The sequence below is a fragment of the Leptodactylus fuscus genome, chromosome 6 (genome assembly GCF_031893055.1).
Source record: "Leptodactylus fuscus isolate aLepFus1 chromosome 6, aLepFus1.hap2, whole genome shotgun sequence".
NCBI lineage: Eukaryota > Metazoa > Chordata > Amphibia > Anura > Leptodactylidae > Leptodactylus > Leptodactylus fuscus.
In genome coordinates this window covers 159,491,156-159,563,244 of record NC_134270.1, presented here as the reverse complement: position 1 = coordinate 159,563,244, position 72,089 = coordinate 159,491,156, and the positions used below count along the sequence as shown (strand labels likewise).

At 45.3% G+C, this 72,089-nt stretch overlaps 2 protein-coding genes and 2 pseudogenes across 7 annotated transcripts; 1 reads left to right on the top strand and 3 right to left on the bottom strand.

Moving 5' to 3' along the window:
• The first annotated feature begins 32,408 nt into the window (after positions 1 to 32,408).
• TMEM269 (transmembrane protein 269) lies at positions 32,409 to 47,799 on the top strand. 5 transcript variants are annotated; one of them, XM_075277856.1, is made up of 8 exons: positions 32,409 to 33,143; positions 38,668 to 38,731; positions 41,158 to 41,291; positions 43,101 to 43,248; positions 43,760 to 43,857; positions 44,266 to 44,409; positions 44,978 to 45,178; positions 47,294 to 47,799. In XM_075277856.1, the coding sequence occupies exons 3-8, from the start codon at positions 41,252 to 41,254 to the stop codon at positions 47,401 to 47,403; spliced, it is 741 nt and encodes a 246-aa protein (XP_075133957.1). In that variant the 5' UTR covers positions 32,409 to 33,143; positions 38,668 to 38,731; positions 41,158 to 41,251; the 3' UTR covers positions 47,404 to 47,799. The 5 variants fall into 5 exon arrangements, with proteins under 5 accessions (XP_075133957.1, XP_075133958.1, XP_075133961.1 ...); XM_075277860.1 differs by having other exon boundaries at positions 32,413 to 33,143; positions 41,158 to 41,198; XM_075277859.1 differs by having other exon boundaries at positions 32,413 to 33,143; positions 41,158 to 41,256.
• An 83-nt stretch (positions 47,800 to 47,882) lies between these two features.
• Positions 47,883 to 68,157, bottom strand: LOC142208955 (tyrosine-protein kinase STYK1-like). Of its 2 annotated transcripts, none has more exons than XM_075277853.1 (10): positions 67,968 to 68,157; positions 55,310 to 55,393; positions 54,778 to 54,918; positions 53,088 to 53,306; positions 52,801 to 52,982; positions 52,083 to 52,166; positions 51,470 to 51,687; positions 51,355 to 51,395; positions 49,303 to 49,399; positions 47,883 to 48,229 (listed from the first exon to the last, which is right to left on the bottom strand). In XM_075277853.1, the coding sequence occupies exons 2-10, from the start codon at positions 55,347 to 55,349 to the stop codon at positions 48,055 to 48,057; spliced, it is 1,197 nt and encodes a 398-aa protein (XP_075133954.1). In that variant the 5' UTR covers positions 55,350 to 55,393; positions 67,968 to 68,157; the 3' UTR covers positions 47,883 to 48,054. The 2 variants fall into 2 exon arrangements, with proteins under 2 accessions (XP_075133954.1, XP_075133955.1); XM_075277854.1 differs by lacking the exon at positions 67,968 to 68,157 and adding an exon at positions 59,496 to 59,519.
• Positions 60,964 to 61,125, bottom strand: LOC142210920 (U2 spliceosomal RNA; annotated as a pseudogene).
• On the bottom strand, positions 61,679 to 61,799 carry LOC142210907 (U2 spliceosomal RNA; annotated as a pseudogene).
• Positions 68,158 to 72,089: the final 3,932 nt, after the last annotated feature.

Sequence of the window (72,089 nt, the reverse complement as noted above, 5' to 3'; positions counted from 1 at the left end):
TTTTGTCTATATAATAATGTAGCATAAGCTATCATACTGCATTTTCTGTGCTCGGAGTCCTTTCTAAAGGCAGCAAGTGACATAGAAATTCTGTCCCCTCTCTCACACTGCAGAGTCTTAGTATGGCCAATGTGATACAACTTAAACCTGTTTTCCCTGCCTCCTGCATGTGATAGATTTCTTCCTGTCAGCTCTTACCAGCAGGAGGGCAGTGTAAAGCTCTATCCTATAAAAATACACTGGAGGTTCTGCACACAGCACACACAAATAGTATAGTCAGTGTGACTTAGCACAAATTAAACATATTACACTGATAGCATGCTGCTGGTAAGATAACATTATATTTAGTGACATCATAGCAGTGAGATCATGTTAAATTGTGACTTACAAGTTACATCATGATTAGTTGTTACCAGTCTTAGAAGTGATGCCATATTCCATGTTGACAAGTCATTGAGATTACATCATTTTTATTTCATACCAACCATAGTAATGAGTCGTCTCTCACATCGGAGTGTGTGGGGAAGACAGGAGCCGTCTGCTGCGATGCTTCACTGCTGGAATATGTGAGTATATACTTTTGGTAAAATATGTATGTTTAATATGTATATATGTGTACATTTGTGTAAAGTATGTGTCTTGTATATTGTGTGAGTACTGTATGTTTGTATACAGGTATGTATATACAGTATACTATAATAATGTATGTGTGAGTGTATGTATATATGTGAGTATATATAGTATTCATACATTCATATAAGTATATATATGACATATATGGTATATGAATGTATATAACTGTATATGTGTGAGTACAGGGGTGTAACTACCGGGGTAGCTGAGGTAGCAGCTGCCACATGGCCCAGGACATTAGGGGGCCCTGCGGGTTTGTTTTTTTTCTTAACAGGCCATTACCGGCTGGTGTAACTCCACCCGGTAACAGGCCCTATTTACTTACCAATCCTGGCAGGGACCGGGATCGGTAAGTGACGCCGCGGGCCCCAGAAGAACTATTATACTCGGGGGTCTTTTCAGATGCCCAACTATAATGATCGAAGCCCGGGAAGAGGTCAGAGAACAAAATAAACACTGTTACTTACCTCTCCACGCTCCGTACAGGCATCAGGCCTAGTTGTCTGATGTCACGTGACCGGGGCCTGCGTCTCGGGTCATGTGACGTCCGTACATCATTAAAGATTGCCGACACTGCCGAGGACTGCAGGGGATCCAGAGATAGGTAAGTAACAGTGTTTGTTTGTTTTTTTAGCCCCACCCACTTTTGTGTTGACTCCGCCCACTCGTTGATTTTTCATGTGCCCGCACACAGTATAATCCGTAAATTATATGTCCCCCCTCTATCTCTCCCCCAGTTTCATATACACCCTTCATCTGCCCCCAGTTTCATGTCCCTCTTCCATCTCTGCCCCCAGATTCATGTCCTCTCCATCTCTGCCCCCAGATTCATGTCCCCACATCTCTGCCCCCAGATTCATGTCCCCCATCTCTGTCCTCAGATTCATGTCCCTCCATCTCTGCCCCCAGATTCATGTCCCCCATCTCTGCCCCCAGATTCATGTCCCCCATCTCTGCCCTCAGATTCATGTCCTCTCCATCTCTGCCCCCAGATTCATGTCCCTCCATCTCTGCCCCCAGATTCATGTCCCCCATCTCTTCCCCCAGATTCATGTCCCCCATCTCTGCCCCCAGTTTCATGTCCACTCCATCTCTGCCCCCAGATTCATGTCCCCCATCTCTGCCCTCAGATTCATGTGCTCTCCATCTCTGCCCCCAGATTCATGTCCCCACATCTCTGCCCCCAGATTCATGTCCCTCCATCTCTGCCCCCAGATTCATGTCCTCTCCATCTCTGCCCCAGATTCATGTCCCTCCATCTCTGCCCCCAGATTCATGTCCCTCCATCTCTGCCCCCAAATTCATGTCCTCTCCATCTCTGCCCCCAGATTCATGTCCCCCATCTCTGCCCCCAGATTCATGTCCCCCATCTCTGCCCTCAGATTCATGTCCTCTCCATCTCTGCCCCCAGATTCATGTCCCCCATCTCTGCCCCCAGTTTCATGTCCACTCCATCTCTGCCCCCAGATTCATGTCCCACATCTCTGCCCCCAGATTCATGTCCCACATCTCTGCCCCCAGATTCATGTCCTCTCCATCTCTGCCCCCAGTGTCATGCCGTCCTCTCCTTCATCTGCCCCCAGATTCACGTTCCACCTCCACATTAAACTTACCTTCTCCTCCGCTCCCTCGCCGCTCTCTGCCCGCCTCTCTCACTGACACATGCGGCTGAAGGAAGGAGCTGACACAGGTCAGCTCCTCGCTTCGCCGCTGCCCGCCTCTCTCCCTGACACATGCGGCTGAAGCTGCTCGCGTGCTCGCTTCGCCGCTGCGTCTCTCTCTCGCTGACACATGCGGCTGAAGCGAGGAGCTGACCTGTGTCAGCTCCTCGCTTCGCCGCTGCCGCCGGCTCCTGGCTTGTACATCGCGTCTACAAGCCAGGAGCCGGCGGCAGCAGCGAAGCGAGGAGCTGACACAGGCCAGCTCCTCGCTTCAGCCGCATGTGTCAGCGAGAGAGAGACGCAGCGGCGAAGCGAGCACGCGAGCAGCTTCAGCCGCATGTGTCAGGGAGAGAGGCGGGCAGCGGCGAAGCGAGGAGCTGACCTGTGTCAGCTCCTTGCTTCAGCCGCATATGTGTTCAACTCAGATCTGCATCCTCTGGACGCAGATCTGAGTTGAAATCGGGACATACCTCCCTCCAACCGGGACCGCGGGACATGTCACCCAAATCGGGACTGTCCCGCGGAAATCGGGACGGTTGGGAGGTATGACTATGGGGGATAATACTGTGTGCAGGGGCCACTATGGGGGATAATACTGTGTGCAGGGGCCACGATGGGGCATAATACTGTGTGCAGGGGCCACTATGGGGGATAATACTGTGTGCAGGGGCCACTATGGGACATAATACTGTGTGCAGGGGCCACTATGGGGCATAATACTGTGTTCAGGGGCCACCATGGGGGATAATACTGTGTGCAGGGGCCACTATGGGGACATAATACTGTGTGCAGGGGCCACTATGGGGGATAATACTGTGTGCAGGGGCCACTATGGGGGATAATACTGTGTTCAGGGGCCACTATGGGACATAATACTGTGTGCAGGGGCCACTATGGGGCATAATACTGTGTGCAGGGGCCACTATGGGGGATAATACTGTGTGCAAGGGTCACTATGGGGCATAATACTGTGTGCCAGGGCCACTATGGGGGATAATACTGTGTGCAGGGGCCACTATGGGACATAATACTGTGTGCAGGGGCCACTATGGGGGATAATACTGTGTGCAGGGACCACTATGGGGGATAATACTGTGTGCAGGGGCCACTATGGGACATAATACTGTGTGCAGGGGCCACTATGGGGCATAATACTGTGTGCAGGGGCCACTATGGGGGATAATACTGTGTGCAAGGGTCACTATGGGGCATAATACTGTGTGCAGGGGCCACTATGGGACATAATACTGTGTGCAGGGGCCACTATGGGGGATAATACTGTGTGCAGGGGCCACTATGGGGCATAATACTGTGTGGAGGGGCCACTATGGGACATAATACTGTGTGCAGGGGCCACTATGGGGCATAATACTGTGTTCAGGGGCCACCATGGGGGATAATACTGTGTGCAGGGGCCACTATGGGGACATAATACTGTGTGCAGGGGCCACTATGGGGGATAATACTGTGTTCAGGGGCCACTATGGGACATAATACTGTGTGCAGGGGCCACTATGGGGCATAATACTGTGAGCAGGGGCCACTATGGGGGATAATACTGTGTGCAAGGGTCACTATGGGGCATAATACTGTGTGCCAGGGCCACTATGGGGGATAATACTGTGTGCAGGGGCCACTATGGGACATAATACTGTGTGCAGGGGCCACTATGGGGGATAATACTGTGTGCAGGGACCACTATGGGGGATAATACTGTGTGCAGGGGCCACTATGGGACATAATACTGTGTGCAGGGGCCACTATGGGGCATAATACTGTGTGCAGGGGCCACTATGGGGGATAATACTGTGTGCAAGGGTCACTATGGGGCATAATACTGTGTGCAGGGGCCACTATGGGACATAATACTGTGTGCAGGGGCCACTATGGGGGATAATACTGTGTGCAGGGGCCACTATGGGGGATAATACTGTGTGCAAGGGTCACTATGGGGCATAATACTGTGTGCAGGGGCCACTATGGGGCATAATACTGTGTGCAGGGGCCACTATGGGGGATAATACTGTGTTCAGGGGCCACTATGGGGTATAATTGTATGTGCAGGGGCCACTATGGGACATAATACTTTGTGCAGAGGCCACTATGAGACATAATAGTGTATGCAGGGGCCACTATGGGACATAATACTGTGTGCAGGGGCAACTATGGGGAATAATACTGTGTGCAGAGGCCACTATGAGACCTAATAGTGTGTGCAGGGGCCACTATGGGGTATAATTGTATGTGCAGGGGCCACTATGGGGGATAATACTGTGTGCAGAGGCCACTATGAGACATAATAGTGTGTGCAGGGGCCACTATGGGGCATAATACTGTGTACTAGGGCAAATATGGGGTATAATAGAGTGCGAAGGAATGTGGCGGGGGTCGGTCGGTCAAGGTCGTCGGTTAGGAATGGGGGGCCCCATGTTCAAAGTTTGCCATGGGGCCCCGCCCTTAGTTACACCACTGCCTGTACTCATGCGCACTGCAAATGTATATTTTCCTGTATTCACTTATACTGTTCTGGTATATCCTCCTATATTCAGTACCTACACACTGCTCTAGTATATTCTCCTGTATACTCAAACCCTGCTCTGCTATATCCTCTTGTATACTTACACACTGATTTGGCATATCCTCCTTTATACACTTACACTGACCTGATATATCCTCATGTATACTTGTACACTTCACTGCTATACCCTCCTGTATACATGTATTCTGCCCTGCTATACCCTCCTGTATACATGTATTCTGCCCTGCTATACCCTCCTGTATACATGTTTACTGTTCTGCTATACCCTCCTGTATACATGTATCCTGTTCTCCTATACCCTCCTGTATACATGTATTCTGCACTGATATACCCTCCTGTATACATGTACTCTGCACTGATATACCCTCCTGTATACTGCGGCGGTTGTCTTCATGTAATTAGTCACATGATGCTTTGACTGTAATGAGTTTGAAGATTAAATGAGCAGAATGATAAGTATATGATTCTGTGACTAGACCATGTATAATAGTGGAGCAGTGCTGCCTCCTGGTGGTGACTGGAGGATATTCAGCTGGATACACAGCTGGAGAGGGCCATAACCTTGGTACATAATAAAATAGAGCAGGTATGCAATGTGCTTGCCAAGTAAGAGAAATATGAGACTCTCTGGCATGGCTTGTGTTATGTGGGCACTGGATACACAATCCCAATCCTCCAGCACTGTTTAGTCCTATCTGGCCTCTGGATGGTAGTGAAAGCACAATATAAATCTTTGGGTGCATTTTATTGCTCTCTGTGGGCACAATATACCCCGCTAACCCACTTCCACACTAACACTAACATTATAGAACAATAAGGACGTATCCTAAAGAGGTATAAGATAAATCATGTCACCAAAAACCTGCGATCAGCTAAATAAATATTGTAAATGTCATATCTCAGATCTGTTAGAATGCAAAATCCCATACTGGTTACTAATAGTCACCGAGGACTCTATTAAACGTTACCTATAGTTGGAGGTGTGGGCAATATAAAAATCACACCTGAAACCAGATAAAAAGGGAGAGAAGTTGACTCGGTCTTTGCATTGTGTGTCTGTGTGTGCCACACTAAACATGGCAATCAGAAAGAGAAGAGAACTGTCTGAGGACTTGAGAACAAGTGATTATGGAGATAATCTTGTTTCCCTTAGTCCTACCAAGTGTGCTATAGACGCTTTTGATGCCTTGAGGCCTTTCCGGCTACCAAGGTAGTTGATCAGAAGGTTTTCAGACCTTCTGAAGGGGTCAAATAAATTTGAAGGCATCTGACCTCATCTAAGGTGTGAATCTTCTCCTCTTCCGGAGAGGAGGGAGATTGGTAAAAGACAGGCAAACAAATGAGCTGATTTATGTTTGTACTTGAAGACACTTTGGGCTTAAACCCCAGAGGAATCAGAGTTGCACCCAGTCCTCGAAGAACGAGGTGTAGTCTGATTCTGAAGAAAGTGCCTGGAGCTCACTCTCTCTCTTTGAAGAGGAGAAATGCGACTTCGTAAGTAAAAATTTTTAGGTCCACCTCTTCCAGAGGTTCGAAGAGAGCGATACACAGTGCCAAAATAACCGAAATAAGGTCCCATTGGTGGACGGGAGCAGTAACTGATGGTCTCAGCCTAGTTGCCCCTTTAATAAAGGTGCTCACCAAAGGATCCTGAGACAAACGCCTCCCCAGATAGGCGGACAAAGCGGCAACATGTACCTTCCGGGTAGAGGCAGCCAGTCCTTTGTCTAGACCGTCCTGAAGAAAGTTCAGGATCACCCTCACTGGGGGATCGGAGGAGTCCACTTCATGTTCAAGACACCAGGCATTAAAAATATTACCGATCTTACGGTAGCTCTGGTTTGTAGATTCAGCTCTGGCGCTAGCAAGGGTCTTCAGGACGTTCCGGGACAGTCCTCTATTCCTTAATAGGGATTGGTCAACCTCCAGGCTGTCAGGTTGAGTCTCCTCAGATCCTGGCATCTCACCTGTCCTTGGATCACCAGATCTGGGAGGGGGGGAAGCATCATGAAATCTGAAGATTACCAAAGGATTTGGGGTCAATGTAGGGCCCAATGTCAACAAGCTGGGTTTGCGTCCTAGGTCATGAGTCTTCCAGCAGGACAATGGCCCCAAACATACTTCAAAAACCACCTAGAAATGGAGGGAAGCAAAGAGCTGGAGAGTTCTGAAATAGCCAGCAATGAGTCCAGATCCAAATCCCATTGAACACTTGTGGAGAGGTGATGGTTGATGGTTATAGGAAGCGATTTATTTCAGTTGTGAAACCAAATATTAAGTTGAGGGTGTCAGTAATTTTGTCCAGTCCATTACTGGACTTTTGCGTGAAATTATATAATTTTTTTTTACCGACCCTGCACGATTTATGATCATTTACACCAGTTTACTAATGTAATTGACCCCTGAAATCTATGCCAGCTAAGAGCTCAGTGTGGGTTCTGGGTGTTGGCTCACACCGATTCAATATTGATGAGGCATCCTATGTAGAGATGAGCGAGTACTGTTCGTATCAGCCGATCCGAACAGCACGCTCCATAGAAATGAATGGATGCACCAGGTACTTCCGCTTTGACGGCAGCCGGCCGCTTAACCCCCCGCGTGCCGGCTACGTCCATTCACTTCTATGCGAGCGTGCTGTTCGGATCGGCTGATACGAACAGTACTCGCTCATCTCTAATCCTATGAATAGGTCACCAATATCTTTAGCCCAGGAAACCTCTTTAAGGCTATGGCTCCATGTAGTGTCTGGCAGCAAAAAAGCGCTGTGGGAAAAACCACGGTGGCAACGGATCACGGTTTTTCCCGCAGCGCTTTTCACAGAAAGTCTGCAGAGGTTTTATGTTGTGAGGATGTGTGTTCAGGAGCTCCTCTGCTTTCAACCTAGCAACCTAAATTTATTAGCACTTTTCTATCATAGGGCGCACTAAAATGACTTTTGCTTAAGGGGAAATCTCCCCCTCCAGCTGCTCAGGACACAGATCCAGGTAATTCTCCACCACTGCAGCGCGCAGGTCCTTCTCCTGGCAGCCTACTCACAGTATCTCTTATCAGAGACCACATCCCACTAGATGGCTCACTGGCTCTATCACGTCACCACCAACCCACGTCTTTAGTTTGCACTTGGTCGGGAAGTATGGCTCTCCAGACTGCCCTCCTCTTGAAGCTGCTCTGATCTCAAGACCTGAGACACCACTAGAACAGCCTTCTCTACCTCCTCCTGGTACTGAGCTTCCCTCTGGAAATGTATGATCTGAATTACTCTTGCTAGAAGGCCTTTGGGGCACCAATGCAGGTACTACCAGTGATACTTGACCTGACTTTTGCAGAAGGCCTCCCTCAGTACCCTATCTTGGCTCCTGATACCCTTGCTGGTTCCCCAGTTGCAGCCCCTCCATTGACAATAACGCCCATCTTCTGGACTTAGCCTCACAAGATGCACTGTCAGGCTTTCCTTCCCAGCTCTGGTCCCAACCTCCCTCTTCCCACATGGATTTCAGCTTCCACCCTAGTCATGGGGTATCTCCTATCTTCTGTTTCTCCTCCAGCTCCATGTCCATTTCTGAAATTCCAGCCAGATGCATCTAGACCAGTTACCCTGGCTGACATTTGGATGTTGCTAAGGTCAATCCTTACTAGTTCATATTAGGCGGATTATAGTAGATTTAATGTGGATGAGTGCAGGCAGGAGATCACTAGGTTTCCTTCAGATCTGACAGCATTGTTGACAACAGTAAACACAATAGAAGAAACTGTAACAGTCACAATCACAAGCTCTTTACAGGACACTGTTCAGACTCAAGCTTCTCATATTTTGACTTAGCAATCCGAAATAGAGAATATTGAAAATCATAATAGGCAGAACAATCTCCACATTAGAGGTCTCACTGAGTCTCAGATCCAAAAGTCATGTTTGTTCCAATCTTCAATGGAGAAGGGCAATTTGATTTGTCATGAACTGGGTTTGGCTAAAATGTTCCAAATTGTTCAGTTTTTGACGAATCTGAATAAATGCTGATTCATCTCGGATGAACAAAAACGGCCTCCTCCACGTGTTAAGCAGGAGATACAGAGGAGACACGTGTGTATGGGTCACTGTGTGACGTTCCAGCACAACCTGATCAGCTGACAGCCTCTTAGCCAATGGAAAGTGGTAGATTGACACTTTACATTGCTTATGTCTTATACACTATAAAAAGTGCTGTAAGCTGAAAGGGATTCTACCACTAAAATTCTTTTTTTTTCTAGTTGACACGTCGGGATAGCCTTAAGAAAGGCCATTTGTCTCCTACCTTTAGAAGTCATCTCTGGCCCGTCGTTCCGTTGAAATCCCGTTTTGATCGATATGCAAATGAGTTATCTCTCAGCACTGGGGGCGGGCCTCAGCACTCAAACAGCACTGGGGGCGTCCCCAATGCTGCGAGAGAACTCTCTCCAACGACGCCTCCATCTTCTTCAGCAACCGCCTCTTCAGCCGTCTTCTTCCGGCTGTGGTCACTCTTCGACGCCTGCGCAGACGGCTCTGCCATTGGGACGCTCCTGTAGTTCTATGGAGTACAGAGAGTATTGCGCATGCGCGCGTAAGCGGCCTCCAAAAAATGGCCACCGGCCGGCTCTGCGTCCCAATAGCAGAGCCGACTGCACAGTCGTCGAAGTGTGACCCCAGCCGGAAGATGACGACTGAAGATGTGGGGACATTAGACTGTGGGAGAACCAGGAGGATGACCTTATAATGGGGGGGGGGGGGCATATCATGTTAGAGTGACTGTAGGGGCATTATACTGTGTGAGAGTACAAAGAGAAATGAATGGGAATGAACGGAATCAAACTAGAAGTGGGTGGGGCTAAATTTGCCTCTTTCTGTACTTTGAAAGTTGGGAGGTATGAGATAGGAGTAAGTCTTTTAAGGTTTTTTTTTTCATTAAATACATATAAACTGCTCTTGTATCAGCAAAGTGCTTATTCCTCTGGCGCAAATCTTTAAAAAAAAATGTTATTTTTTGGGGGGGAAGTTTGTTCAGCCGATATACACTCTAACATCCTGCACTAATACGACCACCCTCATGTTATTTAATGTTTTCTTTTCTGCTCTTCTATTTTTTTTATTGCTGATCAAAGTCCTATACAGTAATGCAACCTGCACAAATTTATTTTAAAAAAACCTGTTATTTAACCATTTTTCACCCAAAATGCAGTCTAAAACCGTTAGCCTGCACTAATTTGAAAAAAAAAACAACTTTTTATTTAATGTTTTTTCTGCTCTGCTCATTAATATACAATGCTTTTTAGCAATTTTTTTTAGCTGCTGCTAAAACTCATATATAGTATTGCACAAATTTAAAAAAAAACCCTGAGCTAATTAAAAGAAAACAAAAAAACTGACTTTTCATGAAAAAACACGGTGACAGAATTGTGGTCCTTCGCCATTATAATTAAACAGTATTCAGTGAAAAAAAATAACTGGAAACTATAGGACAGGGGATACACAAAAGGAAGGGGAGGAGAAACTACGTGTGCAAGTACTAACAATAAGAATGTGGGTGGCAACAGTAACAAAACTTCTGGTCTCGGGGGCACTGCCAGTAGCTGCAGGATTGTTGTACTTCCTCAGAATGAAGATTAAGCTTTTGATTACTTACTGTAGTTTGCTCATCTCAGTCACAGCCTTCCTCCTCTTTTTGATAAACTGGATGAGAACAGTTAGCATTTTCGTAAAGCAGAGGAAGAAGACATGACTGATGATGGTGGAGGTTGTAGTGACAGTGGACGGTGGTCGTACTACTATTGGCAGTTGTTATGTTTGGGGGGAAATCTGGAGCTGGAACCTATGCGGGTGTTTAAGAATCCCATGGCCATAATGTGTCCAAAAAAATGGGGAAGATGATGCCAGTGCTGATGATTCTTTTGCAGATAGGACCTGGCAACCGGGTGACGGCGACAAAATTACATCAGATGAAGAAAATGGTGGCAGTGTTAACCTCTTCATAAAACCAAATCAGGTTAGTCTGACAACTTCTGCCCTTAGTAAACCATCTGTCACTTATTGTGTACAGTCACATACTGTATGTACTTGCTTAAGAACCCCTCAAATGGTTTCCTCACAAACTCACCAGACTGTACTTGAAGACCTAGACCCATTTTTGAAAATTGATTGAATTTATAATTCCCACTTACAACAGATCATAGTCAGATATAGTCAACTACAAGAATAGCGTCCCAAAGGAAACTACTGTTTCTGCATTTGACCACTAGATGTCAGTAAACAACCGAAGCAAGCATTTATAGAGTCGAATGGAGTCAATGGCGAGGATGGACGAATAAGATGGGAAGTATCAGCTGTATTGTCTGTATTGTACATAGACACCTCTATTGGGGTGGCAGAATGCTGCCCGTCCCAACCTTGGGGTCCAACACATTCAGCACTGCTCAGCCAACCCCAAAATAGGTTAGTCATTGGCAATGGTGAAGAGACGTATTCACCCGCTGTTCTCTGAGCTATTCTGTGGTATATATGCAGCATCCCATTGCCATTGCAATATGTATTGGCTTTATGTGTGGTGTGTATATTGTATTTGTACATTATATGGTTCATGTATAATGTTTGTTTCCCCCTTAAATGGGCTGTACCACTGTGGGTGGGTCAGAATTATGGTACGTCCCTGATAGAAAGTTCTAGAGCAGAGTGGGAGGAGGCCAGGAGACTTGTCTGATCTCTGGAGGAGAGAGGTTATTCTCGGAGGAGGAGAGTCTGAGCAAAGCTCGGTCTGGTCTGGAGATCTTTGAGGCACTGTAGCTCCATGTTGGGAGGACGATAGGCTATCCATCTGATTGATATAGGTGATGGTGGTGTGCCAGACTTGGCTTCTGAGGATAAGTTGTATAAGGGCCTTAGAACTACAACCCTGCCGAAACCACAAGACAGACAGGACACCATATTGATGCTTTTATAGAGGTTATTTGAAGAAAAGTGGCACCTGGTAATATGCAGGCTACCTTAGCTGGACATGCGCTATCTACAACTGGGACTACCATCGCCAGCTCGCCCCCCCCCCCCCGTCCGTGGAGGTTATTTTATTGCATTACCAAATAAAGTTACAAGTTACCTTGTTTTTTTGCAACTTTGCGTCTCTTGAGTTTTATTCCTGCACTAACATCATGGGCACTCCATCCCCCATCAGGCTCAGATGGGCTGAATACAATCAGGACAAGCCCCTGGGAAGCACTAACCCCCCCCCCCCCCCATCAGGTGCACCGCACACCCCTTCAGCACTGCTCCAGCCCACGAGGAGAGCTCAAGGACTTGCTATAGTTCAAGTACTACTACTCCCATCCGCTGGGCTTCCTCGAATGGGTTGTACATATAGAGCAATCTTTAACTTGTCATTCTGTCAAAGTGTCGATAAATAATTTCATCGGGAATATTTACCATGTAGGGGACCGACTGGGGTTGAGAATGATGGGAAGCTTATGTGCACAGACATGTTGTGAACAAGTCTTCATGGCATTGTGGGCACACATAGAGGAGGAAAGAAAGTGCTGCTAAAATGTACGGATGGGATGAGGCTGGCGGGGGTGAGAAAAAGTTGCACACTGGGGGTCCAGATGAGTTGAGTACACTGTTGGCAGCCATACTCTCCCTGCTTCACCATTCGGCCCCCATGCTAGGCAGTTTGAAATTTTTTGATAGGCATTTTGGTGGTACAATGCTTTTTGGAGGAAAACCACATCTGTACCGAATAGGCCCCTGCTATTTTTATCATGTACTCAGCAGTGTTTGTGTCTAAAGTTACTTTATTTGTGCTTAGGGTTGCTGGTGGAGGGGCCAGGGGCTGGATCATGCCATGTGAGGATGTCATGTACCCTTCAGAGGATGTTGCATACCACACATGCCAGTAAACCAGCCGAGTATGGAATAAAAATCTTCTGGATGTGTGATTCTGCAAATTACTATGACATAAATGGGCTTATCTACTGTGGCAAAGAAGTTGATGCACCAGTACAGAAAGATCTGGGGTCTGAGATTGTGAAAACACTTGCTGAAACAATATACAATTTAGGTAGAAACAATACCATGGGCGATTATTTTACAAATGTTGCACTGGGCGATTTTCTGCTGGAAAAAACTGTAAGGCCTGTTCCCATGGAGTAACGCGGCGCTCAATCTGACACATAAACACGTGTCAGAGTGAGCGCTTCAAAACAGAATCCCATTGACTGCAATGGGTGCTGTTTAACGCATTGAAATCAATGGGTTAAAAAGCCTCCCATTGATTTCAATTTGTAGCGCGCGTAAGACGGAACCCATTGAAGTCAATAGGATTCTGTTTTGAAGCACTCGCTCTGACATTTGTCCAAGAAACTTAGAGAGGAAAACTGAGCGATATTTTGCCACTTGTTGGGAAAATGTCTGTAAAGAACATTCTTCAGAAAAGATAACCTGTCAAAATTGTTTGGAAGACCAATAAAATGGAAAAGAAAAAGTTAGAAAAGAAAAATGTAACTGCAGCTAGTTTACTCTAGATTTACATGCCTTTGTGTGTTTTTCATCTCTTTGTTTGAAATTAGAAAAAAAAAAATGTTTTTTGGTGTTTTCTACAAAAAAAATTATAATTGAAATGTTGTGCATTATTCACATCTTATTTTGTAATTTTGAAATCAACTTGTAAAAGTTATTTATGCGAGTTTCTCCATATGATTTGCATGGGGGCCTAAAAGGCCCCCGTTACGTAAAGGTGTAGATTTCTGACATCACGCATTCTAGGGTTAACATAGAACATATCATGAGGGCTATATTAAAGGGGACATTATTACTTTACTTTAACCCCTTTAACCATGGAGCTCAGCCCACGTCAGTATGCCAATGATGGAGACATGAAAGACCTAATGCAACATCAAAACACCACCTGGCTATTAAAAGGGATCCTATATTTTAAACACAATTTTTTTCTTCCTAACATGTCGGAATAGCCTTAAGAAAGGCTATTCGTCTCCTACCTTTCCTTTTCTGCTCCGCGCCGCCGTTTGCCTACAATCCCTGTTCTTGTTGGTATGCAAATTTACTCTCTCGCACCACTGGGGGCAGGCCACAGCGCTCAAACAGCACTAGGGGCGTTCCCAATGCTGCCAGAGAGCTCTCCAGCGCCACCTCCATCTTCTTCTGCGACAAGGTCTTCACCGCGTCTTCTTCTTCTGGCGGCTTCTTACTTCTAGGCCTTGGGCCTAGGTCAAGCCGACTGCGCATGCCCACCGGCCACGAGAAAATGGCTGCTTTCAATACTGTGGAAGCGGCCGTTTTTCTTGTGGCCATGGGCATGTGCATTTGGCTTGCCCTAGGCCCGAGGCCTAGAAGTAAGAAGACACCGCCGGAAGAAGATGCAGTGAAGACCTCGTCGCAGAAGAAGATGGAGGCAGCACTGGAGAGCTCTCTGGCAGCATTGGGAACGCCCCCAGTGCTGTTTGAGCGCTGGGGCCTGCCCTCAGTGCTGCGATATAGCTCATTTGCATACCGAGAATTGCAGGCGAACGGCGGTGAAGAAAAGGAAAGGTAGGAGACGAATAGCCTTTCTTAAGGCTATTCTGACATGTTAGGGAGAAAAAATTGTGTTTAAAAAATAAGGATCCCTTTAAAATTCCACAAGAGGAAGTATCCAAGGTAACATTAGCCCTGTTTATAGTCGCCACTCCAACATTGTGGTGATCATTTATAAAGACTGCCCCAACATCGTGGCCAGTGGCGTAACTAGGAATGGCGGGGCCCCGTGGCGAACTTTTGACATGGGGCCCCCCCGACACCGAAGATCTCGACCGAGTCCCTCCTACGCATTCCTGCGCGCTCTATTATGTCCCATAGTGGCCCCTGCACACAGTATTATGTCCCTTAGTGGCCCCTGCACACAGTATTATGTCCCTTAGTGGCCCCTGCACACAGTATTATACCCAATAGTGGCCCCTGCACACAGTATTATACCCAATAGTGGCCCCTGCACACAGTATTATGTCCCTTAGTGGCCCCTACAGGACTAAATACTGTCACCGCTGACCGCTATACCAGGACAAATTGTGGATAAAAAAAAATCTGGTCCTGTGCATTACAATTTAGTAACTCCATGTGCCTCATATTAATAGCAGTTAACCCCATCATCTCCCTCACATTAACCCCTGTCTGCCTCACCATAAGAGTTACTGATATGTGAGAGACATGGAGGTAATAATAAAGTATCTTCATTACTATTACCCCCAAATGTCTCACATATCAGTAACTCTTATGGTGAGGCAAACAGGGGTTAATGTGAGGGAGATGATGGGGTTAACTGCTATTACTATGAGGCACATGGAGTTACTAAAACACAAGTAATCCCCCCAAATGCCTGATAGTAATAAGTAACCCCAGTACGTACCTGTGTAGCTTCAGTTTCATTTTCCTGGAGCAGCTTCTTCCTCTTCTCTTCTGTGCTGGACGGCAGGGATAAGCCCCGCCTCCTCCTCTCATTGGTGGGCAGAGGACAGACAGAGAAAGGGAGGGGGGAGAGAGGGAGAGCGTCCTGCAGCGCTGAGAGGAGCCAGAGCTGCAGCTCCTGTGTCTCAGCCGTTGCTGCAGCTTCGGGGCCCCCTGTTGGTGGAAAGTATTCCACCAACAGGGGGCCCCGATCATTATACTCGGGGGTCCGAAAAGACCTCCGAGAATAATGATAGCAGCGGTAGCAGCTGTCACCGGGCCCCTAATGTCCTGGGCCCTGTGGCAGCTGCTACCGCTGCTATGGTGGTAGTTACGCCACTGATCGTGGCCTTTACCATCTAGAGGAAAATCTCTTTTAAATGAAAGGGTATGTTCACATGGAGGAATCTGGCACTGAATTTTAGGCAGATTCCATCTGAAACCGGCCTTTACTCATTTCAATGGGAGTCAGGTGATGATTTTTCCTCTAGCAGATTTTTTCTATGGCTGAGTTTTTCACCTATCGGAAAAAATAAGCATTGTGCTCGATCTTCAGTCAGATTCCACCTGACAACTCTCATTGAAGTGAATGGGAAGCAGAAAATACTGCCTGGCAGGTGCGGATTTTGATGCGGAATTTGGACAAGCAGTGAAATCAGCTTCAAATTCCTGAAGCAGAATTTTCAGCTTGGAAAATTTCTGCCCAGAGGAAAACCTGTTAGGACTGTTCTACTAACGTATATTTAGTGTGTCATACTGCAAATGTTATATAACATTACTATGTTGGGACAGATATGCAGACACATATGTGTGTATTTGCAGGATTTCAGGCCACATTTGTAAATGTGATGTTGTCGAGATAGAATCTTATGGAGATAGGATAATACACCCACAGATCAATAAATGCCTTATGCCTGGTGTTGTTGGGTACGATCAATGAGTCTAAGGTCCCATGAAGACAATGGTTTTGTGTTGTGTACTAGACGTGCCCTGGAGCTGCAGAGAGACATTGCTGGGTCCTGGTTTATTGCAGGGTCAGCCCAGCATGCATCTATATACCCCTATAGACATCAGTGAGCAAATGTAAGGAGAGACTGTCGTTGCAGACAGATAGAGAAGACAATTCGGAGGAGAACACCAGCGTACTGTACGTACAGTAGGTAGCTAGGTGGTAAGTAGACGCTCGCTATAATGGAGCGTCACCATAAACCTTGGATTACAGCATAAGAGCAACACTAAAGTTCCAGCCTGAGCTGTAGTCGTAGTCTGTCCAAGGCAGAAGAGACCAGTCCACCTATTCCAAGCTCTGTCTGAATCATTCTACCATTGAGTGACGAAATCACTCCAACATCACAGGGCCAAACAAAGCCATGACATGAAGGTCTTGGGCCCCTATGCAAAATCCTCCTATCTTTTACCATTTAGAAATCATATATTGTATGTGACAGAGGGACCATTGTGCCCTCTCAAGGTCCAGGACCTGGTAGCAGTCTCTATAGCAATGTCCCTGTGGCCAAAGGATTTGGGTATGTAACGGGGCCCACTAACCCATCTAATTTTGGCTTCTTTTCACACCTCCATCTGCTGTCAGCTCTGAACTAGATTCTAACATAGAACAGTCGTTGTGTTCGGCACATCACTTGGTCCTACCCCTCCCAGGACAGCACTAGCCTTCAGCCAGGGAAACACTTACTATTCACCACCGTGCAGGCTGCAGTACATGCAGAGTACAGTAAATCACATCTAAGCAGGTGTTCATACTATCATTGTAAGGCTAAGTTCACACCTGCACCAGAGGCTCCACCAGGAACTGCCAGAAATCGATGGTGAGAAACGTCCTGCACGGAGGATTTATTTCTCACAACACACAACGGAGAGCTGGAGCAGAGGCGAACCTAGCCTTAGTGTCCGCTGTTAGCATCTGTCAGGGACAAGGAACACCGAGGCTAGGTTCACATCTGTATTGGATTCTCCGTACAAGACTTCGCCATAGACTCCGCTTAAAATCGGAGGACTTTTCTCTCTGCCGGGTTCGGTATAAAACCGGTGGAAACCCAGCAGACCCGTTATGGTTTATGGGGTCCACGGGTTTATGCAGGTAAGTGCTTTTTAACTAGACAGGGTCTCCATCTTTTGGGTCCACATGCGAACCAGAACGACGGAGACCCGAACGCTTTTGTGAATCTAGCATAAGATTTGGCAAAAATCCCATTGATTTCAATAGAGTCCTGTTCAGCAATGCCATGGAGTTGTGTACGTGTGTGTTGTGTACTATTAAGTTCTTGTTCTTATACCTTGCGTAACAAGGCTCATGTGCCTGGGTGACAACACTTTTGACAGGTGTAAAGATGGCAATATTAGTTTTCATCCAGTATTTTAGAATCTTGATGCCAAGTTGTGTACAGGCACGCTACTGCTGCTATGCCCCATATAAGAGGGATATATGACACTCCCCGACACAGATATTACCCAGACATGGTTGGATAGATGTTATCTGGGAAGGATAATTATAGCAGGTGGTTCTGGACTAGTAGGTGCAATGGGCAGCGCCTCTTACGTGCCAGCTCCTGCTCTCGGATGTGAGATACCACTTGTTTACAGCAAAGACTGTTTGTGTGAGGGATTGGCATCAGCAGATCATAGTCACGAGGGGGGAGTGCGGGGTTCAGAGGAACTTCATGACGTGATCCCTGCAAAATGCAGCGGCTTTACAAGTAGGATTAGTCATAGAAAGGGGAGATAAGTGTGAGGCCTGGGGCCAGCTTTCACAGCCTGAGAGGATTCCTGCACATTGTCAATATTTGGGGGCTGACACCCTGCAGTCTGAGTAGGTGGGGCGCACATCCGCGCAGTGTTAGCACCGTCTCCGGAGATTAGCTGCTTAATAATCATTACTGCAATCACATGGGGAACCCCAATCCTGTGCAGCCACCCCACTAGAACACATAAGGACCCCCAATACAATCGCCTTCCGTTAAAGAGTTGTTAAAGAGATTCAGAAAGTGAAGGCGCCCTTAAACCTTCTACTCATCCATTCCTTAGTTCTCTAGTCTCATGGCTCTCACTGCTGATGACTATGGAAAACGCTTTATACTTCCACATGTGGAATCCTTTGCCATAGTTATATGTCTATATGTGAAGATCTCTATTCTGCCCATTCATATATTTCTACATTGTTATTAGGTCGCTCCATGCATATTCTTTCCAAACTGAGCAGCCCAAGGTTTAATAACCTGTCTTTAGATGCTGATCCACCCATCCCCTTAGTCGCCCTCCTCTGTATCCGCTCTATGTCTTTCCTGTATATAGGTTCCCAAAACTGTGCACAATATTCCATACATGGTCCTGTGTCCATCTATTCCCCTCTTGTTGCATCCCGTGATATTATTGCCTTGGCAGCAGCCGTACGACACGTGGTTGCTAAAATTAAGTTTACTATTGACCAATATCCCCAAATGTTTTTTCAGGGATAGGCTTACCTAGTTTCAAGGGCCCAGGGGCATAAACTTATTCCCATTAAAACTTACTTTAACTTTCCATGACTTGCATGAGTTATACGAGAAGCTATAGCTATATACATCGTCATTGCTGTGAGGCTCAACCTCTGCAGAGATCAGGAGGGAATGGCTAGACTAGAAACTTCCAAAAGTAATGGAACCAACAGCCTGAGCTCCAATGCAAAATATGCAATGGGCTTCCATTTACTATGTGCTACCTATAATACTGATGTCTTTGGGACCCTGATTCACTAGGGCCTGGTAGCAATTGCTACTTCTGCACCCCCTATAGCTTCTCCAATGGTCCGTCATCATCTTCCAAAAGTGACACCAACTAGATATGAACCCTACTCTTTAGCACTTAAAGGGTTGGCCAGGGATTTTTTTTATATATATATTTTTTTTTATTACATATATATTTTATTATACATATTTTTTATTGCTTGATATCAGCGATGGCCGTACTACTCACAGCACAGAGCCGGAAACAGTTGGCTCCGTCCCCTGCATAGTGACCAGGCGCCGACACTGCAGCTCAGTTCCCATGGAAGTCAATGGACTTATGAACGTGATGTCACATGGCTTGTGTAATGGAAGCTGCATTTAAGGAGTGCCGGTGCCTCTTCAAACAGCTGATCTGCAGCTGTCCGACCCCAGTGTCCGATGAATCCGAACCCAACTGATGACCTATCCTTAGGATGAATAATCAGTTACAAAGTCCTGGAAGATCCATAAGATTGATGCCCACGTTGCGGAAATGCAGCTTTTTTGTTGTGGCAGATTTTGCTGTGTTTTTTTGAGCCAAAGCCAGGAGTGGATTGAACAGAATGGAAAAGTAAAAGTTCTTCAAAAATATTTCCCATTCCTATTGCAGCCACTCTTGGCTTTGGCTCAAAAAATTTCAACAAAATCTGCAACAAAAAAAGCAGCTTTTCTGCAATGTGCGGGTCACAGCCTTAAAATGCAGCACGCTAGGTAGATAGGGCAACAGAGGAGCTACAAGGCTTCAGACCAGACCAGTCTGTTGAGGGATAACCCCTGTGTATTTTGTGTGTCGTATTTGTTCACTTTGTTCTTTTCTGTGTCGTGCGGTGTTCGGATATATCTTCATTACAATGTGTCTTTTTTGCATGGTGTGCTCTGCCAGGTCTAAGCTGTGCGCTGTGATGTGTGGCATCTTGTGTTCATGGTGACAATGTAGAGCAGTGGAGTGTGCGCCTGCCCAGAACATTCCTTCATTCATGGCGTTCTTCTCCTTTCCGTACAAGAGAAAAGTATTCGTGTATGACCGTGTGCCAGTAACTGTTTACTCACACTCTGTCCCAGTGAGCCAGGCACTTGGGGATTACTCAAGTGTCACACAAAGCACACAGTGGAAAATTACCGGCTGCATCGAACACCATCTCTGAGCATGCAAGCTCCAGCCTGCACCCCTATGGCTGTTTCCTCAGTCCCCTCCTGCCAGCCCTGCACTCCTACTGCCATCTCAGCAGCTGTACTACTACCCCTACACTCCCTGTGCCAAATCTGCATCTCTTATTGCTATCTCTGCCCCCCCACTGCCATCTCTACACCCAGTGCAGCTAACTCTGCCCCCTCCCTGCCATCTTTGCACCCAATGCAGCTCTCTCTGCCTCCTTACTGACACCTCTGCGCCCAATGCAGTTATCTTTGCCCCCTCACTGCCACCTCTGCGCCCAGTGCAGCTCTCTCTGCCCCCTCACTGCCGTCTCTGCACCCAGTGCAGCTCTCTCTGCTCCCTCCCTGCCATCTCTGCACCCAGTGCAGCTCTCTCTGCCCCCTCACTGCCATCTCTGCACCCAGTGCAGCTCTCTCTGCTCCCTCACTGCCACCTCTGCGCCCAGTGCAGCTATCTCGGCCCCCTCACTGCCATCTCTGCATACCACTGCTATTCTTGCAACCACCCTAAACCCCCTTTGCCCCACCTGAAACCCTACTGTGGCTACTGACATCCTTGCAACTCCACTATCATTCATGCACCCCTACTGCTATTCCTTCATCCTCACCCCTCTGTCACATCTACAACCATCACACTCGCATTCTCCCTGCCATCTCTGCACCCTCACATGTCATTGGTCCAGCACCTTCACACCTCCTGCCACATCTACACCCAAATTCCTCATCTCTCATGACTATATTTGCAGTGTCAGCCACATGGAGCCGTCTGTACTATGAGTAATAAATTGTCCTGTAATAACCTCCAGTAAAATCATTTACAATATTTGGCATCTACAAACTAAGAAGAGGAAGTTAGAACACATTGCTGCTATTGCAAACATACCATATAATAACCCAGCCCCTCCAGCTCCCAGCTATGACCCATACTATCATCCATCCCCTAATCCCAGCTATGACCCGTACTATCATCTATACCCTAATCCCAGCTATGACCCTTATTATCATCCATACTCTAATCCCAGCTACAGACTGTTATTATCATCCATGCCATAATCCCAGCTATGACCTTTATTATCATCCATGCCATAAGACTCTTATCATCCATCCATCCTCTAAATCCAGTTTATTATCATCCATCCTCTAATCCCAGTTTTGACCTTCATCATCACACATTCTAAAAATCCCAGGTATTACCTTGATCATCTATCACCCTGATCCCAGCCCCTTATCATCACTCATCCCTAATCCCAGGTATAACCTTTTTCAGTCACCCCAGTCCCAGCTATGTCTTTCATCACACATCCTCCAAATATCAGATAGTCTTCTTCATCTATTCTCCCTCCTAGCTGTAGAACTTCATCACTATCCATCACCTCCATTGTAATTATGGGCTATCATTGTCCTCTTTCATTCTGTTCCCAGATATAGACTCTCAAAATCTATACCCCCAAACCTAGTTTAACGGGGCTCTATCATTGGGAAAAGTCATTTTTAACTAATCACATCCTTGCATAGCCTTTAGAAAGGCTATTCCACACCTACCTTTAGTATGTAGATTGCCTCAGTGGTTTTTGAATAAGTCCGTTTTTATTCATATGCTAATTAGACTGGTGCACGATAGATCGTGCACACCTCTCCCTATTGTTTCCTATGGGAGACTGCTGATGATGATGACTCAGCTTCCTGTTTGCTTCACACACATAGGAGATCATAGAAGAGACGAGTGCTGCTGGGAACTTCCTGTGCTGGCTGGAAGCTCATTAGCATATGAATAAAAACGGATTTATTCAGAAATCACTGAGGCAGTCTACATACTAAAGGTAGGTGTGAAATAGACTTTCTAAAGGCTATGCAAGGATGCGATTAGTTAAAAATGACTTTTCCCAGTGATAGAGCCCCTTTAATCTCTCGCCTTCATTCTTATCTCAAATTTATAGACCTTTATTCGTAATCCCTGGTCCTTGCCATAGTTTATAATCATCTGTTATCCCAATCCCAACTTTAAAGTTTCATCATCCATCATATTCATCCTTCACCACCCTGATCCCAGGTATAAACCATCATCACCCCTATTCCAACTATAGAACTTCATTTTGCTCCTTCACCCCCAGTCTTTCCCTTATACCTTCATCATCCAAAACCCACAATCCTTGCTATAGACTCTCGCCTGATCCTAGCTACAGATTCTAGACACAGACCATCATTGTTATCTGTCACCCCAATCCTGAACTACTGACCCCCAGATATCGTCCATTGTCATCATCTGACACCCTGAACGCAGTTATGGACCCTACTCATCCATGGTTCCAATTCCAGCTGTAGAACCTCATCATCCTTCTTCACCCCAACCCACATATAGACCTCATGATCCTCCCTGTTCCTGTTACAGACCCTTATCATCCACTTCTTTGATTCCAGCCATAGACCCTCATCATCATCCATTCCTCAGCTATGGACCACCATAACACTGCAGGTTATTTAATACCATCCATAAGTGTCCATTTCTCCTCTCTTGGCTGATAGGTAAATTATTCAACCAATGTTATGGACCCTATTGTGGCCAATATTGGAGCTGGGACCTTGGGAGGATCTGTATTCCTGCTGTATATCATTATCTATCACCATCATCTTGCTACTCCCTGATGTCATTTATCACCGGGTATAAATCATCTGTCTTTTATGGTACAATTACCATGTGAATCGGCGCTGATCAATGGTGAGTTCTGTCACCTGGCCTCTCAAGGCGACAAGAGTGGAAAGTTACTCCTGAAATTCAGTCATGAGAAAAACAAAGTCCACCCTCCTTGACTCCAATGTGTATCAGGACATCTGGTCCTAAGAGGGTCCAAAGATTAGGTAAATATTACTTCCGATGAACAACATATTCCATTATGCCATTGGTTATTTGGCCAAAATGGCCATTTTTTAAATCCAAAATGGAAAAGTGAAGTATATTCATGAATCAATAGCTTGTAGAACCAAGTTTACTACAATAAGATAAGATAATCCTTCAATATTCCCACCATGAGGAAATTCAGTGTGTTACAGCAGCATGGATAATAATATACAGTATTATAAGAAAGAACACATACAAGCTCATAGCAGATAGAAAAGATACTAGGAGTCATAGCAACTAAGAAGAAAAAGAAAGAATCAGGATCACTTAGTTCTCTGTGCGGAGTGATCTTCGCTTAGCCTGATGCTGATTATACAGCCTGACTGCGGTTGGGAGGAAGGATCTCCGATAGCTCCTTCTCACACTTGGGGTGAAGCAGTCGGTCGCTGACAGTACTGCGCAGTGATATCACGGTCTCATACATGGAATGGGAGTTATTTTCCAGCATTGAGCTCACCATGGACAGTATCCTTCTGTCACCCACCACCTGTACTGGGTCCAGGGGGCTCCCCAGGACAGAGATGGCCCTTCTAACCAGCCTGTCAAGTCTATTTCTGTCCCTGGCTGGTTTGCTATTCCCCCAGCAGGCCACTCCAAAGAAGATGGTTGATGCTGCCACAGAGTTGATAAAGGCCCTAAGAAGTGGCCCCTGGACTCCAAAGCCCCTCAGCCTCCTGAGCAGGTAGAGTCTGCTGTGGCCCTTTCTGTGCAGCGCCTCCAGGTGATCGGTCCAGTCCAGCTTATTATTGCTTACTTATAGGTCTTGACTATCTCACTGCCTATCCTCTGGATGTCCACCGGATTTGGAGCACTCCTCTGCTTACTGAAGTCCACTACCCATCTTCTTGGTCTTCCCAGCATTAATCCTGAGGTGCTTCTGCTGACACCATTCCATAAAATCCCAGTTTAAGTCTCTGTATTCCCTATCGTCGCCATCAGTGATGTGGCCTATCATTGCAGAGTCATCAGAGTACTTTTGCAGATAACAGCTGGATGAGTTGCACCTAAAGTCAGCAGTGTACAGAGTGAAGAGGAAAGGGGCAAGAACTGTACCTTGTGGTGCCCCTGTACTACAGATCACAGTGTCCTACACACAGTCCTGGGCTCTCACATACTGAGGTCGGTTTGTGAGGTAATCTAGGATCCAGTTGGACAGGTGATGGTCCACACCACCAAGGTCCAACTTCTCTCTCAGTAGCCCTGGCTGAATGGTGTTGAAGGCCCTGGAGAAATCAAAGAACATTATTTTCACAGTGTTCCCAGGTTTCTCCAGGTGAGAGAAAGCTCTGTGAAGAAGGTGGATGATGGCGTCATCTACCCCAATGCCCGGCCAATAGGCAAACTAGAGGGAGTCCATGGCAGAGCTCACCAGAGGACAGAGATGTGTCAGGACCAGTCTCTCTAGGACGTTCATGAGGTGGGATGTCAATGCTACAGGTCTGTAGCCGTTGAGGTCCTTCGGTTTAGGTTTCTTTGGAACTTGTACCACACAAGATGTTTTCCAAAGTTGTGGTACCACTCCCAGCTTTAGACTCATATTGTACATGTGTGTAATAATACCACACAGCCAGTCTCCGCACACTTTGAGAACTCCCGTGCTTATCCCATCAGGTCCTCCGGCCTTGTCTGCTTTTATTTTCCTGATTTCCCTACACACTTGGGACTCTGTGAAGATCAGATTGTAACCAGATGGCAGTTGAGTGCAAGAGGTTTGGTTAGAGCAAGCAGATGGGGGAGGGGACCTGGTGTGTGATCAAATCTGTTGAAGAATAGATTTAGTTCATTAATCCACTTTGTGCCTCCTTCTGCCTAGGCTGCCTGAGGCCAGATATTGCCTTAAGACTATATAAGGCAATATCCTTAGACAATGACCTTAAGTAACAGTTTTCTGCATGACTTTACCATACTCCCACATGGTTCTGTAGAAATTCTGGCCAAATATTATCTCCTGTTTGGTTTGGACTGACTCATCACGCCTCCGCGGTGACGGCTTCCACAGGGCCTGGGACATTAGGGGGTCCGGCGACATCCGCTACCGCTACAGGGTTTTTTTTTTTTTTTATTCCAGCAGGTAATGGGCCCTATTTACTTACCGATCCTGGCTCCTGCTCACAGTTGCCAGCGCTTCTTCTTCTGCGGAGGCTGTGAGCAGGAGCCGGGTTTGGTAAGTGAGGCTGTGGGCCTGCGAACCCCACAAACACTATCATTATACTGGGGGTCTTTTTAGACTCCCCAAGTATAATGATCGGAGGGCTAGGAGGGGTAAGAGAACATAAAAAACACTGTTACTTACCTCTCCTATCCTCCAGAAGGCTTCGGGCCTACTTTGTGATGTCACAGATGTCACATGAGCCAAGGCCTGCGTCCTTATGTGTCGCAACGTAAGCCCCGGGTCAAGTGATGTCTCTTCCGTCATTGAAGATGGCCAACATCACCAGGGAGTGCACCAGAGCCAGAGAGAGGTAACAGTGTTTTTTATATTTGTATCTTCCCCTGGGGCTCCAATTATTATATTCTGGGGTCGGAAAAGACACCAGAGTATAATAATTGTTCATGGGTGGTTTACAATGAGGCATCATATTGTGTGCAGGTGCCGCTATGGGGCATAGTACTGTGTGCAGGGAAAACTATGCCATAGTGGCCCCTGCACACAGTATTATTCCCCATAGTGGCCCTTGCACACAATATTATTCCTCATAGTGACTCCTGCACACAGTATTATGCCCCATAGTGGCCCCTGCACACATTATAATGCTCCATAGTGGCCCCTGCACACAGTATAATGCCCTATAGGGGCCCCTGCACACAGAATGATGCCCCATAGTGGCCCCTGCATACAATATTATTCCCCATAGTGGCCCCATACACACAGTATTATGCCCCATAGTGACCCCTGCACACAGTATTATACCCCATAGTGGCCCTTGCACTCAGTATAATGCAATACTCTGTGTCCGGTTTAAAAAAAAATGGTTTTGCCGCGGAGAGCATAAAACGCTCACCGGCGCTCACGGCCAGACTCGGCATGACAGGTTTCCGTCTTCTGCATGCAGAAGACGGAAACCTGAGAACGGAGTGCCGAACGCTGGTGTGAACCCAGTGTCAAAAGTTTGTCACGTGCCCCGCCATTCCTAGTTACGCCACTGCCTGACAGTAAGTATACTTTGGTTTGCGCCTCACCTGGTGCTGTACATTATAGCCAGACATCTCCACCTCTCTCTTCTGTCTAAAGCAGAGGTTCTCAAACTTATTTTGTCTACCGCCCACTTCGAGAATTAATTATTTTCTAGCGCCCCCCCAAATTTTTTTACTTTACAACATCTTAAGAATCACAATCGCAGTCATTATGTTAATAATTAAATTATGTGTGTCATGTGAAAATAAGACTTTCTGATGAGGGTAATGTAAAACACCATTTTGTAATATTAGGAAAACTTTTATTCATGTTATTAAAACAAACATTTCAATTTTAATTTTAAAACGAATCTAATGTGAAGGATGAATTTGATGATTTTTAACAAGTTTGTTAATATCAGGCTCGAATTTACTCAAAAACAGCCAAAAGTCACCGCGTTCGGTAATCTGCAACGGATTTCTCTTTTTAGTTAGCAACGTTGCCACAGCACTAAATCCACGTTCACACAAATACGATGATGGGAATGCTATCAAAAATCGTTGAACGATGGACCACAATCCAGGGTACAATTGCGGGATTGGCTTTTGTAGCCAAAATTCGGTAAAGCGGTAAAAGCGGTAAAGTTTGTGTTAAAAGCAAAAAAAACAATTTTAAAGGGGTAGCTTCATGAAGCTTGATCTGCCTTCTAAGCTGCCTAAAAATCTTCTTTCTTCCTGTTTGCTCTTGTCGATTAGCCCCACCCCCAAATTAGCATGTAGCTCCGCCCACCACATAGCGTGATCCTATGGGATGACTGAAGGGCCTGCGATGTCATCAAAAGGTCCTGTAGACTTGGATTTACCTTGTACGGAGTTTCCTAAAGGACCTGGCCCCTCTGCCCACTAGCAGCCTGCTCTATATAATAAAGCTTTATCCTAGTGAACAGAGAGACCAGGTCCTTTAGCCCAGTAGGATTTAGACTGCTTTATATAAGAAAGCAGCATTTATTCCACCACCCCCCCTCTATCTCACAGCAGGGAGCTAGGTGATGTGTATGTGTGGTGCAGACACAGGCTGGCTCCATACACTCAGCCCCCTCCCCCTCTCTCCCCCCACACAGCAGGGAGCTACGTCATGTGGCTCCCTCAGCAATGAGCAGGGGGCCAGGTGCTAGTGTCCATAATTAAGTGAATAAAGTAAGATAGTGGACAAACAAAGCAGTTTTGCTGAAGCAGTGTATTTAGGAAAAGTCTTAAATCCACATTAACAAGCAGTATAGATAGAATCATTGTTATGATACCACCCCTTTAAATTAGCCATCGCCCCCCTAAACCGCTTCAACGCCCCCCAATCTTCTCTGTGCCCTTTACTGCCCCCCCATAGGCCTCTAACACCCACAAGGGGGCGTTATTGCCCACTTTGAGAAAGACTGGTCTAAAGGATATTGTTCCAAAAGGTCTTGCTGTTTGTTCAGATGCAGCTTTGTAAAGCCGTGCTATCATGTTCCTTGTAGAAAGAAGATCCTTTCTCCACATAAGTGGTTCCGTCTGTTTCTGTGTCATGTACATGATAACTGAGGACTGTAGGGTGCTAGATGGAGCTCTTGTTTTGTTTCTGCAATTTCTCTGAGCATTGCATTATGTGACCTTGGGGTAAATTTCCCAGGATATGCATTCCTAGGAAGATTGTTAAAGGGATTGTCCAGGATAATAAAATATTTTTAAGCTAAGTCTCCATGGCCTCCTTGCCACTTTGTAATATATATTTATTTAATTGTATATTTTGGCAGTAATATATGTAGGTAGGGGTGAACCTAGCCTTTTTGCCGCCTGAGGCGGACGACAGAAAGCCGCCCCCACCAATCCCAGCCTCAAAAAACCACCCGCCGCCCCCCCCAATCCCCGCTCCCCCACGACAAAAAGGCTAGGTTCACCCCAATTGTTTCAATTTTTGGACCCCACGCTGTATAGTGATTAACTCCCTCCCCCCACCGGTGTCCGCTTACCTGCAGCTCCATGTTCTTCTTGGTCCGGTCCTCTGTCCGATCATCAGAGCGACCTTCCCCCCCGCGTAGGAGGCAGGCACACGTCGGGTGCGAGCCTGATTATGTGGCCACATCACCCGGTGTGTGGGGAGGAGGAGCGGGGGCGACGTTAGCAGGCAGGGAGAGGACCTGCTCTCTGCTAAGCATGAGGGGCGGCCGCTGGAGGTAAGCAACGCTGTGTCCACAGGGCCTCCCCAATCCACCGATCGCTTCCCGTGCCGGGCTGCCAAGACGGTGACGCTAAGCCAGTCCAGGACAGCTTGTCCTGGACTGGCTTAGGTCAGTAAAAATGCTGCCCCCCCGGGGCCCCGGCATAGCGCCTCCTGAAACGGTCACTTCAGGTCACCTCATGAGAAGTGCGGCGCTGCATGTAGGTCATATGAGACCCCAGATGTCACAGGTCCTCAGTATAATCCATATCCTGACCTGTTATGTCAGTCTAAAGGCCTCACCTCGCCAGTCCCTTTGTACTTACCTTTTCCTGTAGTCCCGGGCAGATGCTTCATCCTGGCAAAGTCCCCGCCGTTTCTATGTGCCAACCCCACATGAATGTGCAATAGTGCGCAGTGCACTGGAAAGCCACACACTATACTCACCTGGCTTCTCTTCCTTTCCGGGCCTGAGTGAAGCCATGACGTCACTTCTGGAAGTGATGTCACGCACAGATCCGCGAAGGATCATCCTTGCTTTGTCTTGCTGACGGTTTATTACTGTCCTTGTCTTCCCAATCACTGTATACACTGAATACACAGTTATGGTGCAGCTCCCCTCTGCGTCGGGGATCATGTGATCTGCCAGGGATCAGAGCCTGTTAGAGCTACAGGGTTCTACAGGACCTAGATCAGCTCTATAACTAGGGCTAAATGTATCAGTCCCAGTTACAAAAATTGGAAATCGGCCTCCCCCACAAAAAAAGGGATCAGATGTCCCCAAAGCTCTATTGTGACCTTATGGGGACCCAATGTAAAATAAAATAAATTAAAATAAATAAATAAATAAATAAATAAATAAATGGTAAAGTAAAAAGTTTAAATTAAAGTAAAATAATTAAAAAAAATAAATTAAATAATATGTCAAGAAAACGTCCTTATTACAGGTTTTAGTCCCACCCCCGACGACAGCATACAAAATAAAAATTACCATAACGGCAAGGAAAAACTATTTTATAAAGTTTTTTAGTAGCACTCTGTGCTATTAAACTGTAAAAAAATTGTGAAAAACAGACTCGTTTTCCCTTATCTTTTGTTTATATTTTCCTGAATATAATTTTTTTTTAAAAAACATGCAAAAATAAAAACAAAATAAAAATAAAGCCCTATGTGTCACTGAAAAAAAGATGCAGAAATTAGTTGAATAACGCAAATGTTATAGCCCTCAAAACCGCACATACAAAAAACCCAAAAATGTGTCTGGTCCTGAAACAGAAATTGGCCCGGTACTGAAGTGGTTAAGTATCCTGAATGCGAAAAATCTTTCTCAATGTAGAATGATGAACTTCAGATTGTTTGGTAATGGATGTATGACCCTTACCAGATTGATAGGAAGTAGAGTTGATTCGAATAGTATTCGAAACATAGTTTCAAATACCTCGCTCCCATAGGAATGAATGGAAGCGGCCGAACAGCAAGGGGTTAAGCGATAGCCGCGCGCCGGCGGCTTCCATTCATTCCTATGAGAGCGAGGTATTCGAAACTATAGCTTTGAATACTATTCACTCGTTTCTAATAGGAAGCAACAACTGCTTCTCTAAAATCATTGCTGATGTCTTTCCTCCTTGGCATTAACAAATGTCTGAAAGCTCCTGACCAGTAAACTGCCAAAACCTCTGCTTAAATAGAGGCGGTTATACTCGCTGATGATCAATTAATCAAGAGCATTTGATTAGAATTGCCTGGCTGCTACTTACCCTCTTAGTTCCTATGGAAGCAGTAAGGGGGTACTTTACTTTGTGTTTGTGTCATTTTTAGACCTTCAAAGGACCGTATTTTTTTTAACATGATTTATAATAAGTTATATGTAAGTTATAGGTTTAAGGCAAATGTAAAACCATAGAATACAAAGAGGGTGTGCTTTCTTTTTGTCAAGGCTGCATATCGCTGCAATAAAGTAAGCGTGGTGTTTGTTTTATTTTCCCAAATCTGGAAGTGAAAAAAAAGAAATTCGCATTACCATAATTCATTACGCCCGCTATACACAGATCTGCCTTCTCCTACAATGGAAAAAGTAAAGGTACTTTTTGCTGTTTGTGATGTGCTTTTGTGTGAGTTTCATAATTGCAGCAAACCTAGAATATTTTTGTAAAAATTACCGTTTGTGGCTTTAAAAAAAAAAAAAAAAAAAAAAACAGAACAAAGAATGTATCATTCCTCCCACATTGTCATGGTGTAGAGGGGGCAACAAAACCAGAAGACATGTGAGACCTCGGGCAGCGTTTCACTAGCAGAACCTGATATCTTAAGTTTGAGGGGTGGGGGCGTGGATAGAGATAAGTGGCCAAAGGAATAAAAGACATGTGAGAACATTTCGCAATAACCGCCTGATAGATTCACTGTAAATCATGGTGGATACAAAGTTATATGTACACAGAGTCAGAAAACTGGACAACAGAGCAAAGGAGAGAGGAGCAGCAGGGCAGCACAGGAAAGCATTCATAACAGAAGAGCAGCAGGGCAGCACAGGAAACCAACAGAAGAGCAGCAGAGACAACAGAGGAGCAGCTAAAAGTACACATAGCAGAGGCGAGGGGAGGAACTTACACAACAGAGGAGGAGGCGAGAGATACAGCAGTGGAAATGATGAGTCACAGACTGCAGAGAGGGAGCGGAGAAAAACACAGAACAAAGGAGGAGGGGAGAGTTACAGCAGAGAGGGAAGGGAGAGATACAGCAGAGAGGGAAGGGAGAGATACAGCAGAGAGGGAAGTGAGAGATACAGCAGAGTGGGAAGGGAGAGATACAGCAGAGAGGGAAGGGAGAGATACAGAAGAGAGGGAAGGGAGAGATACAGCAGAGGAAATGTTAAGACCTACACTGCAGAGAGGGAGTGGAGAGGAACATAGAACAGAGGAGGAGGGGAGAGATACAGCAGAGAAGGAAGGGAAAGATACAGCAGAGGAAATGTTAAATTCTATGCTGCAGAGAGGGAGTGGAGAGGAACATAGAACAGAGGAGGAGGGGAGAGATACAGCAGAGAGGGAAGGGAGAGATACAGCAGAGGAAATGTTAAGACCTACACTGCAGAGAGGGAGTGGAGAGGAAAAGAGAACAGAGGAGGAGGGGAGAGATACAGCAGTGGAAATGTTGAATCATACATTGTGGAGAGGAAGTGGAGAGGAATACAGAACAGAGGAGGAGGGGGGAGATACAGCAGAGAAGGAAGGGAAAGATACTGTAGCAGTGGAGATGTTAGGTCAAACACTGCAGAGAGGGAGTGGAGAGGAAGAATACAGCAGAAGAGGAGGAGAGACATACAGCAGAAGTAATGTTATGTAATACACTGCAGAGATGGTGTGAGGAGGAACACAGAACAGAGGAGGGCGGGACACAGCAGAAGAAGGGAGAGATACAGCAGAGGAAATGTTGAGTCCTATACTGCTGAGAGGGAGTAAAGAGGAACACAGAGCAGATGAGGAAAGAAAGGGACACAGCAGAAGAGGGGAGTGTACAGCAGAGGAAATGTTATGCAATACACTGCAGAGAGGGAGTGGAGAGGAAGGATACAGCAAAAGAGGAGGGGAGACATACAGCAGTGGAAAATTTATGTCTTACGCTGCAGAGAGGGAGTGGAGAGGAACACAGAACAAAGGAGGAGAGAAATGGACACAACAGAGGAGGGGAGAGATACAGCAGTGGAAATGTTATGTCATACGCTGCAGAGAGGGAGTGGGGAGGAACACAAAAGGAGGGGAAGGGACACAGCGGGGAAAACATATAGAAGTGGAAATGTTAGGTCAAACACTGCAGAGAGGGAGTGGAGAGGAAGAGTACAGTAGAAGAGGAGGGGAGACATACAGCAGAAGAAATGTTATGCAATGCACTGCAGAGAAGGTGTGAGGAGGAACACAGAACAGAGGAGGGCGGGACACAGCAGAAGAAGGGAGAGATACAGCAGAGGAAATGTTAAGTTCTATACTGCAGAGAGGGAGTGGGGAGGAACACAGAGGAGGGGAAGGGACGCAGCAGAGAAGGTGCTGAACCAAACACTGCAGAGAAGGAGCAGAGAGACTCACAGCTGAGGAGGAGCAACACACAGAGGAGAGGAGGAGCTGACATAAACGTATCAGGGAGAAGTGGAGCAGCATACAGAGGAGGAGCAAAGCAATACATAAAAGAGAGGAGAAACTGAGACGCAAATACATTCGAGGAGGAGCGGAGCGCACACAGGTGAAGAGGAGCAGCGCTGCATAGCACCGAGGTAGTGTGGAGCGACACTCAGCAGAGCACAGGAGCAGCAGAGACACAGCGGAGCGGAACAGAGAAGGAGCTGGGACACGCAGCACAGGAGGTGCAGAGACACACCCACTAGAACGGAACAGAGAAGGAGCTGAGACACATAGCAAACAGGCAGAGCAAGTCGGCACACAAAAGAGGAGGCATACAGAACACAAGAGCAGCAGAGGAGGAGCAGAGACACACACACTCACATAACAGAGGAGGAGCAGAGACTCATAACAGAGGAGGAGTAGACACACGCACTCACATAACAGAGGAGGAGCAGAGACTCACATAACAGAGGAGGAGCAGAGACTCACATAACAGAGGAGGAGTAGACACACACACACATAACAGAGGAGGAGCAGAGACATAGGGCACATTATTAGCAGAACATCACAGGTGCAGTATCTGGAGCACAGCTCTAAGGAGAAAACAACAGAGAACCTGAGACACCAGAACAGTCAGAGATAACAGGTAAGTGGCTGATAAGTATAAAATGCCCTGCAATGTATATATGGATTGTATATGGCAAGGTATAGGAGATTATATAATTGTTTATATGCTGTTATATATGGTTTTGCCCATATGACAGTGTTTTAGCAGAGATGCTATATGTGGAATAATAGAAGAACATAAATTTACACCTGTCAACGCCACAGCAGCAAGAACTGATCCCCGACATGACGAGTAAATGACTATAATAAATATTCACGTGTTAATACTGCCGCCTACCGGTCAGCTGTAGGTACTGCATGCCATCTCCACTTAATGACGTCCCTATACAATGACAGCAGGCAGAGATCGTGATAAACAACTCAGATGAAAGTTGTAGAACTTTACCTGTCCCTCCAATGCAGCACCTAGCCCTGAAGAAGTCACATCTAAGGGCCAGCACTTGATGGGTTAACTATGCTCCAAAAGACATGCTAACTAGAAGTGAGACATGAAGATTTTAGTCTTTGCTTTTGTATATGATTTATATTTTTTAAAATTTAATAAAATAATAAACCAAATTCAGCATCAAATGGATTTTTAAAAAAAACAAACAAAAAAAAACAAATATCACTGTCTATGCAATTTTTTTTCTCTTCCAGCCCTTTACTATGAAGATCACAGGTCACAACTACTTAAGTACCCAGCAATGTCACTGACCTGTCAGGTGTGGCAGGTACCAGGGCTCAGGGGTCCTAGTGAGAAAGCTCAACCTGGGGCCCCTTGCTCATGGGTCCTAGTGCAGAAGTTCAGCTTGGGGGCTTTGTACAACTTCTCCTTACAAATGTCACCTGTGTCCCATCCGAAACATTTTAGCAGCTTATACAATTCTCTTTTCTTTACTTTTTGGCCCACGCTGCCATGAAGTCTTCTTCACAATATGTCTGTGCAAATAAGCTTCCCATCATTTCTGTCCCTGTCGGTGCCCCCCACATATTAATTATGCCCCTTTTGTGCCACAGGAGTCCCTACTTCACTATACAGTCCTATGAAAAAGTTTGGGCACCCCTATTAATCTTAATCATTTTTAGTTCTAAATATTTTGGTGTTTGCAACAGCCATTTCAGTTTGATATATCTAATAACTGATGGACACAGTAATATTTCAGGATTGAAATGAGGTTTATTGTACTAACAGAAAATGTGCAATATGCATTAAACCAAAATTTGACCGGTGCAAAAGTATGGGCACCTCAACAGAAAAGTGACATTAATATTTAGTAGATCCTCCTTTTGCAAAGATAACAGCCTCTAGTCGCTTCCTGTAGCTTTTAATCAGTTCCTGGATCCTGGATAAAGGTATTTTGGACAAACAATTCAAGTTCAGTTAAGTTAAGTTAGATGGTCGCCGAGCATGGACAGCCCGCTTCAAATCATCCCACAGATGTTCAATGATATTCAGGTCTGGGGACTGGGATGGCCATTCCAGAACATTGTAATTGTTCCTCTGCATGAATGCCTGAGTCGATTTGGAGCGGTGTTTTGGATCATTGTCTTGCTGAAATATCCATCCCCGGCGTAACTTCAACTTCGTCACTGATTCTTGAACATTATTCTCAAGAATCTGCTGATACTGAGTGGAATCCATGCGACCCTCAACTTTAACAAGATTCCCGGTGCCGGCATTGGCCACACAGCCCCAAAGCATGATGGAACCTCCACCAAATTTTACAGTGGGTAGCATGTGTTTTTCTTGGAATGCTGTTTCTTTTTGGACGCCATGCATAACGCCTTTTTTTTATAACCAAACAACTCAATCTTTGTTTCCAAAATGAAGCTGCCTTGTCCAAATGTGCTTTTTCATACCTCAGGCAACTCTATTTGTGGCGTACGTGCAGAAACGGCTTCTTTCTCATCACTCTCCCATACAGCTTCTATTTGTGCAAAGTGCGCTATATAGTTGACCGATGCACAGTGACACCATCTGCAGCAAGATGATGCTGCAGCTCTTTGGAGGTGGTCTGTGGATTGTCCTTGACTGTTCTCACCATTCTTCTTCTCTGCCTTTCTGATATTTTTCTTGGCCTGCCACTTCTGGGCTTAACAAGAACTGTCCCTGTGGTCTTCCATTTCCTTACTATGTTCCTCACAGTGGAAACTGACAGGTTAAATCTCTGAGACAACGTTTTGTATCCTTCCCCTGAACAACTATGTTGAACAATCTTTGTTTTCAGATCATTTGAGAGCGGGCTGTCCATGCTCGGCAACCATCTAACTTAACTGAACTTGAATTGTTTTGTAGAAAGAAATGGTCCAAAATACCTTCATCCAGGATCCAGGAACTGATTAAAAGCTACAGGAAGCAACTAGAGGCTGTTATCTTTGCAAAAGGAGGATGTACTAAATATTAATGTCACTTTTCTGTTGAGGTGCCCATATTTTTGCACCGGTCAAATTTTGGTTTAATGCATATTGCACATTTTCTGTTAGTACAATAAACCTCATTTCAATCCTGAAATATTACTGTGTCCATCAGTTATTAGATATATCAAACTGAAATGGCTGTTGCAAACACCAAAATATTTAGAACTAAAAATGATTAAGATTAATAGGGGTGCCCAAACTTTTTCATAGGACTGTATATGCTGTTGACAAACTGCTACTTTTTGGTGGTAAAAAGTGTTATTTTCTCCTTTCTGACAGTGGAAGGCTGTGCATAATAAATCTTCTCGTTTCAGAGGGCAGAGAGAATACTTTTATGATGTACAGAGGGCAGCCATCAAAGGAAATAAGAAGGGACATCAAAGAATTTAATCAGCCTTAGTGGGGTGAGGGTGACCTGTTGGCCCCCCGGCTTTTCGACCCAAGTGTAGTTGTGACAATTGTGATCTGTACAGTCACACCAGTGACATAGGCGTAACATGAAGCTTCTTAGCCCCAATGCAAAATCTGTATTGGGACCCCTACCTGCCTTATATAGTTTAGAAAAATTGTATATTTTAGAGCGGCCACTGGGGCCCAATCAGGGTCATGAACTTGGTAGTGGCTGCTACTGCTGCACCCCCTATAGCTACTCCTCTAGTGGCAGATACAGTTTTCCAGAATCAGATATACAGCATCCCGAGGAGTCTCAGAATCCATCAGACATACAGGGACTTCTGATGGCATATCCAGGGGAAAAAAGGATCAACTCAATCATCTGTTCCTGTAGGGGATAACAAAATGTGAGAAGAGTTTGGAGGAGTGTGGAGAGGGTATAAAAATCTTGGAGGAGAAAGAAGAGTTTGGAGAGGGCAAAAGAGTCTATAGAGGACATGGTAGTCTGGAGGTGACAGAGGGGATTGGAGGAGGGTAATGGAGTCTGGAGAGAACCAGGTACTTTGTAGTGGACAGATAGGTCTGGAAGGAGAGAGGGGTCAGGAGAAGACAGAGTAGTCTGGAGGAGACAGAGTTCTCTAAAGGGACAGAGAACTTCTCCAGAAGATGGCGCGGATGCCGGTAAGTGACGGTAAGTAAATGTATAAGGAACCTGTCTCCAGGTCTGAAAATCCCATAGCCATCCATCATCTGATAGGCGCTGTCACCCTAAGAATTTTCGTGTTTTCTTTATGGTGGTTTTCAATCCATTCAGCCATTCCAAAGATATAAGCCCAAATTAGAGTATACTAGCCAAGTGGGTGGTGACACTGTATGACATACAGCAAACAGAGACCCCACCACCAGAAAAATCAAAGTGTTATCACCCACTTGGCTTCTGCACCCAAACCTGAGAGTATGTCAATGGGCTTTTTTATCTTTAAGGCCTGTCTTTAATCCGTTCTATAGAGATCAATGTCTGAGGACAAGAATCTGGAGGGTGAGATATCCTCCATATGTGTAGAGCCCTTGACTGGTGACATCTTCCCACCGCGACAAGGACACTGAACACATCTTCTCAAAGGTCTTTCCATTCTAAACAGGATTTCTACTACTTTCTGTGAGACTTATAGTGACGTCTCAGTATTCATTAGAGCTCTGTTTGCTGTGAGTCAATGGGAATTCTCTCTATATGGACATTTCTCAAGGCCCTCTGCATCCAAGGGGCATCCATTGTCATGTTTTCTCCAAGCCTTGTTCAGATGAATGGGACAGTCACAGAATTTCTCCAATAAATCTGAATATACCCTAATAATGTCATTTCCAGTTAACATGTCTTGAGTCTCAGCACAGAACATTGTTAACCCATTATGTGCTGCAGCAAGATGACGAATGAACATACTCCATCCCTCCATTACTGGACGCGCGACTCTCCTTCACAGTTAGTAGAGGGCGAGGTTGCAGGGTGGCGATATTACCCTCAGGAGGTGCCGCTGATCACAGGGCTTTTAGATTCCTGCTTAGTTAAACATCCACTGAACACCCAGTGACCTTCAGAGCAGGACCTTGTCACTGCTGCCATCTTAGGGCTTTCGCCTCCTGTAACATTGGCGTTGTTATATACCGCCGAAAAGCTGACTGTGTTTGCCTTTACAGTTTTTAAAGGAACAATCACTCAGCTTTCCCAGACTCCTGAATAATAGTAATAGGTAGGTAGTAATAGGTAGTAATAGGTAATGCATTCATACCCTACCCTTTATTGCTGTGTAACTAGAAAAATCTGGGGTTTAAGAAAGTTGGGTGACATGAGATGACAAAAATATAGTTGCCCAGAAATAATTGAAAAAATATCTGAATGTTAACCCCTAGGTGGGCTTTTGGTTCCATGTAGCGAGCCGCATCAACAAAGTGCGTTGTTTCCCTCAGCACTTACTGTATACCTATAGGAAAACCGCCGGCATTTCCAGAGATAGAATTGTTATGCTGCGGTTGCATTGAGCAGATTTTTCTGCAATGCGTGGATGGCATTTTCTAGAATCCTATCCACTTTGCAGGCACTATAAAATGTGAGACCCCGGCCTAAAGGGGGTTAACATTGCCCCCTGTGGGTTGTGTGTGACACTTGCAGCTTAGTTGCTTTGAAATGAATGGAACTAAGCTGCAGTACCAGACACACTCTATAATCATAAGTGGCGCTGTTTCTGGAAGAAATCTGACATGAATTTCTTATCATGGTCCAGCCCCTTTAAAGAACCAAATGGGGAGTTCATGTATTAGCTTATGGATCAGCAATGTTCTTTAAAGGGGCAGTACCCTAATACTACACATGGGTTGATAGTGTCGTTCTGTTCCTTTTAGCTCTTTGTTGTGGCAAGCGTTGTTGTAGGAACGTGGGACCCGGCGATGTCTCAGCGCTTACAATAAAGCTCATTTATAAAGAGATCTTGTTCTGTGGAGGATGAGACATCACATGAGTCCTGGGACCGGCAAACGGAACCCAAAAATTCAGCAGTGGGTGGGTGGGGGGCACAATAAGAAGCAAAGTGTCAACTGCAGTTTGTCAACACAACACGAGTTGCTAGTCTCTTCTTCATGTGCCGTGCATCCATTGCTCCCTGTTATCAGCCATTATGAGCTAGGAAGACGATTGTAAAATAAGACAATAGAATCTAGTACTCGCGGTTATAAGCTATTTCCACCTATCTTTCTAGGTTTACAAGAACCAGAGAGGCATTTTGTGTGACCCCAAGATGTTGTTGGAATTGCCCCCATCTGGTAAGTGTCCACAGATTACTCGGTCTGTGTAATGTATGACAAAGCTGTATCTTACCTGCCGCACCCATCGCACTGCCTCACCGTGGGACTACTGTCCTGTCCTGGAATCATTGCTTTCAGTACGGGAGAGTAGTCCTACGGCAAGGCAAAGACTCCTAGTATCATAGCTGAGCGAATCACCATACAGTGTTCAGTCTGATATACACCCGTATAGAGCAGTAGTATAGTATAGTAGATGTCATCTGCAGTCCTATGTAACACAACAGATAACACAGTGATAACTCTTAGTACAGATAATGTAGTAGATGTTACTTGCAGTCCTATGTAACACCAAAGATAACACAGTGATAACTATGTGAGTATAGATAATGTAGTAGATGTCACCTGCAGTCCTATGTAACACCACAGATAACACAGTGATAACTCTGAGTACAAATAATATAGTAGCTTCTACTGCTACTCAGAATGGTCTGCTGTTTTAAGTGGTGTACCCCATGTTTCAGTGCTGGGTCCTTTGTTGTAACAGATGTTCCCCAGAGCTCAGTACTGGGTCCTCTGGTATAAGTGTTGTTCCCCAGGGCTCAGTGCTTGATCCTCTGTGAGAAGTGTTGTACCCCAGGGTTCAGTACTGGGTCCTCTGGTATAAGTGGTGTACCCCAAGGTTTAATACTGGGTCCCCTGGTATAAGTGGTGTACCCCAAGGTTCACTGCTGGGTCCTCTGGTATAAGTGGTATACCACAGAACTCAGTACTGGGTCTTCTGTGAGAAGTGTTGTACCCCAGGGTTCAGTACTGGGTCCTCTGGTATAAGTGTTGTACCCCAAGATTCAATACTGGGTCCTCTGGTATAAGTGGTATACCCCAGGACTCAGTACTGGGTCTTCTGTGAGAAGTGTTGTACCCCAGGGTTCAGTACTGGGTCCTCTGGTATAAGTGTTGTACCCCAAGATTCAATACTGGGTCCTCTGGTATAAGTGGTATACCACAGAACTCAGTACTGGGTCTTCTGTGAGAAGTGTTGTACCCCAGGGTTCAGTACTGGGTCCTCTGGTATAAGTGTTGTACCCCAAGATTCAATACTGGGTCCTCTGGTATAAGTGGTATACCCCAGAACTCAGTACTGGGTCCTCTGGTACAAGTTGTGTACCCCACGACTCAGTGCTGGGTCCTCTGTGAGAAGTGTTGTACCCCAGGGTTCAGTACTGGGTCCTCTGGTCTAAGTTGTGTACCCCAAGGTTCACTGCTGGGTCCTCTGGTATAAGTGGTATACCACAGAACTCAGTACTGGGTCCTCTGGTACAAGTTGTGTACCACAAGACTAAGTGTTGAGTCCTCTGTGGTAAGTGGTGTACCCCAGGACTCAGTGCTGGGTCTTCTGTGATAAGTGGTGTATCCAAGGGTTCAGTACTGGGTTTTCAGGTATAAGTGGTGTACCCCAGGGCTGACTGCTGGGTCCTCTGGTATAAGTGATGTACCCCAGGGCTCAGTGCTAGGTCCTCTGGTATAAGTGATGTACCCCAGGGCTCAGTGCTAGGTCCTCTGGTATAAGTGATGTACCCCAGGGTTTAGTACTGGGTCCTCTGTTATAGGAGGTGAACCCCAGGGTTCAGTGCTGGGTCCTCTGGTATAAGTGATGTACCCAAGGGTTTAGTACTGGGTCCTCTGTTATAGGAGGTGAACTTCAGGGCTCAGTGCTGGGTCCTCTGGTATAAGTGGTGTACCCCAGGGCTCAGTGCTGGGTCCTCTGGTATAAGTGATGTATCCCAGGGCTCAGTGCTGGGTCCTCTGGTATAAGTGATGTACCCCAGGGTTGACTGCTGGGTCCTCTGGTATAAGTGATGTACCCCAGGGCTCAGTGCTGGGTCCTCTGGTATAAGTGATGTACCCCAGAGATCAGTGCTGGGTCCTCTGGTATAAGTGATGTACCCCAGGGCTCAGTGCTGGGTCCTCTGGTATAAGTGATGTACCCCAGAGCTCAGTGCTGGGTCCTCTGGTATACGTGATGTACCCCAGGGCTCAGTGCTGGGTCCTCTGGTATAAGTGATGTACCCCAGGGTTCACTGCTTGGTCCTCTGGTATAAGTGATGTACCCCAGGGTTGACTGCTGGGTCCTCTGGTATAAGTGATGTACCCAAGGGTTTAGTACTGGGTCCTCTGTTATAGGAGGTGAACCTCAGGGCTCAGTGCTGGGTCCTCTGGTATAAGTGATGTACCCCAGGGCTCAGTGCTGGGTCCTCTGGTATAAGTGATGTACCCCAGGGCTCAGTGCTGGGTCCTCTGGTATAAGTGATGTACCCCAGGGTTCACTGCTTGGTCCTCTGGTACAAGTGGTATACCCCAGGGTTCAGTACTGGCTCCGCTGTTATATAACTTATTTATTAATGATATAGAAGATGGGTTTAATAGCACTGTCTCTATTTTTGCAGATGACCTCAAGCTTTGTAGTACAGTGCAGTCTATGGAGGATGTACGTAGGTTACAAGCCGACTTGGACAGAATGTTTTGGCATCCACTTGGCAAATGAGGTTCAATGTGGATAAATGTAAAGTTATGCATCTGGGTAAAAATAATTTGCATGCAACATATGTCCTAGGCTGAGTAAATCTGGGAGAGTCACTGATGGAGAAGGACCTGGGTGTACTTGTAGATCATAGGTTACATTACAGCACAATGTCAGTCAGCTGCTGCTAAGGCCAGCAGGATATTGTCATGCCATTAGTGACTGATGTATAGACTTTCTACTTCAGTTGCAGAATAATAATGTGGGGTCTCCTGCTCGCTCAGTTGTGGGTTCCTAGCTGTGTACGCACCTTACGTTTAACCCCTTAGATGCTGCAGCCAATACTGCCCGCAGAATCTAAAGGATCTTGGAGGGAGGGGACTCCTTCCAGAAGACATTGGAACCCCTCTGATCTTGGTCTGATACCTTAACATGGCCATCAATGGCCTATGTTCACTCCTATTAGGCCATGGCAGGAAATGACGGGCATTATAATGCATTGCACTACATACCGGACAATAAAATGTGCTAAAAAATGAATTAAAGTAAAAAAAAATAAAAATCAAAAAACATTTGTTCCCCTCCCCCATACCAAAATGTTTAAAAAATAATAAAACATAAAAAATAACATAAAAGCATAAAAAATGGTCTGGTCATCAAGACATAGAAGAAGCTGTCACTAAAGCGTTAAAAAGGGGTATGGACTCGCGGGACAGGGATGTAATATTGCCACCATATAAGTCATTGGTGCGGCCCCATCTGGAATATACCGGGTGGTTCTGGGCACCAGAGGGCCACAAAACTGATAAGGGGCCCCACGGACCTCAGCTATAAGGAGAGATTAAAGGAGTTAAATCTGTTTAGTCTGGAGAAGATACTTAAACGAGAGATATGATAAACCTGTATAAATATATAATGGCCCAGACAAGAAATATGGAGAAAAGATGTTCCTTGTAACATCCCCTCAAAAGATAAGAGGGTGCTCCCCCCCATCTGGAGAAAAAAAAAGCTCTCAAAAACTAACTCCAGATGCAACAAGCCTTCTTCACTGTAAGGACTGTGAATCTGTGGAATAGCCTACCCAGGAGCTGGCCCTATACGGTAAGGTCTGTGAATCTATGGAATAGCCTACGCAGGAGCTGCTCACTGCAGTAACAGCCGACAGCGTCAAAAAAGACTTAGATGTCTTTTTAGAGCAAAATAGCATTGATGCCTGTAGAAGTGTATAGAATACTAATTCCCTTCAGTCATCCCTACAATCTCCCCCTTCCCATCCCTTGGTTGAACTTGATGAACATAAGTCTTTGCACAACCATATTATTTATCTACCTATGTCACCTGCAGTCCTATGTAACACCACAGATAACACAGTGATAAGTCTCTGAGTACAGGTAATGTAGTAGATGTCACCTGCAGTCCTATGTAACACCACAGATAACACAGTGATAAGTCTCTGAGTACAGGTAATGTAGTAGATGTCACCTGCAGTCCTATGTAACACCACAGATAACACAGTGATAACTCTCTGAGTACAGATAATGTAGTAGATGTCACCTGCAGTCCTATGTAACACCACAGATAACACAGTGATAACTCTCTGAGTACAGGTAATGTAGTAGATGTCACCGGCAGTCCTATGTAACACCACAGATAACACAGTGATAACTCTCTGAGTACAGATAATGTAGTAGATGTCACCTGCAGTCCTATGTAACACCACAGATAACACAGTGATAACTCTCTGAGTACAGGTAATGTAGTAGATGTCACCTGCAGTCCTATGTAACACCACAGATAACACACAATGAATTTTGGGGGGACTCTTTACTGTGTATTATGACACACCGACGGTTCCCTTTGTGACTACAGGAATCTTGGATCTGGCCAGGAAGGTTTTACAACGTGAAATTTCTGCCCACCGTGAAACAATAGAGTTTGCTCGTAAGAATGCGGCGAATTTCCTATCCCTGGCAAACTTAGTAATGGGTCTCCTGTCCATACTCTGCAACCTGAATGGGTAAGTGTAGAAATGCCCCAGGATGGGGATGATGAGAGTGATGATGGATATATGGGCAATTAAATAACGTGTGAGATAGTGATGGTTAGGATAGATGTAGCGGACTATGGTAGTGAACATAATTGGGATGATAGAGATGATGAGAGTGATGATGATGATGATGGGGTTGATGTGAATGATGGTCATATTTCAGGGTCTCACATGACCAGTGTTCCTCTGGGTCTTCTCAATGTTGTCATCATATGATGTGGTGCCTCTGAATGACCGTGTGTTATATTCTGGATTCAGTTTAACACAAGTGAACTATTCTGGCACAAGAAATCACAGTCACATTGGAGCACGGCAGTGACCACATCTCTGGCTCATGCATGGTGTCACAGTCCCTTGACCCTTCCTTGGTCACTGTAGTCCAGTCATGGCTTTAGTTCTCATGGTTCCCCGTTGAGGTTGTTGTGTGCAAATTTCTTGGCACAGGCCGTTGGTCACTTCTTTGCCCGTTGTATCTCCGCAGGTCGCGGCAGTGCGCCGCCTGGCTGCTCCTGATAGGCTTCATGCTGGATCTGGCTGATGGGGCTGTGGCCCGACAACTCAACACGTGCTCAGCTCTAGGTGAGTTCTGCTGCCATCTCCATATTTATAAACGCATGATCCAGGGGGACTGGATAAACATTAACGCCGCGCCGGAGGAACATTCCACATCTACGTGACTACAAGCAAAATATCCGCTCAGGGTCAGTGATGTGGAAATGACTAACGTTAGGGGCGTATTAGCAAAAGGGAAGATGCCAACAAACCAACGCCTGTTGTGTGATGAATCTAGCCATGACCAAGGTATGGATAGAAGGACAGCAAGACAAAAAAAGTAATGGAAGAGACAAAGAGATGATCAGTAGGGGGCACTGCATGTTTGTTGGGGGTCAGGAGTGATTACATTTGTTATTCAGTACCCTGATTCCTTATAAATCTCCAAATTTCATTATTCTCTCTATTCATGGTTTACGTTTTTGTGGTTTTAAGGGGCCAAACTGGACGACTTTGCTGACTTCACCTCATTTGGTCTGGCCACTGCTTTACTGCTCCATACCAGTGGCCTGATGGATGCTCTATTGATGGTTGTCTATGTCCTGGCCGTCTTCGCTCGCCTTTGTTTTTACTCCAGTGGTAAGATCCCTTTCCAATGCCCCACCTGCCCTTTTTACTTTCACAATAGCCCACCTGTTCTTTTGAATTCCATATTGTCCCACCTGCCCCATAATTCTATAAATGCCCTCAGTATCCTCCACCATCTCCTGCTCTCTGTGTCCTACACAATGTCCCACTTGTCCCTTGAGTCCTCCACAATGATTCACCCGCCCTGTGTCCTCCACAATGGCTCACCCGCCCCGTGTCCTCCACAATGGCTCACCCACCCCGTGTCCTCCACAATGACCCACCCGCCCTAGGTCCTCCACAATGACTCACCCGCCCTAGGTCCTCCACAATGATCCACCCACCCCGTGTCCTCCACAATGGCTCACCCGCCCCGTGTCCTCCACAATGGCCCACCCACCCTAGGTCCTCCACAATGACCCACCCGCCCCGTGTCCTCCACAATGGCTCATCTTTCCACTGTTTGAAGATGCCCCTTAAAGATAGTGATTTGCATATTAGACCTTCATGGAATTCATGGAACGTAAGAATTTCGGTGCTGCAGCAGTAGTAATGGGGTGACATTTTTCTTACTGTGTAGGGATCCCTTTCATGTATAGAGGCCTTCCCTGTCCCTATGCATCCGCCATCATGGCCTGTGCCTCATTACTGACAGGCAGCCAAGCTGTTGTACTACGATCTACAGCCGTCATAATGATCCTCTTCATGATTGATCAAGGATTCTACCCACATGACAAGATCTTGGAGTCCCAGCTTTGGAAGAAGATGGTCTTCGCAGGAGGTGAGTTTACAAAGGGGGCAGGGATGTCCAGCTTTTGATGGAAATGCAGGTCCAAGTATTACATATTTTACAATTTCTAGCCAAGTGTTACCACAGGGGGTGACAGGGTTGGTTTATGAGGCTTAGAGATTCACAGGAGTATTATTATTTAAGGGTTGGATTGATGGGACATGACTTGGAAAGACTCACCTCTGTCTATATAGGGCCTCGCAGCTGATAATACAGATCATGGCTTGATTTTTGATCAGACCAGGAAAGAACTGCTTATAGAGCACAGAGACAGGATTGTGTGGAAGCACAGAACTAGAGAAGGGTCCAAAAATTCTGCTGCACTGGAAGTTCTCAAGAACATCGTGACCTCCATAATTTTTACATGGAAGAAAGTTGGAACAACCAGGACTCTTCCCTAGAGATGGCCACCTCACCAAATTATGGCCTTGGTAAAAGAGGTGACCAAGATCCTAATGATCATTCTGGCTTAGTTCCAATGATTAAGTGTAGAAAGTTCTAGAAGGTCAACCATCACCGCAGCACTCCATCAATCTGAGCCTTATGGCCTCAATTCTAAGCACTATGGTGGTAGCAGCATCATGATGTGGAGTGTTAAATGGTTGGAAGGGGCAGCGAGACTAGTCAGGGTTAGGAGAAAGATGAATAAAGCAAAGTACGGAGATTTTCTTAATAAAAACCTAAGTGCTATAGACCTCAGACTGGGCCAAAAGTTCACCTTCCACCAAGACCATGGCGCGAAGTACACAGCAAATGCAACATAGAAGTGGTTTAGGGACAACTCTGCGAATGTCCTTGATCGGTCTAGCCTGAGCCCTGACGTATTCAATCCAACATCTCTGGAGAGACCTGAAAATCCAAACTGACAGAGCTTGAGAAGATCTAAGAGAAAAATGGCAGAAACTCACCAAATCCAGGAGGGCAAACCTTATGGTCTCATACCCAAGAAGACTGGAGGCTGTAATCACTGCCAAAGCTGCTGCAACTAAGTACAGAGTAAAGGGTCTAAATACTTGTCAGTGAAAGATTTTAGTTTTTCATTTTCAATAAATTAGCAAAGATTTCTAAAATGGTTTTCCCTTTTTCAGTATATGAGGGCAGAATGAGGAGGGGGGGGGGGAGTTTTTAAAATTATTTTTTTTTATTCTAGTATAAGGCCGCAAGATCACAAAATGAGAAAAGTCAAGGGGTCTGAAGACTTTCCGAATGCATTATTGGATGTCTAAGGGCAGTGTCTTAGAGGTGGCACATTATAAACTAGTGTATGTGGTGGCACTGCATAAAGGGGTGTGATAGCATAATCTACGGGGTATGTCATGGCATGGAATAAATAGTTGTGATAGTATATTCTGTGGGCTATGTGGTAGCACTGCATAAAGGGGTGTGATAGCATAATCTATGGGGTATGTGGTGGCACTATATAAAGGGGTGTGATAGCATAATCTATGGGGTATGTGGTGGCACTATATAAAGGGGTGTGATAGCATACTCTACAGCAGGGGTGCTCACACTTTGTCAGCATGTGAGCTACTTTATAACATTACCAAGTCGAAAGATCTATTAAACACTTCTTGTGGGTGGAGCCAGGGTGGGCCCATGGGTGGGGCGTGTCTGTGGGCAGGGCCAGGCATGTGGGCGGGGCCGGGCGGATCGTGAGAGCAGGAGACAGCGGCGTTCTGTGGCCGCCCAGGGATCCCCGGTGTCTGCTTGTTCACAGTGCAGGCTGAGAGTTATCTCTGGACACTGGCAGGCTCGGGCTGCGGCAGCCCCGCCTGTCAGTGTCCGTAGATGACTCTCAGCCTGCGCTGTGAACAAGCAGCACCCCGGCTCCCTCCATCCCTAAGAGCGGCCTGTAAGTGTCCATAGTGCTTGTTCACAGCGCAGGCTGAGAGTCGACTCTCAGCCTGCACTGTGAACAAGCAGACACCGGGGATCCCTGGCTGCATCCCGCGATCGACCCATACGTCCATTGCGATCAACCGGTAGATCGCGATTGACGTATTGGGCACCCCTGCTCTACGGGGTATGTGGTGGCACTGTACCGTATGGATTGTGGGTGTTTTTGAGTTTAGATTATAACCATCTGATCACTAATCTCTGTTGCAGGTGTCATCATGATGCTGTGCTCATTCTCCCCCCTGGCATGTTTATACTACTTGGTATGGTCCATGTCATACATTCTCTTCCCAGAAGCATTATGGAGCTTGAAGGTGTGACCATGGTGGTGGTGGCATGCTACGTGTTCTCCAATAACTGCAAGTGTTGGAGTGAGGACAGTATTGTGTTGTGATGAGCAGTATTTATATAATGGAGGACGGCGACTCCCTGATGCCATCATGGGAAACGGTGGGTGATATTGTGTGATTTTTGGTCATTGCCCGTGTCTTGGGCTTGAATCATTTGAACGTAACAAGCAGCCCATACTGTTGTCACCATCTCTCCGATCACCTCGGCTCTCAGCTCCTGCTCTCACCATCCATGAGCCTATCACATTGTGTCTATTACCAGCAATGCTCGGCTGTGCAGTGAATGGGTGACTTTGCTGTATATAGATTGTACAAAACGTATAGATTACGATTTATCAAGATATAATAAATACCCTTTGATCTGTATCATGTGGCACCACTTGTCTTGCCTTATTTGTAGCTCCATCTCCTTCTACACTGTGACAACTTTGCATTTCTCAGTATCTTTATTCCATGTCATAAATATATTTCTTACAAGCAGACACATCCAGTATGTACATTCTATAAGACAAGAGGGGGGTGGGCATAGGTCAAGGGTGCTGATATCCCCACAGCTCAGTTTGCACATCCCCTTCTACCTCCAATAAGTCTTTAGGCCTTCACAGTCAGTTGCTGGAGACATCATGAAGGAATTCCAGCCACACGCAGGTACTCCTCCCAGCTGAGAGTGTCAATGGCTATCAGAGGGGTATGTCCATTGGCCCGGTCAGTGGCATTCTGAAGCTGCTTTACCACATCTGTGAAGCAAGGTCTCAGTGGCGCCTCCCACTGCCAGCAGTTGGTCATCACTTCATACCTGCAAGATCACAAGAAGCAGTCAGTATACAAACATGGAGGATGATGAATACACAGAATGTACCAACCTGTGCACCAATACTTCTCATATACTCTCAGAAATTCACTTACAAACCTGCACACCTCTATGCCCACCTAAAATATAGATCATCACAGCCTCTGAATGAGGTCAACGTAAGGTCCATTCACTGACAGCCGTCAGAGGCCATAGAGATTATAGGTTTCACTAGCAGACTCCACCATTATCTGTTCACATAAAGACTGTCTACATGACAGCCCTATGGACAAGACGCTGACCAGGACTCTGGATATCTCCTGCTCATAAGCATCACATCCAGAGGTCACTGACACCTTCACCCTGAAACTGCAACCCTTGGGGGAGAGGTTAGGAGGGCAAGGCTTTTACCTGTCTATAGACCCCTATCAGTGGCAATACAGTTTCCCCTAATTCATACTCTGGGCACTTTAACCAAGGGTCACATCTGCTGGAGATTTATGGGTTCTCACCATTCTCCACTTACTTCTGTAATCTGTAGGGTAAATCGCCCTTACCATATGACAATTGAGAATGAGTCACAAGGTGGTAGAAACGTATGAACAGGGAGAAATACTACTACTATTATATCCTCTATACCACAACCACCATCATGCCATTATAAGATACTGCTGCAGCCCTCTGCTGCCACCTGGTGGACACTAATGACTAAAAACTACATCTGTGATCAACACTGAAAGAATTACATGCGACACCGAAAATGTAATGAACCCCCACCCCAGTCCTGATTATTATAGTAGGAGACAAAAGAGCTGACAATCTTGTCCCAGTCCGGATTACGATAGGAGACCACAGAGCTGTTGTATATACAGAATGGCTCCCCCTCACCTTCATTCTCATCCATGAGCTGATCCCATGGTATGTGAATGGTGACTGGGATCTTCCCAGCTAATCCTTGAGGGTGCCCCAGGCCAGGAGAAGACCTTACACTCACAGATTTGGCAATGTGTTCCCTTCAGTTATCCTGACTATGCTGAGGGTCTCACACCACGGTGTGTTCTCCCCTTTGTAGCACTTACAGTTGTTGTACACACAGTGCAGGTCGCTCCATTCTGTAATTCTTCTGTAGTTTTGAGATCAGCTGAGAAGGTTCCAGATCAGGATATGGGGGAGAACCTATAGGAATGACAAATTAAGGTTACGATAACACACACAGATGAGAGGTTTATGCTACAGACACTTGGTGGGTAATTGTAATGTCACCCTGCAACTGTCCAGCCACTTTGACACTACAACTCCCAATAGCTGGAGTAATACTGTATGTGCACTGCACCCATATAGCAACATTGGGAAACAGAACTGTGATGAACTATGTACACCGCATACTGTGTTATAAAATATGTTGTACCTATTTTTTCAGGTTATGGTTCCTGTTTCTTGTAGTGGGTGGGTGGATTTTGTTCCTCGTAGTGGGTACGTCTTGGCATGGGTCTGATTTGTGTTGTAATTTCAACTCCCTTCCACAGGATGCATCCACGGCAAGTTATGGCGTAATCTGAAAATATGTCATATCTCTGTGGACGATTACCATTAGCCCGCCCAGTCACAGGTGGGAGGTTCCAGGTAGAAAGCTGGGGTTAGGGGTCTGTCAAAAAGGAATGATGTTCCTGAACTCAGTGTCAAATCTTGGAGACACAGCCCAGCATGTAGACCTTTCCAAATTCTTCCGCCGTTCTCCAGCGGCCAGGCTTAAGAACGGGTCTGTTTTTATGTCACTCCCTATATATTTTATATGGCTTGCTTGTATTTATGTCTCTTTATTACATCTTTTCTTGTTAAGCACTGTACTTCTTGTGTGTACTATGTCTATGATTTAACAATGTTGTCCTTGGCTCTAAACGTCTCCACAATTCTGAAGGGAGGAAATACTGCTTAGCCTTGATAACTTTTGTTTGCCACCTATGAGTGGTCTGGGTATATTGGAGTCTCGCCTATAGAAAGTGCTGGATGGTGGCAACTATTTGTGCGCAGGTGTAATTGTTCCAGCCAGAAGTTACCCTGTACTCCATACACTTAGTATCTGTATATTCACACACACCGGCTTCACTTATATGACCTGATTTATTAGAATATGGCTGGACCATTGTACTATACAAGCCCTCTTACCTCTTGCGTCACCGCTATTTCTTCATAGACTCTTGCAGTCATGGCCCTCACTACTATTGTTTCATATGTTAATTATTTTGTTATATTGTAATGTCTAATATTGTCTGTGCATGTGTCCTCTGATGTGTAAAGGGCTTATAAATATAAATAAATATATATAAATAAAATTATTAATATTTTAGTGCTCGCTTCAGTCCTTTGTAGTGTGATAGGTGAGTGTGGATGAGAGTGTGAATGTCCCCTTTATGATCACGTCTGCTTGTGTGGTAAATACGGTGTATCGGTTGTCAGGGGGATATATTATTTTATTATGATAGCGATGTCCTGAGAAGCACTATAAACAGTATGGGGGCCAAAAAGTATCAGAGTGGTGTTTGGGTATTTGGAGGAGCTATATCGGATTGTGTGTCACTGTCCCTGGTCCGGACATTATTGGGGGGGGGGGGGGGGGGGGGGGCATTTACGCTACCGTTGGTGTCTGCTCAGCAGTGTCCGTGGCTATTGTCCATATAAGATTTTAGCAACGCACACAAATTCCATTATTTTCAATGGGATTTTATCTCAGCCATCAGTTACTGTCTGTTTGTGTCCATTATGATAGGTGTCCGTTTTTTAAACAGACAGCTTCTGAGCGGACACCATCATTAGTGTGAACTCGACCTCAAACGGGAATAATTAATCAGTACTAAGGACAGTGCGCACCTTGTCCCTGACTCTGATACCCTCAGTGTAATCTACAGGACACGTCAGGCTCAGGGGTCACTGTGTTTTATGATGGCTCGTGCTGATTCTTCAGATCTTAAAGGGCCAGTAAGTCCACAGCACAGATATTATGTCAGTCAGTTACCGTGGTATGGTCTCCATGCAGGACCGTTATAAGAGTCGATATTAGTCACATATGGAGGTAAATGTAATGTAAATATAAATACAAGGACTGACAGGTGTCATGGCTGCCGACCACTTACCTACTGTCACCATCTCATACAGCAAGATCCCAAATGACCACCTGTGAGAATAGACGACATGGTGAGACTATGACAGCATCCCCGCTGATCCCACTACTTCTTACTGGACACTCACACATCACTCTTCTCTGTAATGTCCGCTCCCTTAAGCCTCTCTGGCGACTGCCACTTTATGGGCACCTGGGCAGCTCTCCGTCTTGGGATGGATCCAGTCCTATACTGTATGGCGGCCAGATCTAGACCGCAGAGTTGGACGGTCAGATCCTCATGAACAAGAACGTTACACGCAGCCACATAGCCATGGATCAGATCATGAGTCCCTGACAGATATTCCTAGGAGGGAAGGTTCCACATGTATGAGATATCTATTACATGTATTATAAGTTACACATATTCCCAACACCAGTTACAAATATGGAGGCAAAAGTAGGCTCCGAGTGGCCTGTCAAAAAAAATAAACCCTTTTCAGACCCTCCCCCCATTTCTTGTCCAATCCTCCAGACGTCTGTCCCCCTATTCAGACCTCTCTGACCCTTAGTCCAGACCCCTGCCTCCATTCACACAGTTACTGTACCTACTGTATTTTATAGAATGAGTTGTTGTCAAAGTCACTCTCACTTGACCATTCAATTCCTAGGGTTCAGTATAGGGTTCTGTCTGCCCTGGGGTATATTATTCAGCCCGGTCCTATTGCTATGTCCCACAATTAGTCGTCTGCTGTAACCTACCAGCCCACTGGCCACTTGTGAAGCCATTGAATAGACGTCTTTCTCAGTGATCGTGGGCGTCCTCCCTTCCGCAGCTTCCACGCCCTAAATATGAGATATCCACATATTATTAGGAAAAAGAGACTGACATCACCTGATCATAGACCCTATGATGAGAGGCAGACATGTACAGATAGGGCATGCAAATATACACGAGTGTCCCAGAGTATCTGTCATATTTAGGCATATTCCCAGTTGGGACATTTATGTCATATCCATTACATATTAAGATGCCCCCAATGGACCATCATACAATATAATACATTATATGAAAATAACCATGCTCACCTTGCCCTATTCCTAGACTGCTTCTTCCAGGCTCCGACTCTAGTGCTACGTAGTGCTAATCGCACCTCCTTGCATAAGATGGTTCTAGTCAATGCCTGAATGGTGGCGCACACGGCTGACGTAGATAGAGCTGTTAGACTGAGAGTAGGCCCCCCGCTGCCAAAGGGCCCACTGCAAGTACATTACTCACCCTATAGTTAAAAAGGCCCGGTCCAGCCTTATCATGGATTCAGACTAGGGAGAGGTTGTCTGTAGTGTTCTTGAATGGGATGAGTGACAGGTAGTGTAGACATCTCCCTGTGTTATACTACGTATCTATAGGGCACTTATTACCCTCCTGTACTGATATGACCTCATGTCTGTGGAGTTAATCTTAGTTCACACACACTACCTCATGCGAGCTCCTGAGGAAGGTGAGCAGGTTTCCATAGGACATGGCCTTCATGATGAGACTCGGGGGTCTCCTCTCAGTCTGACACCACAGCATTGTCACCAGATTGTCGTGGTTACAGACTTGCACATAAAACTTCATGGAGTCGATGAAATCCTGTACTTCTCCGGGGCTGCAATGCTCTACAGAAGACACACGGCAATAAAGAGGGGGGTGGGGGGGAAACACATGTCAACCTGTGCCCTTCTTCTTATAGTGGGTCATTCATCCAGCCATGCTCCACTTACCAGACAGCTCCTTCAGGACGACATATTGTCTGTCCTCTGTCACCCCTGAGCGGCATAGCACTGCATGACTAATAGGACCAAAGTGACCATTACATATAAACACTTTGTGCTCCACCGTCCAGTCTCCAGACAGCTGCTTCTTCTCCAGGATGGGATCTGGGGTGTCCAGTGAATTCTCATAGACCCCGGCGGCATTCACTGCCCATTCTCCGTCTATGTCTAGCAAGGGGAAAAAAGAACAAAGATTACTTCTATCCACTCCAAAGCACACAGTGCAGTATATATACACACTCCAGGGCACACAATACAGTATATACACACACTCCAGAGTACACATAAACACTACAGACTGAACAATACAGTATATACAGACAGTCCTGAGTGTAGATTACAGTATATAGCTCCAGCACAAATAGGACAGTACATATCAAAACCAGAGCACCCACAATATGCCCACACTCCAGAGTGCACAGTACAGCATATATCCACTCCAGAGTACACAGAGTAATATATATCTATTCCAGGGTGCACAGTACAGTACATACCCGCTCTACAAAGCACACAGTACTGTATATACCCACCCCAGATCTAAGAGTATGCTGTATATCCACTCTATACTGTGCAATATAGTATATACCACAATCTAAATTCCCTATCAGAATGTCTATGGATTGTGGGAAGTAACCTGGAGTACCCGGAGGAAACCATCGGAAACACGGAGAGAACATACAAAGTCCTTGCAGATGATGCCTTTGGCTTAATTCGAACCTCTGTGCTTCATTCCTGAGTGCAGAGTACAGTATATATCCCCTCTAGAAGAACAGTATACACCAGGAGTAGGCAACAGTTTTTGCACGGTGTGCTGATTTAAGTCAAACTTGTAGGATGTTTTCATGTGACAGTTTACAAAGGACACTGTGATGGTCTCCAAAGCAGATGTGAACCTAGCCTTAGAGGCTTCCATTCCAGATTAAAATTAAAAAAAATTGACACTATTGGGCGGTATGCTGTGCTATTTTCAGTGGCAGAATGCTAGGCCCCATATATATACAGTATAATTCCCTACAGTTGCCCCCTATACACATCATGATGCCCCATATCATCCTACATTTAATGTTTCTGTATTTCCACTTGGGAGCCCTGTGCTTTATTACTGATGATCGCTCCCCCAATCCAGAGGACATCGATCCCTAATTTAGCAGCGGGTGGAGGATCATGTGATTGTACTTGACAAACAGTTACATGGTCCTCCACCCGCGGCTAAGTTATGGATGGGATTGGTGTCTGTGAGTCCTGGAGGCTGACAGGGGTGGGTGATCGACCATCAGTTATAAAGCGCACTGTGCCAAGGTGGAAGTTGTCATTCCAGGGAGCCATGGATTTGTTGACTGCTGATATATATCCACCCCAGAGCTCACAGTACAGTATATATCCACTCCAAAGCGCATAGTACTGTATCTATGCATTTCAGTGTGCACAGAAGAGAATATGGCCACTCCGGGGTGCAAAGTACACTATATAGCCACTCCAGAGGTAAAACACACTACATATCCACTCCAAGGTGCATAGTAAGTCTATTCTTTAAAACGCACAGTACAGTATAGATCAATTCCAGAGTGAACTTCACAGTATATATCAACGTTAGAGTGAACAGTACAGTATATATATTACTATAACTGAAGGAGTCTACCTCTCATGTTGTCTTTTGATTCTTTTCTTTTGTCTCTCTTCCTGCGAATTGACTTCCATAAGATAACGGCAACCACAATGAGGGTGGAGCCTGACAGCAACGCCGGAATGATGATGACTGAATTCTGCCAGCCTTCCTCATCTAGGGAACAGATCAACATGTGTCACCACAACGGTTACTTCACATTCTAGGGGAAGAGGAGTAGATACTGGGCTGCATTGCATTCTCTAACAATGATCCTGGGGTCCCCTAATCTCCCCCATACAGAGACCCTTATGATCTAATAGATGGCGGCACATGTAACATTAAAAATATGTCATTAGCACAGTTCTCATGGGGGTGGTCATCCAGCTTTTCCAGATAATGAATGTACAATGTTCCAAGCTATGCAGGGATACATCCTCTTCATCACTGCAGGAGTGGGCAGACTACTTTGGGTAGTTGGGTAACATCCTATCTATAAACGGAGACACTGGCCATATTGGTTGACAACCAAGTTTCTGGAGCAAGTACATATATGTAGAGCACTTACTACGGTGGAAGTCCTCAGATGAATTCATTGTCAGCTGCATGTCTCAGCGCCGTGTCCTTGTGTTTCGTGGTCTCTCATCAGTCACTGCAGGGGCAGAGGACAGGGATTATTATAGGAAAACTCTGTATGGTAAATTTCTATATGTTATATAACACATTGTATCATAATATAACCCAACTCCAACCCAAATTCCTCCAGTACCAAGTTACAGGACACTCTAGGAGTACCTTCTGTAGTCATGTGACGTGTACCACCTTGCAAATGTCCTCCCTACAGGAGCAGCTCCACCTATAATCCATAAATTTCACCCCTGTAAATTCCATACTCTTCTGTATAGTATTTAGGTAGTCTAAGCTACAGTGCCTTGCGAAAGTATTCGGCCCCCTGAACTTTTCAACCTTTTTCCACATTTCAGGCTTCAAACAAAGATATCAAATTGAATATTTTGGGGAAGAATCAACGACAACAAGTGGGACACAATTGTGAAGTGGAACAAAATTTATTGGATATTTTAAACTTTAACAAATAAAAGACTGTAACGTGGGGCGTGCAAAATTACTTGGCCCCTTTACTTTCAGTGCAGCAAACTCACTCGGTTCAGTTCAGTTCAGATCTCTGAATGATCCAATGTTGTCCTAAATGACTGATGATAAATAGAATCCACCTGTAACAAGTCTCCGTATAACTGCACCTGCTCTGTGATAGGCTCAGGGGTCTGTTTAAAGCACAGAGAGCATCATGAAGACCAAGGAACACACTAGGCAGGTCCGAGATACTGTTGTGGAGAAGTTTAAAGCCGGATTTGGATACAAAAAGATTTCCCAAGCTTTAAACATCCCAAGGAGCCCTGTGCAAGCAATCGTATTGAGATGGAAGGAGTATCAGAGCACTGCAAATCTACCAAGACCCGGCCGTCCCTCTAAACTTTCATCTCAAACAAGGAGAAGACTGATCAGAAATGCAGCCAAGAGGCCCATGATCAGTCTGGATGACCTGCAGAGATCTACAGCTGAGGTACATGGAGACTCTGTCCATAGGACAACAATCAGTCGTATACTGCACAAACCTGGCCTTTATGGAAGAGTGGCAAGAAGAAAGCCAAAGATATCCATAAAAAGTCTTGTGTAAAATTTGCCACAATCCACCTGGGAGACCCCAAACATGTGGAAGAAGGGGCGCTGCTCAGATGAAATCAAAATCCAACTTTTAGGCCACAATGCACAACAATATGTTTGGCGTAAAAGCAACACAGCTCATCACCCTGAACACACCGTCCCCACTGTCAGACATGGTGGGGGCAGCATCATGGTTTGGACCTGCTTTTCTTCAGCAGGGACAGGGAAGATGGTTAGAATTGATGGGAAGATGGATGGAGCCAAATACAGGACCATTCTGGAAGAAAACCTGTTGGAGTCTGCAAAAGACCTGAGACTGGAATGGAGATTTATCTTCCAACAAGACAATGATCCAAAACATAAAGCAAAATCTACAATGGAATGGTTCACAAATAAACGTATCCAGGTGTTAGAATGGCCAAGTCACAGTCCAGAGCTGAATCCAATGGAGAATCTGTGGAAAGAGCTGAAAACTGTTGTTCACAAACGTCTCCATCCAACCTCACTGAGCTCCAGATGTTCTGCAAAGAAGAATGGGCAAGAATTTCAGTCTCTCGATGTGCAAAACTGATAGAGACAAACCCCAAGAGACTTGTAATCGCAGCAAAAGGTGGCGCTACAAAGTATTAACGCAAGCGGGCCGAATAATTTTGCACGCCCCACTTTTCAGTTTTTTATTTATTAAAAAAGTTTAAAAATCCAATAAATTTCGTTCCACCTGACAATTGTGTCCCACTTGTTGTTCCCAAAAAAATTAAAATTTGATATCTTTATGTTTGAAGCCTGAAAATGTACAAAAGGTTGCAAAGTTCAAGGGGGCCGAATACTTTCGGTAGACTCTGTAGTTCTTAGTTTTCTCCTTCTGAGAAAGCTCCTGAATGTGGTACCCAATTAACAAGGCCTCTAAACGCTAAGTAAGGGTGAATTCACACTGAGTAAACGCTAGCTTATTCTGAATGTAAAACACGTTCAGAATAAGCGGCGTCTAAAGCAGCTCCATTCATCTCTATGGGAGCCGGCATACGAGCGCTCCCCATAGAAATGAATGGGCTGCTTCTTTCACTCCGTGCAGTCCCATTGAAGTGAATGGGGAGTGCCGGCGTATACGGCAAGCTCTGCTCATGCCGGAGCGTACACGCCGGCACTCCCCATTCACTTCAATGGGACTGCACGGAGTGAAAGAAGCAGCCCATTCATTTCTATGGGGAGCGCTCGTATGCCGGCTCCCATAGAGATGAATGGAGCTGCTTTAGACGCCGCTTATTCTGAACGTGTTTTACGTTCAGAATAAGCTAGCGTTTACTCAGTGTGAATTCACCCTAACTCTTAGATAAGACAGCAGGTGTAGTAAGCGAGGTAGGCCTGCACTGACAACAGCAGAGGTCAAGAAGGAACGACGCAGGTAACGCTGGGTTCACACCAGCGTCTAGTCTCCGTTCTCAGGTTTCCGTCTTGTGCATGCAGAAGACGGAAACCTGTCATGCTGAGTCCAGCCATAAGCGCCGGTGAACATTTTATGCTCTCCGCGGCAAAACCGTTTTTTTTTTAAACCGGACACAGAGTACTGCATGTCCAACTCTGTGTCCGGTTTTAAAAAAATGGTTTCGCCGCAGAGACCATAAAACTCTCACCGGCGCTCACGGCCGGACACTTTTCAATTCCATTAAAATGAATGGGTTTGAAAAGATGCCAACAGGTTTCCATCTCCTGCCCAGTTTTGTGCAGGAAACGGAAACCTGCAGAACGGACTCCCGGGCGCAGATGTGAATGAGCCCTTAGAGTCAGGGGAGATAACAGATGACTAATATCAGGGATCAATAGATTGCATTCACCTCTCCCCAGCCAGAAATTGCTGATAACAGAAAACAATGGATTGTATACACCTCTCCTCAGCCTGAAATGGTTAATAGGGAACAATAGATTGAGAGAGAAGTTCAGGTTCAGTGTTCCTTAAGCAGAGCAAGGAGCGTTTTAGGGTCAGCTAGAAGATAAACAGGAGGATCAGAAGGGTCCCTGCGACAAAATCTGAAGGTGCTTAATATAAATAATAAAAGCATAAGATAATGGTGGTGATGGCTCCTTAGAGTGGCAATGATGGTGTTGATTATTATGGTAGAGATAGCTGCCGAGGGTGATAATGAAGATCAGTCTCCTCAGAGTGGTAACGATGATGATGGTGCTGATGATATGATGGTGTGATGGCTCCTCATAGTGGTGCTGGTCATTATATGGGTGATGGAGCCCTCAGGATGGTGGAGATGATGATGATTATGGTAGTGATGGCACCTCAGAGTGGTGGTGGTCATAATGAGGGTGATGGCTCCTCAGAGTGGTGGTCATAATGTGGGTGATGGCTCCTCAGGGTGGTGGTCATAATGAGGGTGATGGCTCCTCAGAGTGGTGGTGGTCATAATGAGGGTGATGGCTCCTCAGAGTGGTGGTCATAATGTGGGTGATGGCTCCTCAGGGTGGTGGTCATAATGTGGGTGATGGCTCCTCAGGGTGGTGGTCATAATGTGGGTGATGGCTCCTCAGGGTGGTGGTGGTCATAATGTGGGTGATGGCTCCTCAGGGTGGCAGTCATAATGAGGGTGATGGCTCCTCAGAGTGGTGGTCATAATGTGGGTGATGGCTCCTCAGGGTGGTGGTCATAATGTGGGTGATGGCTCCTCAGGGTGGTGGTCATAATGTGGGTGATGGCTCCTCAGGGTGGTGGTGGTCATAATGTTGGTGATGGCTCCTCAGGGTGGTGGGGATTACGATGGTGTATTCTCATAGTATAGGCTCTATATAGATTATATTTATGATCTTTGCTCTGTCTCTAGTGATCACTAATATTAGATTTTTCCTTCATGTTCCCAGTCTGTACGGTGACGGGTGTCACAGTGGTGTCCCTTGTTCGCTGACAGTGACCGCAGAGTCTCTCTTATCTGACACTCATCCACAAGAGATTTTCTATTATGAAAGAGCTCAAAGTACAAAATCTGTGCAGGTAACACTGGTCACATATGAAGCAATAGAGCATGGGCTGAAAGTATTTGCCCCCTGCAGCGACATCACCAGATACTCACCTGGGAGATTCCACTATGCAGAATTTTCCTTTGGGAGGTTTTAGTTGAGTTGGACTATCCTTTGGTGGTTCTGTGTTTCTTTAAAAGCTGTTGTCCAGATACAGCACTCCTCCTGTACATGGCGGTGTCTGGTACTGCAGATAATTCACAGAAATTAGATCTACGGGCAGTATAAACTTTATTTTTGACTTGTGAAGAGTATACGCTCGGCACCCTTCGTATGATGTTACTAATTATATGTGGTTGTTATAGGGGGTCTGGATGCTCAAGATGGAACGAGGTCTCCGCCAACCTTACTCCTTCACTGGGGTAACACCATAAATGCATTGCATATGCAATCCTGAACCCCATTGTCGGCTCTCCCCCCTTACACACTGCAGCACTTTCCCTGCTCGTAGGATTGAGGTGTTACTATCAAATCATACTGGATATTTACACAGCAAACACAATGTAACCAGGGAACAGCTCCTACCAGAGTCAAAAACGGAAGTCATGTCCCCAAGGCTGCCTCTGTAGAAGTAACTAACCCCCTGTATAGTCTGCAGTCAGGACAACTGTCTTCAAAAAAATATTCTCATCAATTATTTTTCTTACTTATAGCACCAACATATTCTGCAGCGTTTTACAGATATTGCCAATTATACTCTGCAAGATTCTATTATACCCATGTACACAATGCTATGAGGTGCTACACCCTGCTAGAAAGGGCTGATACTAGGTCATCTGCTGCCTGAGGCAAAAAAAAAAATCGTGTCCCCCACCCCATTAGAATGTTCCCTCATTTGGAAAAAATAAGCGCCCTGCATCTTCTATGCTATATATTTCTACTGGAGGCCAGTGGAAATGTACAGGTCCCGGCTCAGGTGTAGGCAGTGGTGCAGCTTGGCGCTATCTGTCTGCATCCGACCTGCCACCTGAGGCGTGATGTTCATCTCGCCTCATAGCAAATGCAGCCCTACTGCTAGACTACATCATATATCAGGTACAGAATGCTATGAGGTGCTGCATTCTACTATATAATATCACGGGTATATAATGTTATGAGCTATTACACTCTGCTAGACTATAGAATATCCCAAGTATACAATGCTATGAGGTGCTGCATTCTACTACACTATATAATATCACAGGTACATAATGCTATGAGCTATTACACTCTGAAACACAATGTAATATCACAGGTTACACAATATTATGAAGTTCTGCAACCTGCTAGTCTATATAATATCCCAGGTGCACAATGCGATGAGGTTCTGTACGCTATTATACCCATGTACACGTCAGGGCTAAAGATTCAGTAAGGCTGCGTTGAAGACTCCGCCGCAGATTCCTTCTAAAATCAGCAAAGAGAAAAGTCCTACACGGAGGAATTTTCTCTCCACCAGGTTCCGTATAAAACTGTCAAAAACCCAACGGACCCCATTAAAGTCTATGAATACAGTATATGTCAAGTAACTGTTTTTTTAGGAAGGGGTGCACCAGTCCTGGAGATACTGCAATACCAGGTCAATGCATGGAGTGGACAGAGCAAGTTCTATTTCTATCTCCCTGTTCGAAAAATCCACTTAATACCGTATATACTCGAGTATAAGCCGAATTTTTCAGCACAGTTTCTGTGCTGAAAAAGCACCCCTCGGCTTATACTCGAGTCAGCAAATAAAAAAAATTTGTATTATTATTTTTTTTTAATGGGGGGGGGGGGGGTCTATGACCAGCTGCAATATCAATGTATAGAATCTCCCATAAAATAGTGGGGAAAAAAGGAAGCTTTAAAAAAAATAAAAAAATATAAGTTGTAAATCCCTCCTTTCCCTAGAATACATATAAAAATAGAAAATGACTGTGAAACACATACACATGCCCGGTCTACTGAATATAGGGGATCTGCAGTGCTCCTGTTCTGTCAGGAAGGGGTTAATAGGAGCACTGCAGATACCCTATAGTCAGCCAGACTGAATTCCAAGTGGGGGAAAAAAAACAAACAGTCCTCAAGCTCAGGGAAGGGGCAGACAGACAACCAAAACACCCCCTCCCCTTCCCCAGCATCTACTGCACCCAAAAACTCTGACCATTTTAATTTTTGAAATTTTCCAGTAGCTGCTGCATTTCCCCCCCCTCGGCTTATACTCGAGTCAATAGGTTTTCCCAGTTTTTTGTGGCAAAATTAGGGGCCTCGGCTTATATTCGGGTCGGCTTATACTCAAGTATATATGGTATATGGTCCCCAGATAGGGGACGTATCAGGTATTAAACTGATGAGAACAGATACTATACTTGATCTTAGACAAAAGGCCGAGAAGTGATCAAGTAACCGTTTTTGTAGCAGATGGGCTCTCCGTCTTTTGGGTCCACATGTGGATCCAAATGACGGGCAGCCAAAACCTAGTGTGATCCTCTGACTCAGACTCCTCTATTTTTCCACAATCAGTTCTAGCTCTGACTCCATAAATGGCAGAAAGTTTTTGGATATATTTTCATCTATAACAAAACAAGAAGCAAAGAAAACTCTCACCAATCTATTTACCAGGACGGTGAAAAATGCTACAGAATTGTAACACCTAACAGACCAGGCAACTAGCCAGAAATGACTGACCATACATCATGGCTGAAAGACAATCTTACTCTTCTTAAAGTATAAGTACAGTCCTATGAAAAAGTTTGGGCACCCCTATTAATCTTAATCATTTTTAGTTCTAAATATTTTGGTGTTTGCAACAGCCATTTCAGTTTGATATATCTAATAACTGATGGACACAGTAATATTTCAGGACTTAAATGAGGTTTATTGTACTAACAGAAAATGTGCAATATGCATTAAACCAAAATTTGACCGGTGCAAAAGTCTGGGCACCTCAACAGAAAAGTGACATTAATATTTAGTAGATCCTCCTTTTGCAAAGATAACAGCCTTTAGTCGCTTCCTGTAGCTTTTAATCAGTTCCTGGATCCTGGATGAAGGTATTTTGGACCATTCCTCTTTACAAAACAATTCAAGTTCAGTTAAGTTTGATGGTCGCCGAGCATGGACAGCCCGCTTCAAATCATCCCAAAGATGTTCAATGATATTCAGGTCTGGGGACTGGGATGGCCATTCCAGAACATTGTAATTGTTCCTCTGCATGAATGCCTGAGTCGATTTGGAGCGGTGTTTTGGATCATTGTCTTGCTGAAATATCCATCCCCGGCGTAACTTCAACTTCGTCACTGATTCTTGAACATTATTCTCAAGAATCTGCTGATACTGAGTGGAATCCATGCGACCCTCAACTTTAACAAGATTCCCGGTGCCGGCATTGGCCACACAGCCCCAAAGCATGATGGAACCTCCACCAAATTTTACAGTGGGTAGCAAGTGTTTTTCTTGGAATGCAGTTTTTTTTTGGACGCCATGCATAACGTCTTTTTGTATGACCAAACAACTCAATCAGTCCACAGGACCTTCTTCCAAAATGAAGCTGGCTTGTCCAAATGTGCTTTTGCATACCTCAGGCGACTCTGTTTGTGGCGTGCTTGCAGAAACGGCTTCTTTCTCATCACTCTCCCATACAGCTTCTATTTGTGCAAAGTGCGCTGTATAGTTGACCGATGCACAGTGACACCATCTGCAGCAAGATGATGCTGCAGCTCTTTGGAGGTGGTCTGTGGATTGTCCTTGACTGTTCTCACCATTCTTCTTCTCTGCCTTTCTGATATTTTTCTTGGCCTGCCACTTCTGGGCTTAACAAGAACTGTCCCTGCGGTCTTCCATTTCCTTACTATGTTCCTCACAGTGGAAACTGACAGGTTAAATCTCTGAGACAACTTTTTGTATCCTTCCCCTGAACAACTATGTTGAACAATCTTTGTTTTCAGATCATTTGAGAGCGGGCTGTCCATGCTCGGTGACCATCAAACTTAACTGAACTTGAATTGTTTTGTAAAGAGGAATGGTCCAAAATCCCTTCATCCAAGATCCAGGAACTGATTAAAAGCTACAGGAAGCGACTAGAAGCTGTTATCGTTGCAAAAGGAGGATCTACTAAATAGTCACTTTTCTGTTGAGGTGCCCATATTTTTGCACCGGTCAAATTTTGGTTTAATGCATATTGCACATTTTGTGTTAGTACAATAAACCTCATTTCAATCCTGAAATATTACGGTGTCCAATGGTTATTAGATATATCAAACTGAAATGGCTGCTGCAAACACCAAAATATTTAGAACTAAAAATGATTAAGATTAATAGGGGTGCCCAAACTTTTTCATAGGACTGTAGTATAAGTATCATTGAGTGAATGATCGATTAGAGGTGATCAGACATAATAAACTGTGTTACTCATCTCTGATGAGACCCCGGAGTATAAGAACAATTCCTATTCAGATGTGTTCAGCCCGAACAAAACTTTATCGCCCAGCCCTAACCATTATTACAGTCCGGTGCTCCATCAAAGGATGAGAACAACGGACAGTAATTGTAGAATGAAGATGGAACCCCCTCTGTCTGACGTCCGTCTCCATTCTCTCTCATGTCAAAAAACACAATGTAAGCTTTTTCTGTCAGTAATAAAAGTGGCTCAGGAAGGAGTTTTTATTCTATTACAAAAGTAAAAAACATGACAATAGAAAGTGTCCATTGTGTTATTTACATTAGAGTCAGTGAGAACGGTCAAAGGCGTCTGTGTCTGTCATTATCGATGTAAAAGTCTGATGTTGTCATCCTATGGCAGATAACAGCAATGGACATACACAACAGAAGTGTGAACGTCCCATTAAAATGCTCTGCACTCTGCTATACTCTATTATACATATATACAGTGTTACATGCTGCTGTACACACTCTGCTATACTCTATAATACCCACGTACGCATTGTTATACTGATACGGTGTTGGATACAATCTATTATACACTTATACAGTGTTACATGGTGCTGTACGCACTCTGCTATACTCTGTAATACCCACGTACACATTGTTATACTGCTCTGCACTCTGCTATTCTCCTGTACAACGGTGGACACTCTGCTATACTCTATAATACCCACATATACATTGTTATACTGATACAGTGCTGTACACACTCTGCTATACTCTATTATATCCACGTACACATTGTTATACTGCTCTGCACCCTGCTATACTCCTATACAGCGGTGGACACTCTGCTATACTCTATTATATCCATGTAAAAATTGCTATAATGCTCTGCACTCTGCTATACACAGATACAGTGTTATACGGTGCTGTACACATTCTGCTATACTCTATAAAATACCCACATACACATTGTTATACTGATACAGTGCTGTACACATTCTGCTATACTCTATAATACCCACGTACACATTGTTATACTGCTCTGCACTCTGCTATACTCCTATACAGCAGTGGACACTCTGCTATACTCTATAATACCCACATACACATTGTTATACTGCTCTGCACCCTGCTGTACTCTTATACAGCGGTGGACACACTGCTATACTCTATTATATCCATATACACATTGTTATACTGCTCTGCACTCTGCTATACTCCTATATGGCAGTGGACACACTGCTATACTCTATTATATCCATATACACATTGTTATACCGAGCTGCACCCTGCTATATAGAGTATTACACAGTGCTGCACACACTCTGCTATACTCTAGTACACATTGTTATACCACGCTGCACACACTCACTCTATGACACCGTATGCTGGTTACAGTTACATCTATGTACATTAAGAACCTCTGTGTATGGATGGGATTCACAAGGCCAGGAGCTTTTTCAGATGCTGACAATGGGAAGGAGAGAAAGTCTGATGATTTCTGGAGTCCCTGGGCTGTGGCTCCAGCTGATACAAATATGTTACATTGTATCAGGGGAGTAACAAGGGCCCTCGGGGCCCCACACATGATATGACATACCGCAGGTGAGTCTCCCAGCTCTCATCTCCATCCTCCCGCTCTGAAACCTTTTATACACAAGGAGATCATTCTTGAAAAATCCTAGAAGACCACAGATGTCCAGTATGAGGACCCCATCAAACAGCTCCCTGTATCTCAGCTTCCTCCACCCTCCTCTCTTCTATGTTCTCTCATCTGTCCATGTCTTCTGGACATGTTCTGTACCTGATGAGAGTTCTGTTCCCAGCTCCTATGTTCTCTGTGGTTCTTGGTCTTGACCTTTGTGTCCTGGTTTTGTGCCCCGATTTTGGAGCCACTTAAGGGTAATCTCTTACCATCAGGTACCGCTACATGCCACGGTCTGCAGATGAGAAGACTTTGGTGCAGCTGTAGATCACATTCAAAATTCAAGAAGGATTTGGAGTGTAGGTCACCCCAATACCAGCAGAGGAGTTGCGGGCTGTGGATTATGGTAGGACCCCATATTTCCCTGTAACCCCCTCTTTCCTCCAGTTTAGCTCCTAACAGCTGTGCAGTTACCTGGAGTCGCCCGCTGTCCTGCGGCTGGTGGTGCACGGCTTAGAGCTGTTCTTTACATGTGGATCAGGTATTACACAAAGGTCTGCCCCTGCCATGGGGTATTTACCCGCGGCAGCCCCTGTGTTATTGCCCCGTATTTCCTGAGTTTGTGACTGTACACAGTGCTGTAGGTCACGGTGCTGTGCCAGGCTGCCAGCTCTTTCACTGCTGCTTTTAACCCCGTTGATTCTGGATATGCGAGGTGTCTGGGGCACTGAGCTGGGTACTTCTATAGACTGTAAGCTAACCTGGGCAGGGATGGCCATTACAGATTTTGTGTAAAGCTTCTCTAGTCCATGATGTCTCTACAATAAGCACACCTGATGAACACTGTGCTGTATAATACCCAGGAGGGTGACCTGTAATACCAAGCACATGTATACACCCCTCACCATGAATACCCCTATATGTACAGAAATCACCCCTCCTGCTACTTACTGTCCTTCCTTTCATCTTGCACCTTATTATACATGGAGGAGTGGCTGGAGAGCAGATGGAATATAAGACGCCAGTGCTGCCGCCCCTCTGGCCGGGGATAATCGCAGCACTCCCGGAGGTATAAGGATTACAGCCGTGCTACAGAGCGGAGGAGCAATTGTGTGTGAGCAAAACCAAACGGCCAACACACAACAACAACTGTACCCTGTACCACCGGCCTGTAGCAACAATAAGGTGCACACCCCTACCCCTGTCCTGCCTCAAAGACGTGTCAGCTGTGCACACCTACAAATAGTAAATATGCACGCATAACAACTGTCCTGTATATAATCACACTATGGACTGTGACCCCTATACCCGCCCTGTGTATAATCATACTACATACTCCTAAACCAGTCTTGTATATACTCACACTGTAGACCATATTTTCCATGCTTATCCTATATATAATCCCCTTACAGGTTGTATCCCCTACATCTATTCTGTGTGTAATTACACTATAGAGTGTATCCCTCTATATCCAACCTATATGATCACACTATAGTCTGTATTCTTTATACACAAGCCTGTATATGATTTCATTTGTATCCATTATGCCCGTCCTGTATATAACCATACTGTAGGAGTATACCCTATGCCTGTCCTATATATAATCACACTAGACTATATCTTCCCGTATATAAACACACCATAGACTTTATATCTATACCCCACACCTGTCCTGTAAATAATCAAAACAGAGAGTATCATCTACACCCATCCCATATATAATTACATTACAGACTGTATCCCCCTGAACTGGTCCTGTCCTGTATATAATCACATTATAGACTTATATCTCCTACACCTGTCCTCTATATAATCACATTATACATAGTGGTAGATGTTGCAGTGTAAGCTTGTCCTCACCTGTCCTGTATATAATCACACTAGACTATATCCCCTATACCTGTCCTGTATATAATCACACTACAGACTACTGTATATCCCCTATACCTGTCCTGTACATCAAATCAAACAAACTTTATTGGCACGTCCAAATAGATATTTGGCATTGCCAAAGATAGCAAAGTGGTGGGGGGGGGGGAGTCGGGGTTGTGGGGGAAAGTGGTGGGTGATTTAGGGTGTAACAGTCCGTGGGGTCTCATCTTCCTCTTAGTTGGTGACAGCTGGACACGTATTGGGCAGCCTGTATATAATCACACTACAAACTATATCCCCTATACCTGTCCTGTATATAATCACATTACAGACTATATCCCCTATACCTGTCCTGTATATAATCACATTACAGACTATATCCCCTATACCTGTCCTGTATATAATCACATTACAGACTATATCCCCTATACCTGTCCTGTATATAATCACATTACAGACTATATCCCCTATACCTGTCCTGTATATAATCACATTACAGACTATATCCCCTATACCTGTCCTGTATATAATCACACTACAAACTATATCCCCTATACCTGTCCTGTATATAATCACATTACAGACTATATCCCCTATACCTGTCCTGTATATAATCCCACTATACATAGTGCTAGATGTTGCGGTGTAAGCTCGTTCTCACCTGTTGTGCCTCATTTTCACCTGTCCGCCTGTCGCTTCAGTGTGAGGTTCTCTGTTCCTCGCGGTGACATCAGATGACATCTCTTTTGGTTGATCTTTAACCCAGGTGACTGGCAGGGATGGTGGAGACACACGTGACACACACAGACAAATCACCGCTGCTCCTTATCACAGCTCTGGGGGCCATTAGGCCTCTCGCACCTGCTCCACCTGTACCATCAGCCAAAACAACCAACCAGGTTACCCCAGCAGAAGTGACATCCCATATATATATATATTTATGACGTATCACATAATATGAGTCAGAACCAAAGATCACATAGCGAGTGGACAAGATATTAGAATATAGTGTAGCCACATATGGACATAGTAATTGAGGTACGAGGTGCAGCAGTACCTCCCCCTGCTGTAGTATAAGCTGTCTTACTGAATTACACACCTGTAGGTACAAAGATAATGTTTCCATAATAACACTGCTGTCCGTAAGTGACCCCAACTATCATCTTCATATCACTCCCTAATGGGTTAATGTGAATTATGTACCTCATGCCTCCAGTCCTCGGTCACCATCACTGGGAAGGGTGAGGAACACAGCGCCTCTCTGCAATTATAAGGAATAACACGGAGAAGGGATTATGATTGGGGAGGCATGAGGTATGTACCTCTTTTTGACTTTGTTGACTAATGTCAGTTCAACAGCATTATTACATTGGGGAGGTGACAGGACTATAGTGTTACAGGGAGGTATGAGGTACACAATGACTTCATATGTCGTAATATAGTATCCTGGTGAGGTATGAGGTACTCTTTGCCTCTATATGTGGTGACTGATGTGTCAGTGCTATAGGTTTACAGGGAGGTATGAGGTACACAGAGCCGCTATATGTGGTGACTGATGTGTCCGTACCATAGGTTTACAAGGAGGTATGAGGTACGCAGTGCCTCTATATGTGGTGACTGATGTGTCCGTACCATAGGTTTACAGGGAGGTATGAGGTACGCAGTGCCTCTATATGTGGTGACTGATGTGTCAGTGCTATAGGTTTACAGGGAGGTATGAGGTATGCAGTGCCTCTGTATGTGGTGACTGATGTGTCAGTGCTATAGGTTTACAGGGAGGTATGAGGTACGCAGTGCCTCTATATGTGGTGACTGATGTGTCCGTACCATAGGTTTACAGGGAGGTATAAGGTACGCAGTGCCGCTATATGTGGTGACTGATGTGACAGTGATATAGTATCAGAGTGAGGTATGAGGTACTTGGTGCCGCTATACATGTGTACTACAGAATCAGGGAGAGGTATGAGGTATTCAGTGCCTCTAAATATGTGTAATATAGTATCAGGGAGAGGTATGAGGTATTCAGTGCCTCTATATATGTGTAATATAGTATCAGGGAGAGGTATGAGGTATTCAGTGCCTCTATATATGTGTAATATAGTATCAGGGAGAGGTATGAGGTATTCAGTGCCTCTATATATGTGTAATATAGTATCAGGGGGAGGTATGAGGTACTCGGTGCCTCCATATGTAGAGATATAGTATCATGGGGAGCTATGAGCTCCTCTGTAGTGATATAGTATCAGAGTGAGGTATGAGGTACTTGGTGCCTCTATACATGTGTACTACAGAATCAGGGGGAGGTATGAGGTGCTCGGTGCCTCATATATGTAATATAGTATCATGGGGAGGTATGACATACTCGTGCCTCTATATGTGTGTGATACAATATCAGGGGGAGGTATGAGGTACTCGGTGCCTCATATATGTAATATAGTATCATGGAGAGGTATGACATACTCGTGCCTCTATATGTGTGTGATACAATATCAGGGGGAGGTATGAGGTACTCGGTGCCTCTTCTATATGTAATATAGTATCAGGGGGAGGTATGAGGTACTGGGTGCTTCTTATATATGTAATATAGTATCGGGGAGGTATGAGGTGCCTCTATATGTAGTGATATAGTATCAGGGGGAGGTATGAGGTACTCGGTGCCTCTATATATGTGTAATACAGTATCACAGGGAGGCATGAGGTGCCTCTATAAATGTGTAATAGAGTATCAGGGGGAGGTATGAGGTACTCAGTGCCTCTGTATGTAGTGATATAGTATCAGGGGGAGGTATGAGGTACTCGGTGCCTCTATGTGTAATATAGTATCACGGGGAAGTATGAGGTGCCTCTATACATGTGTAATAGAGTATCAGGGGGAGGTATGAGGTACTCAGTGCCTCTGTATGTAGTGATATAGTATCACGATGAGGTACTCGTTACCTCTATATATGTGTAATACATTATCAGGGGGAGGTATGAGGTACTCTGTGCCTCTGTATATGTGTAATACATTATCAGGGGGAGGTATGAGGTACTCGAAGGTATGAGGTACTGGGTGCCTCTGTATATGGGTAATACATTATTAGGGGGAGGTATGAGGTACTCGGTGCCTCTGTATATGTGTAATACATTATCAGGGGGAGGTATGAGGTACTCGGTGCCTCTGTATATGTGTAATACATTATCAGGGGGAGGTATGAGGTACTCGGTGCCTCTGTATGTGTGTAATACATTATCAGGGGGAGGTATGAGGTACTCGGTGCCTCTGTATATGTGTAATACATTATTAGGGGGAGGTATGAGGTACTCGGTGCCTCTGTATATGTGTAATACATTATCAGGGGGAGGTATGAGGTACTCGGTGCCTCTGTATATGTGTAATACATTATCAGGGGGAGGTATGAGGTACTCGGTGCCTCTGTATATGTGTAATACATTATTAGGGGGAGGTATGAGGTACTCGGTGCCTCTGTATATGTGTAATACATTATTAGGGGGAGGTATGAGGTACTCGGTGCCTCTGTATATGTGTAATACGTTATTAGGGGGAGGTATGAGGTACTCGGTACCTCTGTATATGTGTAATACGTTATTAGGGGGAGGTATGAGGTACTCGGTGCCTCTGTATATGTGTAATACGTTATTAGGGGGAGGTATGAGGTACTCGGTACCTCTGTATACGTGTAATACGTTATTAGGGGGAGGTATGAGGTACTCGGTGCCTCTGTATATGTGTAATACATTATTAGGGGGAGGTATGAGGTACTCGGTGCCTCTGTATATGTGTAATACGTTATTAGGGGGAGGTATGAGGTACTCGGTACCTCTGTATATGTGTAATACGTTATTAGGGGGAGGTATGAGGTACTCGGTGCCTCTGTATATGTGTAATACGTTATTAGGGGGAGGTATGAGGTACTCGGTACCTCTGTATACGTGTAATACGTTATTAGGGGGAGGTATGAGGTACTCGGTACCTCTGTATGTGTAATACATCAGGGGGAGGTATGAGGTACTCGGTACCTCTGTATACGTGTAATACATTATCAGAGAGAGGTATGTGGTACTCGGTGCCTCTGTATATGTGTAATACGTTATTAGGGGGGAGGTATGAGGTACTCGGTGCCTCTGTATACGTGTAATACATTATTAGGGGGAGGTATGAGGTGCTCGGTGCCTCTGTATACGTGTAATACATTATCAGGGGGAGGTATGAGGTACTCGGTGCCTCTGTATACGTGTAATACATTATCAGGGGGAGGTATGAGGTGCTCGGTGCCTCTGTATACGTGTAATACATTATCAGGGGGAGGTATGAGGTACTCGGTGCCTCTGTATATGTGTAATACATTATCAGAGAGAGGTATGAGGTACTCGGTGCCTCTGTATATGTGTAATACATTATCAGGGGGAGGTATGTGGTACTCGGTGCCTCTGTATATGTGTAATACATTATTAGGGGGAGGTATGTGGTACTCGGTGCCTCTGTATATGTGTAATACATTATTAGGGGGAGGTATGAGGTACTCGGTGCCTCTGTATATGTGTAATACATTATTAGGGGGAGGTATGTGGTACTCGGTGCCTCTGTATATGTGTAATACATTATTAGGGGGAGGTATGTGGTACTCGGTGCCTCTGTATATGTGTAATACATTATTAGGGGGAGGTATGAGGTACTCGGTGCCTCTGTATATGTGTAATACATTATTAGGGGGAGGTATGTGGTACTCGGTGCCTCTGTATATGTGTAATACATTATTAGGGGGAGGTATGTGGTACTCGG

Bases quoted from the DNA above. Each gene is read 5' to 3' on its own strand.
- LOC142208955 (XM_075277853.1), bottom strand. From the start codon at position 55,349: ATGCAGCTGACAATGAATTCATCTGAGGACTTCCACCGTA. The intron at 49,400-51,354 runs GTAAGTGGTCGG...TCATTCCTATAG, and splicing joins GTATGAGATGGTGACAGTAG to GTTCTCCCCCATATCCTGAT. The intron at 48,230-49,302 runs GTAAGTGCTACA...GTGATCTTGCAG, and splicing joins GCACTGTGTGTACAACAACT to GTATGAAGTGATGACCAACT.
- TMEM269 (XM_075277856.1), top strand. From the start codon at position 41,252: ATGAGGTTCAATGTGGATAAATGTAAAGTTATGCATCTGG. The intron at 43,249-43,759 runs GTAAGTGTAGAA...GTATCTCCGCAG, and splicing joins ATACTCTGCAACCTGAATGG to GTCGCGGCAGTGCGCCGCCT. The intron at 45,179-47,293 runs GTGAGTTTACAA...TCTCTGTTGCAG, and splicing joins GAAGATGGTCTTCGCAGGAG to GTGTCATCATGATGCTGTGC.